Genomic DNA, 72,089 nt, shown 5'->3' on the forward strand with positions numbered 1-72,089 from the left:
TGTATTAAAAAGCGAAACCGCATGATATTTTTATTTTTTTTTTCAACAAATTAACATAAGCAGGCACTATATATGACAAGTTTTCATGTGACGACAAAAAGATTAGCAAATAATATTAAAAATTTGCCATCTAACTAAAATATAGAGTAAGACAAACTACCAAAGGATAATAAAGTGAAAGGAGATAGAAAAATTGGTGAAAGAGATGCATACCAAACTCACTGAATGGAGAAAACTGAAGGCTAATTGCTGACTTCAATAGAGGATGAAGTTTTTGAAAAATCTTCTCTATCTAATTATCTTAAATCTGATTTAATTTCATTTACATGGTATAGAAGTCAATGGGTAATTCTGTTAGCCAACAAATTTACCTTCTACAAGCACCAAATTTAGGAATTGACAATGGGGATTGGAGTCCTTTTCAGGCAAGCCTACACTCATATGTGGGATTTATATTTGTGTATAACACAAAAAGGTCACCTATTGAGTATTGAATATTGATAGTGCATGTGCAGCACTGCCAATTTAAGCAAAGTGTGATTGTGGCTCAACCATCCTAATCCCATTGCTATGCCTATGGATAATAATTAAACTTGCATCAGTAAATTTTATATCTTTTGCGCCTCAAATCATGACACTTCTGCTATCTTGCCACAATGGAAACAGAAAGCTTAGCAGCTGACTCTTATATATGCTCTTATCAAGGACTTCAGATTAATATTTTAAAATTCTAAATTCAATCAGAAAAATTATTTAAAAAAGTAAATAAATCAAGTTAGACCGAGTTTTGAATAATTGTTTAAAATTTTAGAAAAAATTATGTATATTATCATGCTCTTTCATAGAAATTAAGAATTTACGATTAAAACCAGGTCATTAGGCGAAATTTCCGAAAGTCAGCAGGCAGGCAGGCAGGCAGGCAGCAAGCAATGAAAGTGGCCCTCAGCTAGGCAGACACCAGAGCAAATTCTATTATTGCTTTAGAACTGGCCAAAGCCATCACGTAAGCAATTTATAACTTGAAGAAATTAAGTAGCTTATATTCACATTTTCTTTTTCCAAAGTATGAGATTCAAAGCTATGGAAACGGAATGAATTCAAAGCAATGAATCCTTTCACATTTACTGTTTAATAAATGTGGAACTCATGAGAATAGTGTCTAATATACGTCAACCAACCCAAACTGAGGGCAACAAGCAAGCAAGCATTTTTAACAGTAAAAGGACAAGTTGAGGAGGCAGACGTTGAGAAGATGAAAAAAAGGACAATGCTAAACGGCACAAATGCTGTGGCATAAATGCTCATAAATTGCCATAACTATTCTTATCAAAATTTTAAATAGAAGAAATGTGAGGAGAGAGTGAAATTTGAATTTTTATTCTCTCTCTTCTATCTAACAATTACTTGAGTAAATAGGATAAGAGTTCTCATGCTTTCCTTAAGTTACCTCCTATAATTAATGTTATGTGAGTTCCAATTACTTTTTTCAAAAAATTTTAAAGAAGTACACTGTTAATTTATCGAACAAACCCTTATTTGTATATATCTTCGTCTTCTTTATGAAAAACTCTTCATTGAACAAATCCTTTTTTATGACTTATTAGCATTTGATTTTCTTCCCCTATCACAACTGATACAATAATATTTCTGGCCTTGTAATCTTGCGTGCTCTTGATAAAACTCAAACATGTTGTCCACACTTGAAAACCACATACCTGGTCGTGGACCCTCATCTACAGAATTACGTTGAACATTCTCGACAAAATTCCCTTCTTGCATACCTTCATTTAAGGCAGTTTCACTCATGCCGACACCTTTAACATTTTCATCATCTTCTTGATAAAAAATATGAAGACCGTTCTCCATAAAGTTCACTTCCTCGGTTCCTGCATTTATGGAGTTTTCATTCATGACAGTATCTTCATCAACTGTGTTGTTATCTTCTTCATTGAAAATACTGTCATCTTCACTGCATTCGAATACATAAACAACTACCCTCCTACGCATTACTTTGTTTGTCACTTCCATCTTCAAAGAGTTATATGAATCAACAGATTCAAAATAATATTATTATTCTTTTAGTAGTTCCATTTGAGATTATTTCATTTTAATATATTGCTTTTATTGCAATATTAATTAAACTTCTTTCATTTAATACAAAACGGTAGCTGGCTTCATTAATTATTCTTTGAGAACTATCACAAGCAATATTTATGAGTTAGTTGATAGATTATTTAACTTTAATAAGCAACAATGACGTTAAGTTTGATTCACCATTTTTTCTTTATTTATATGAAAGGTGAATTAGACAATTTATATCTATTTGTGCCATTTGTGATATTTTTTTTGCACCAAAAAGCATTTTCGTGAAAAAAAATATGATTAATGAGGTGTGAGTGAAATGCATGCATTTTTAAATTGATTGCAAAGGTCAGGTTCATGTTCATAGGCCTTGGTTGTCTGCAATTCTTGTGAGATTTTGAAGATGAATAATTAAAACAATGAAAAGAGAAAACAAACAAAGGCCCTGAAATAATTAATGCATATAAATCTACTGATTCTAGACCTCCCAAATTCCATTTCCTTCAAGATTATCACTAATTACACTGCTCAATCTCTCTCTCTCTCTCTCTAAAGTATGAGGACTCAATCTCTCGCAAGTATCCCAACCAATCAATAAAAATAAAAATAATAAATTAAAGGAAACGAAACGCCAATACAGCACAGAGCTCATGGAAACAGAGCCTGAATATGCTAATCAGCGCAAAAAAGGCCAATCTATTTTTTCAGTGACCACTTTCCCACTTCTAGCAAAAATTTTCAGTGAGAACCAAGGCTCTTCTCAGGCTAGAAAAGTCTGTAGGACCCATCAAGCCTCTTGCACATCCTATACACATCATCTCCACACAGGCGCTTTACTGCTATTACTTTAACTTCCCTTTCAACGCCAATATCTATTAGATTTTTTTTTTCTTTTTCTTTTCTTTAATTTAATCCATTTTCTAGTTTCTACTCCTTGACAAAAACGCCAAAAATAACGCTTCTTCTCTCTCTATCTATGAAGTAAATGCTGTTTTAGTTTTACTTTCTTCTATTCATCAATATCTGTGGTGGTCAGTCTGGTAGACTTGGCTCTGGCTGTGGTTGTGGTGGTAGTTCTTTAGACGTACAAAGAAAATATGGGTTCTTGTGTTTCTGTCCACAAGGGTACCCCAGAATCGGCGATGAAACTAGGAGTGTCGTTTGGGTCCAGAACAGACAATCTTGGGATTCCAGAATCACCTATCAAGGATAAACATGTCAATGGTGACACTCCGATCAAGACTTTTGAGGATTATGGTATGATCTTAATCTTTGGTTTAGTTGGGTTGCTTGAATGGAAAAAAGGCAATTATTTTTGCCTTTTAATGTTATGATATAGCATAAAGTCGTTGGCTTTTCAGCCTTTTCAGTTTTGTGCGATCTGAAATGGGTGGTGGGATGGGTCGGAGTTGCTTTAGATGTATGGCTATGTGCTTGAAGATATCAAGAAAAATATTAAAATAAAAAATAAAGTTTCTTGTTAAAATCTTTTTTTAGGTAAATATTTGGTACTATTTTGTGGGTTTAACAGTGGTTTTAAGCCTAATTAATGGATTGTAGGCATGTTGGTATGGTTGAAGATTTGCTTGATATGTTTGTGAGGGAGATGCTTTGGCCTTTTTGTTTTGTATTGATTCTGGTGATTTGCTTGCCTTCTGTCTTTTCTTTTTTCTTTTTTAATTTGTTTTGTGTCATCTCCTATATCTTTTACTTTATTTAGGGGAACTTTTAGCATCGTTCTATCCTGCTGTTGATTTTTTTTTGGGTTATTGATTCTTTTCCTATCATGCTTATTGATTTTATTCTTTATAAAGGATACTATGGTCTAGAATGTATTCATACCAAAGCTGAGGAGGATTTTTTGTCCTTTTAATATCTTTGGATGGAATTAGTACAGTAGATGAACCTACCCGGACTCTTAGAAGCCTGAGTACTCGAATGCCCTTGTTAGTTTCTTTTTATATAAATTGTTTCAAGTGTCTATGCATTACAGCTTTCCTTGGACACTATGGTGTAAGAGATTAAAAAAAAATTATTTGGTATGAATTTCTAAATTAAGTGTCTATGCTGTTGTTATGATAATGCAACCTTTTTCTGTTAGAAAGTCGTATTTTTGGTGATATTTTTGGAATTATACAGCATGTAAAATAAATATTTTCTGTTAGGAAGTTATTATTGGTGATACTTTTGGAACTACATATCATGCAAAGTAGAATAAGGTTTTTTGCTATGAAGATTTTGTTTTCCCCGAACAGGTAATGACAAGAGGATAGGCTGGTGTGGCTTTGCTTGAATCTCGCAGTATGTTGACTTTGCATTCTTTAACACCTCATTGCAATAGGTTATCTCGATTTGTAACATTTGTTATGCAGACAAGTTATTAGCAATAACCTTCTAAACATAATTAATATTGACACTGAGTTATGAATATTGTCCTGGCCTTTTGAAAGTACACAACTATGTGGGTTCTTTAATTATGGCAGTCTTTGATGATCATGCGTTGTGTGGTAAATTGTAATCGTTCTTGTAGATGAATAGGGAGAGATGGTCCACAATCTGAGAATGTGTTGACATTTGGTTTTCATTTGTTAACTTGTTATCAATGTCACTATTAGTTTCTTGAAATCACAAGTAAGATTTTTAGGAATTCTGTAAATGAACTGAACAGGAAGACCAAGAAAGATAAAGATAGCTGATTACTGTAGATTTTTATGATGGTCTTCCCAGTCCATTGGATGTCTGACAATGACATTGAATGGTGCTTAACACGAGTTGTCTTCTCTGAAGACCTGACAAATGGATAAAGAACAGATGAATGTCTATTTTGTCATATTTAACTTTAGTAAATTAAAGAAATGGCATATATAATATATTGCATGTTAATCTAAGAATCCAAGAATGATCAAATTTACTGTAGTTTTAATTTCTGTTTCAGCTACTCTTTTTGCTTACATTAAGATTGAAGTTAATATATGTGTTACTTACTTTGCAGGCAGCAAAGACGAAACCTTTTTTGATTCCCAACCTTGGTTAGAATCAGATTGTGAGGATGATTTCTTCAGTGTCAATGGTGGTAAGAAAAATATTCAAATTGCTCGAGCTTATTTGTCTTGTTAACTTATTATATTTTGTCTTCCGGATTTGTTTTGTTGTTTATGTGTGTGTCTTGTGGACACGTCACTGAACATATTGAACTTAGTTAGAACTATCTGTGGCTTGCTTCTAAACTACATGTCTATCTGCATTGTTTTCACTCTGGGACATGACCAATCATGAATGTGATTTTTTCCTGCTAACTAGTCAGTTCTTCCAAGGTCTGCCATTATATCTATGTACTGAAAGACAATCTGCTGTATTTTGCTAGTCAATGTTAATGAACGCAGAAATGTTAGCTTATGTTAATTTTGTGTATTTTTGCTTCTTACCATGCAGAATTTACCCCATCACGTGGCAGTACCCCAGTGCATCATAGCTTTTCCACGGGGACTCCCAAGATCAACAAAACTCCTTTGGAAGACGGACATCCTGATTCTATCCTTGAACCATCCCCAACAGGGAACAAGAAGAGACTATATGAACTATTCCAAGAGAGTTTGAGAGAAGAACCAGAAGCCGATGACCGACAAACGTCTGGCAAGCAGAATACTGCCAATGGGAAGATGGAAGTCAAGCCAACTATTCTTGATGTTCTTCCGAAATCTGCCTCTGGTACACCTTATTTCTCTGGAACTAACAGTGTCTGTAGTAGTGAAAGGACTACTAATGGAGATGCGTTAATTGAGAGAGAGAAATCAATCAAGTCTATGCAATGTTGCCTTCCAAGCTTGATTTCTTGCAGTAGTTTTAGTGAGAGGAAGAAGAAGATGAGTCCAGCTCTGGCAATAGCTGTAAACGATAAAGCCTAAATTCTGCTATTTTCATTGCACTGTATATGGAAAATGCTAGGATCTGAACCCCCTTGAGGTCATAAGTTATATGCACCCAACCCTCACTACAATCAAGTTATGAGTACAAGGGAACTTTATTTATATGGATCAAGGACATATAAAAGGCAACAATGATAGAGAGTATGTATATCGTAGAGAATATGGTGAAGTTACCTCCTGAAGTTGATAGTTATTATTTAGTGCTGGAGGGATATTGGTTCCAGAAAGATATTTCCTGAAATAAGAGGAGACGACCATAAATGCCTCTTGTAATGATATCTATATTTATAGAGGAAATGTACTTTGTGTGCATGCTCGTTTTTTAATGTAATTATGGATTTCTTTTTTGATCAGATAGTTATTTATTTATTTATTTATGTCTACAATACATACATTGGATGCATCTGAAGCAGGTTTATTTCAACTGGTATAGATATTTTAATCTGGTGTGTTGAGGGTGAGCGTGTATGGTAAAATTGCTACATTATGAACTAGACACCATGTGTTCATTGAACTGCTGAAACATCATCCCTACAGTGTTATACAATTAGTGTGCATCAGAGCCTTCTTATTCCTAGAGCTTGCAATGTCAGGAAGAGGCCAATGCAGTAGGATCAAGGTACGTGAGTGTCTGCTCTTTAGGTACTCCTGTTCCTTCATCATATCTAAAAATGTAGTTCCAGTAACGACTGAAGTGTAATGCTGTCAAAACCACATTGTGAGTTGAGGGCATTCTGTTGGGTTTTCTGAGCTCATCACTTGCACTTTTGCTTGCTGCATAACATTGCACATTCAAGCCCTCAAGACTCAACCCTTGATAGTGGATAGTTCTCCAGGCTAGTGGACAAGAGCTGCTTCAGAAAAACAAGTATCCCGATACATCACATTATCATTCCTTGATCTCGGCCAAAAGGTTCCAGGAAATGACAAATTAAGTTACGAGATCTTGTTCTTGCAATTCAGCAAGACCAATCAAATGTCTATTGCGTAACCTGCCGATCTGCAACCTGTTATTCTAGGACAAGATCCATAACAACTTAAAGCAAAAACGGCCAATGTTGAGGCATAAGCATGTGCCTAAGTAGATTTTTATCTTCTCCATTCCTTTGTTTTTATAATGGACCAGCTATTGGGGGACCAGCTGATGTACCTGTAAGCTTAACTTTTTATGCAAGGAATCCATGGACTGTTTTAAATCAATTAGCTGGAGCAGACTTGCAGCCATCTCTGAACTCTACTTCAGGTTTCATTGATGGGGCCTATCTGTTGCAGAGCTTAACTTCTCTCCCTGTCCTTTTCTTAATTAAAGCTCATTCCATTGGTTCTTTTTTTTTTTTTTTTTTTTTAATTATGCTAGTCTCTCAATTTGTTTGTTTATTTTTTCATTGACAGACGAAGTTCCTAAGGCATGAGATGTGTGGCTGTGGATTGAAGCCCACTATCAGAATGGCCCATTCTGTGGACTCCTTTCAACAAATTCAAACTTTAGGCCCATCTAAGAAAAATGTATTGGAATTGTTAGGGTTTATAACCCCTAAAAATGGGTAAAGCCCATCTTGGCACTATCACCATAGCCCCTCCAACAGGCCTAGCCATCAGTCTTGTTCTAGTTCGAACTGGCCGGAAATGCATTGAAACCGCAACCATGCCTCCTAAGATTCGGTATGATTCAGGTCCCGGTCTCAATTTTGGTTCCAATTTGATTTGGTTAAAAACCATCGATATATTTTTTTGGATTTTTAAAAAATTTTTTTAAATAAAAGAGGCAGTTTGAATCTGAATCGTTCGGTTCAGTTTTAGTTTGAGTCAAATATGAGTTTAACTAATTTTAATTTGATTTTGGTTCAATTTAAATTAGTCAGATTCTAATTCCGAATCAGCCCTTGGTTGGATCTGCTCTCCAATGCCAGGCTACAATTGACGAGAGATTATTAGTACGGTGCATATGCACTATCTCTCATAGTCATGTGAAATTTACTTTCCATATTACAAGGAGGATCCACATTTTTATGTGAAAGAAAGTATTTTTGTGTGCATCTGAAGTATTCCATCATCTTCTGCTATTGACTAAATAGAAAGAATTAATGCAAAATCTCATTATTTATATTGAGAAAATTCAATTTTATTTTATTTGAAAATTAAAATTTTATAAAAATTTAATTCAATTAATTTTTTTCATTAATTCTCATATTTAAAAAATTTATTATGCGAAAGAATTAAATTATTTTTAATTTAAAATAATATATTTAAAAGTAATAAAAATCATATAAAAATAATATAATTACATGAGAATTGAATTATATAAAGTGAGAGATGAAAATATAATTAGATGCTAAAATGAAAGGAATAAGAAGAGAAAGCAACAGCAAATAGATTTCACGATTTTTCTTGAAAAAAAAAAAAAAAGAAAATCGAGGAAAATATGAAAAATAAAATATTTTGTCTTTTCTTTTTCATCCCAATATTCTAATGACATTCAACAAAAAGAGGAAAAAAGTAGCAATTTTTTTTTATAGTTTTTTTCTTTTTTCCTTTCCTTTCTGTTTCTTGCGTAAGGGCAAAGTCTTTTTTCTTGAGATTAGCAAAGCGATAATGGATGAAGTTGGTGCCAACCATGGCTGTCAGTCACAAGTTCACAACCAGATTGGATTGGCAGGTTTCATCGGTTCAATTGAGAATCGATCCAAACTTTCAGAAAGAAATGATAGCAAACGCAGAGAGGCCTGCAGGCTTCAGAAATTTTTTTTTTCTTCTTTCGGCCTGCAGGATTTTTGACGCATGGCAGGTTTCTATAATTCCGTTGTTACAATACAGCACGGCACGCTCCATGAGTTGAGGGATTGCGCAGAAATGGGCAAACTATAATTCAGTGGTTCCTATTCCAGAAATGTATCATAACGGGTACTTGCTAGAGGAGAAACTGTGGAGATGAACTGTCGTCTCTGTCAATGTTTTGAATAATAATAATAATATTTACCACCCAATTAAGTTTTTTCTTGTTTGATCGATATCTTGGAAATGTTTAAAGCAAAGGGAATCCTCCTGACCTCCGATGCCATAAGTTTTCATTAACGCATGAATGAATGAATGATTCTGTTTGCAGCAAGAGGCTAATAACCATAACTGAAGTGAAAAGATAACAAAGGTAGCCATGATGCCATGATCATAGCAACAAGTAACAGTCTCCCATTCTATTCAGTCAAAGAAGCTTTTGGTTGGATTTACCTTAAATTGTGTTTGCCTTTTGTTAGATGGATTGATACAGTCTATTGATCCAACTCATCATTAGCAATGTGGATCCCTAAATCTGCTATTATATAATTCAGGAATGACTTAACTACACCCGAGTGTATATATCTAATTTAAAAAATCAACCTTTTTTAATCATTAGTTTTTGAAGTTTGATTGCTGACAGTGGCTGCTGAATCAATCTAACTCTAATGGTTATGCATGCACCTCCTCATCAGGATTATAATTGCACCCAGTGACGGAAAATCCATTTAGAGGGGCCAACTAAAAAAATATGTTATTCATAAAAATAATATAAATTGTAAAAAAAAAATTTAAAAATAAAATATATTTGTTAAAAATTAAATGAAAGTTATTGTTAATTAAAAAAAAATAAATGCTTAACATTAAAAAACAAATGTACTAGAATTTCATTTGATAATTTATTAAATAATTTAAATTTCAAAGAAAAGCAATTAGTGGTTGTAGTAAAATAAAATTGATGGTAAAGAATAAGCCAAGAAATAATAATGTCTTAAATTTTTTTACAAAAAAATTTATGTTTCACTATTGATATCATTCAATTAAAATTTAGAGTTTTATTTTTTATAAAATTAGTAATACTCCTAAAAATTTTTAAAATATTAAACCCTAAACCCTAAACCCTAAACCCTAAACCCTAAAATATTAAGACAACGATTGATTTTTGAGAAACTATTACTATATTATACCCCTAAAAGATTTTAAAATATTTATTAAAATTTTATGAGGCCTAATATCTCATAAAATTTATATAATAATAATTAAAAAAATACTAATTTTTAAAAAATTACTATTATACCTTTAAAAATTTTGAAAACTCAGGCTCAGTGCGTTGCCCAAGTGTAGCTCCGCCCCTGATTTCACCACTTTCCGATCTGTTATAGCTTTCAGCCTTTCACAATTGGCAGTGTAAGACAGAAAGGGTATGTTTTAATCATAATTCACTAGTTGATGACAAGAATAAAAACTGCAAAATACTTGATCTGGGTCCCGCACACCATCCCCTTCTCAAGTGGATTATCTACAATGTGAAAAAGCTTCCCCACTTTAAGCCCAGAAATCTCACTGGTTAGTTAAGCCCAAGAAAAGAGACAGAACACCACAAATCTCTTTAGTTTTTCCCTCCCTTATATATAGGGGAACCCCCCACTCAAGAACAAACAAAGGCAAAGTAGTATAATATGATGGCTCTCCATGGCATGCCAATTCTGTTTGCTGGATTTGCTTTCTTTGTTTTTAATCTTTTCTTGATGCTTATGTCCCATCAAGCCTATGGCATTTGGGATCCCCCTGCAGTTATTGGTTTATGTGATTCATCTGTGAGAGTTTATGGTTACAAATGCCATGAGATTAATGTGAGAGCCAATTCTCAAAGAACTACTCTTATTAATAAGAGCTTACATAGCTATGTAACCAGAAAATTAAGAAATGATTCATATTATTGACTAACATATGCAACATGGGCATATGTGTTTTCAGGTGAAAACCCAAGATGGATACATACTTGGCGTGACAAGAATACCAAATGGGCGTAGTGCGAGTGGAGATAATGTTACCAGGACGCCTGTTCTATTACAGCATGGAGTTCTTGTGGTATGTGCCTCCATTTATAGCACTTTGTCTGTTTCATTAATCTAGCTCATACTTCTTTTGTGTGGAAGAGGAAGAGGAAGAAGATTGAAATGTTGTGTGAGTTGCTGTGAATGTGAACCTTACTTCTATAGCTTTTGAAATACTGACAAAATTAAGAATGATTAAAATGAGCCGAGAGTTGTCCATATTTCGCTATTAATTTGAATACATAATGAATCAATTTGAATACATAATGAATCGGGTTTACATAAATTTTTGGATTACCATCATAAGTTCATCACAGTATCATGCTGCAAAAGAAATGAGGGTAGCAAATAAATGGCAGGATAACCCTGTCACTGAAACATGCACATAAGAAATCATTTGATATGGCATTTTGAATTATTGTTTTAATGAGTCCATCACATGGTTTCATCATGAACATAATAAGTGCAGTTGAAATAGGAATCTAAACCCATAAAGCCTGCAACAATGGGCTTGATTTAGCATTGAAATCAAACATAATTATTTTGCTTATATCCTTAATTGGGTTTTGGGTATCAAGAATTTTAATGTCTTATGAGGAAGCACCATTAATTTCTTGATATGGTTCACTTTTGAAAATTCAAGAAATTAATACCTTTCTTGTTGTGAAGATGCCAACCCATTATTTATGGGCCTGATTGTCAGTATTCAAGATCTTCATCTCGTTCTCTTCTATTGCTCAAAAATGGCTGCTAGTTTCGTCTATTTGTGGCTTTAGACACACCGAAAATCTTTGCAAATTTTGAATTCCAATCATATTTTAACTTGAAGGTCCTGAATTTTATATTTGAATTATCTTTTGACAATGTTATAGCAGAAATAATATATCAAAATACATGTAATATTTGTTAATTTTTCATGGTGTGCAGGATGGGATGTCATGGCTTATGAATAAACCAGAACAAAATTTACCCATGATTTTGGCTGATAAAGGATTTGACGTTTGGATTGCTAACACCAGAGGGACCAGATATAGCAGACGACACACCTATCTCCAACCCAGTCAATCGGTTTGCTCTCTCTCTCTCTCTCTCAATTACCATTATTAAAAAATTTCATTTGAATCAGATCAGTCCAATCTCAGTTCAAACTTATAAAGCTCTGATTTAATCCGATTCCAAATTAAACCAAACCAATTTCAATCCGATTCTATATTCAAACCTGGGTGTTTCACACTTCTCATGGCACTTCACCATTAGAAGGTTACGTAGTACAAGCTAGTACAATGACACCAACCTAAATAGAAAGGAGAAAAATCAATACAATTTTGTACTGCTTGTACTATTTTGTTAATATTGCATAACTGAAATTTTAATTCCTCTAAAGATTTATTAATTTATCTATGGCCATTGGCAGGAATTCTGGAATTGGTCATGGGATGAATTGGCAGCCTACGATCTCCCAGCACTTTTTGACTATGTGCACAACCAGACGGGGCAGAAGCTACATTACGTGGGTCATTCCCTGGTAAGAATCATATACTGATACCAGCAGCAGCTAATTAAGACTTGTTAGAGAAATGCCAAAATCTTTGGTCCAATCCTATAAATTTTTCTCATTGATTGTGTTTTGGCAGGGAACTTTGATAGCTTTGGCATCTTTCTCAGAAAGGTTGCTGGTGGACAAGTTGAAGTCAGCTGCCTTGTTAAGCCCAATTGCTTACTTAAGCCACATGAAAACTGCACTCGGTGTTGTTGCTGCTAAAGCATTTGTTGGTGAGGTATGCAAGCTTCTGTTCAATCGGGAAACAGACTGGTGACCAGTTCGGTTTAATTCGATTTTATTTTTAATAATAATAATAATTGTCTGCTATTCTTACAGGTCGGTAAAATGTTCGGCCTTAAAGAGTTCAATCCTAAAGGGTAAAAATCCAAAATTCCTTGCTAGGAACCATCAAAATGCTATAAAATAAGGGTCCCCTTATTTTGATAATTTATTTATTTTTGCAGGGAGGAAGCAACAAGATTTCTTAGATATGTGTGTGCTCATCCAGAAGTCGACTGCTATGATTTGTTAACTGCAATTACTGGTATTAATCCATATATCCTTAAGCTAATGTTAATACAGTTTGTTCATATTACTTCCTGCTACTAAGCAATCATATTGACTTTGTATTAATTAATTTCTGCCAATTTAAAGGCAAGAACTGCTGCCTCAATACTTCCACTGTAAATCTCTTCTTGAAGAATGAACCTCAATCCACAGCAACCAAGAACATGGTGCATCTGGCTCAAAGTAAGCTTATAGCCACCTTCAATTCCCAATCCCTGATTTCTTCTTTTTTTTTTATTTTTTAATTTTTTTAGGGTTAATATAGAAATTGTGAATTGCATGCAGCTGCTCGAGATGGAGTTGTAGCAAAATACAACTATGGGAATCCTAGCGACAATTTGATACATTATGGAACTGTCAAACCTCCAATTTATAAGCTATCAGACATCCCCCCAAAGCTTCCTCTCTTCATCAGCTATGGAGGACAAGATGCTCTATCTGATGTCCGAGATGTTGAGCAATTACTTGACGATCTCAAGCTCCATGATGTCCTCAAGTTCACAGTACAGTTCGTTAAGGATTATGCTCATGCTGATTTCATCATGGGGGTCAATGCTGCGGATGTTGTTTACAATCAAGTCTATAAATTTTTCATGAATCATCGTTTCTAAAAATCTGGAATCTAAACCGATGTTTTCTTGATAATAATAAATTATTATATATCATGATTTTATCCCAAAGCAATTAACTTGGGAAATAATGTACACAGCTCACTGGGGCTAATAACAGCAGTATATTTGAGCTGTTCAGCTGAAATTTTTAAAAAGTAATATATATGAAGGACAAGCAGACCACTTTCAAATTCATCGTTTTACTTGTGTGTTCAGTGTTTGGCTTTTGAATTAGAAGTTCATCTATGGAATATTTAAGAAATGAGATCAAGAGCTCAAGAAATAAAAAAAAAAAAAAAACAACAACAACTTGAGGCCCCAATAATAAGTCTGTGGGAGGCTGCAAGCACCAAATATGTATGTATATATATTATTGTATATACAAGATTTGAGCTTAAAGACAAACCCATCATTAACCATGATCACCCATGATAGCTAGCTTAGTTTGAACGTTAAGCTTCTGCGTATGTGACCCCTGACCGACTAGATTTTGCTTTAAGGCAATCCAACTAAACACAGTTTGAGTTCATTAAACTTTGCTCTTGGTTTGTTTCAAAATTACACGAATGCCTTATAACAGACAGCATATGCTTCAGGACAATATGGTCTAATGTAAAATTCTTGACATGTTCATTTGTGAAATAATCATGGGTCATCGATATTAAGAATAAGAGATTGTTGTGAAATAATGATAGGGCCAGATAGGATGTTGGGGTAGGTGTTTTAATTACTATATATATACCAGGGCAACATGAATGATTCCAACAAGCAATAAAGAGGAATGTTGAAGAGAATGACAATGGATTGTAGAGTTTTCTTGGTGTTGGTTTTTGTTGCTTTGATTGTAGAAGGAGCCTTGGCAGCTCAACATATTGTTGGAGGAAGCCAAGGTTGGGAGGAATCTACAGATTTCAATTCATGGACTTCTGGTAAAAAATTTAAGGTTGGAGATCAACTAGGTAAGCTTCTTCTCTTCAAACACATCGTAAATATACACTTTCCCTTCAATTTAATTAATGGCTACTAGCTAATATGAAATCTACGTTTTTTTACAGTTTTTAAGTACACTTCAGGGCTACACAGTGTGGTTGAACTTGCTGGTGAGAGTGCCTACAAGAACTGTGATCTTGGCAGTGCACTAGACTCCATGAATACTGGCAATGATGTAGTGAAATTGAGCAAGGTGGGCACTCGTTACTTTGCCTGTGGTACCTTAGGGCACTGCGGCCAAGGCATGAAGGTGAAGATTACAACAGAAGCAGGAACTGCACCTTCTACACCAGACTCATCTTCCTCATCACCAGCTGCTTCCTCTGCCTCCATTCACTCTTTTGCTTGTTCATTTGTTCTGGTTGCTGCATTAGTGGCCAGCAGTTTGCTATATTACATGCTTTGAGCAAGTTAATTAAGGTTATTGGGTTTAAAGATTGGGTTGAAAGCTATTCATTTTGTACGCTCGTTTGTGGAGTTTCTTAAAATGTAGTTCATTTGTGGAATTTGTTTGTAGGTTGAGGAACAAATCATAAAAGTATGCATCTGTTGGATATTGTTCTTAATAGATGACTGAAATAAAAGATTTAGCCTATTTTTTGAAAAAATATTTTTCCAAAAAACATTAAGATTTTTTTAAAGAAAAATGACTAATAATATTATAACCCAATAATAGGTATAAAATATTTTCTTAGAAAATAATTTCTATGAAAAATATTTTTTTTTTACAAGTTATTTTCTGTGAAACAAACGAAACTTAAGGGGTATTGCATGGGGTAAATAAAATTACATGAGTATATTTTGACTAATTAAAATAACCAATTAATTAACAATTAAACTTTTTTATTATACAATTATTACCTATGTGTTTTCATATTTTAATAGTGCTGATTAATTTTTTTTTTTAATTTTCAACATTATCAAATATACTTTTTTTTAATATAAGGAATTAAATTAAAAAATCATTCAGAATTAATTTGAGTTTCATTTATCATAGTTAAGTTTTATTGGTATATATTTTGTATCATATAAATTCAAGCGAGTATAATAAGTTTTATAATTTTTATTAATAGTGCATAATATTCTATTTATTTTTATTTTATTTTTTTAAAATAATTAATTTTAATTGAGAGTCTAATTCTATTAAATTAAAGCTTATTAGTATTCAATGGCCATTATCAAGGAATCCACAAAAAGAAAAATCGTGTCAATTCCATGACGAATCGCTTGCTAGAAAGGAGGAATAATTTGGGGACGTGTTGAGCAAATAGAGAAGGAGCACTTGCTACGCAACAGTAGATGGGGCGAATATGTTCAAATCAAAATTTTATAATTTTAAAGCTTACTCGGTTCCCCGATGGTAGCATATTTTCACATGCTTGCCGAGTGAAGGGCCAAATTAATTTGACATATAGATGATTTTGGCACAAAAATCTGACTTTTTAAAATAAGAAAACGAAAATATTTAAACCTTAATAATATTAATTATTTTAATAATTATTAATTATTTTAATAACTATCAACTATTTTAATTACAATTAGTCGTTAAATATTAATAATTAATTGTTAACTGTTTATATCGATACTAAAGTAAAGGTATTTATTAAATTTTGTTGACCTTAATTAAAGTATTTTTTTAACTTTTAAAAGTTGATATTAATGATATATTATTAAATAATATAAATAAAAAAAATAATATTTTAACTCCGAAAAAAACACTAGACATTAACTTAAAAGTTATTGTTAGCTTTGATATTGTGAACTTTTTAGTTAAATTTTAATTAAAATTAATTTTATTAAATATATATTTTTTTTAAAATAAATATTTTATGTACTAATCTTATGAAATTTTATATGATTGGTAAAAAGTAAATGTGTAGAATATATAATTTAATACGCATTAATAAAATTATTTATAATTATTAAGTATATTAAATATACATATATTTCTCTCTAAAAATTATAAATTCTAATTTCTTTAGGAATAAAAATAACTTTTTTTCTATATAGGAAATACTACTTTTTTAGCACTATCACTGTACCTGATAATTAGCTCAAAATAATCAAATTAAAGTCTCCGTTTCATTGGACCTCTTTTCGGTTTCAAACTCACAATAAGAACGAAGCCAGAGCTGATGTCGGAGCAGGCCAGTTCCATAGATTACATAATGGAAAAAGCGTCGGGCCCCCACTTCTCCGGCCTACGGCTCAACGGCCTCCTTTCATCTCTGTCTTCCTCCTCCTCTACTTCGCCAACTCACCGCACGTGTTCCGTTTCAGCTTCAGCTTCTCCGCTTACTCCCAAACAGCCCTTTGTCATTGGTGATTTGATTTCATTTCTACCTTCTTCTCGTCTCTTGCTTTTGTTTTCGCTTTCTTTTGGAAATGCAAACTGATTTTATTGCTTTCATAATCAAGCTTCAACTTCATTAAACTTGCCTTGTTATTTATATTTGATGAAATGCTAGAATTCTATACTATATTTGCCCTCTAGTTGCTAATTGAACAATTCCTTATTATATATTTGCAGCTTTTCCTTTCATTATATTTGAATGTTGGGGTTGGGGTTTTGATGTAATTGAATAGGAGTATCAGGAGGTGCAGCTTCGGGTAAGACTACAGTATGTGACATGATCATTCAACAGCTTCACGATCACAGGGTTGTGCTTGTCAATCAGGTTTGCTGACATGGGTTTCTCTTGTGCCACTTCTAGTTTATTATTATTATTATTATTTGGTTAAGTAACATTTTCCTTCATACTTGGCAGAATGCCTTAACAAATTGTGGGTGTCCTACAGGATTCATTTTACCGTGGTTTGACAACTGCAGAATTAGAACGTGTCCATGAGTATAATTTTGACCATCCTGGTAATTCAGATACTCGATTATACCTGACTTAATTCAGTTTTGATGATGTCTGGTTTACTAGTGTTTCTGGTGGTAATCAACTTTTAAACAATATCTTGCTTTATTATTATTATTATTATTATTATTATTATTATATGGTTAAAAGCTTTACGATATATTGTTGGTCTTTCTTGTAGATGCATTTGACACTGAACAACTTTTAGACTGCATTCAAAAGCTCAGAAGTGGACAACCTTATCAAATTCCAATTTATGATTTTAAAACTCATCTCCGCTGTTCAGATAGCTTTAGGCAGGTACTAACTTCAAAATTTATTCAACCCAAAATGACCCTTTTCCTTAGCATCATGTTTGATAGGATATAATGAATTCAATAATATAATAATCTCTATTAAATTGCAAATTTTGTTATTTTGTTTGGTTGCGCAAACAAAATCTTATGTGAAGTAATGCCCATTGCATATGAAAGTCTGTGTATTCATCAGTACTGCAACTAATATAGCGGTTGTTGTGTGAGAAAAATGTATGTCATGATTTTTATTTTCACTATTGCCTTCACCTCTGCCATCATCACCACCAATACCAACTTGATGTCACTGCCACCGCTTTGCTCTGGCCACCACCATCACCCTGCCCTTGCCATCACTGCCACCACCAAATAAATTAAATATATGAGTTTTAATTTGCCTTACATTGCATGGACTTTTTTTCTACAACCTAACATAGGAATAAAATAGGCATTACATTTCTAATCCCATTAAATTCATGATTACATTCTGTTAAGTTCAACCAAATGTGACCTTAATTTTGTGCAATGTTTTGCAATTTGGACAATAGTAAAGGAGAACCTGTTTTCAGCAATGAACTTTAGATTAATTATCTTCAGCCTTTTGAGCCTTTATGCCAAAATGGCATCTTTCTGAATCTACCCCTTCAAATAAATGGAGATTTGGGTTGGAATGCAGGGGATGGAGAGAGTTTTCACCTTCCATTAATGAAAAAGATGTACTATTGAAGTTATTTTTCTTTGTCATTTGTACTGATTTACTTCTTAGAAATATTGTATGGTGAGAAATTTTTTTGATTAATTCATAAAGGAAGAATTAATTGAAGAGAGATTATAAATACAAGGCACATCTTTAGTTATAATTAAAAATATTTTGAAAATCTAAAGTTGACATTATTGTTGGTGGTCAAGCTTCAGTATTGATCATAAAACAATTATCATGGCCTTTATTCACAAAAATAACCAGAGAGTTCTAGTCTCTCATGGTATTTAGTGGATAACTAGAAAGACTTTAGTACTGGAGCGTTTGAAATGGTTGCCGCTATTTGTTCCTTTCTTATCCTCCCTAGGGCTATTTTATGAACTCTTCTACACTTTTTGCCTCATTAATCTAAATTATTGGTCAGGTAAATGCTTCTGATGTAATTATCTTGGAAGGAATCCTTGTTTTCCATGATCCGAGTGTCCGCAACCTGATGAATATGAAGATTTTTGTTGACACAGGTTTGAACCTTTTCTTCCTGGTTGTTCATCAGCACTGCTGCAGTGATCTCCATCATCACCAATATCCGCATTTCATAGCTTTCATGCAATGTGTGCATGTGTGTGTCAGAAAACTCACTCACTGCTTAGTAAGTTTGGATTGCTAATTGGTAAGTTAATTGCTGATTTCAAAGTTTGGTGTGTTCCAATCAGCACACGCTTAAGACTTAAGGTGCAGTACATCTGAGTCTTCTCTATTGTTTACCTATTTGGCATACTTATATATGTGTCCCTTAGTTCACCATCAAATCACGATTACAATTTTGTCCGTAAATATTCCTTTTCTTCTCTTTCAAAGATGTTATGACTTTTTTGCCCTTTGCAAACCCTAATCTTCTTTTTATTGACTAAATATTGTAATAATAATGACATATTTGTCTATTTAGAAGAGTGAAGGAGCATCCAGTCCATAGTGTCTGGAATTATCAGCCTTATATGTGGGTAATTCTCATGTTTACAATTGTGTCTATGTAAAAATCCTAGAGGGTCTATTTTGCCTGTTAAATAGAAAAACATGTGGCTAATAGTATTAAATTTGTTAAATTGTTCCCCTTTTTTTCCATGTGTATTAGTTTTCTCATCACTGATAATGAATAGTTTCTACTTTCTAGATGTGGATGTGAGGCTTGCTCGGAGAATAAGGCGTGACACAGTTGAGAGGGGTAGGGACATAAACTTTGTTCTTGAGCAGGTAAGATGACCTCTTCTCTCTCTCTCTCTCTCTCTCTCTCTCTCTCTCTCTCTCTCTCTTTCTCTCTCTCTCTCTCTCTCTCTCTCTCACACACACACACACACACACACTGTTACATACAAAAGAACTAGGTTTAGAAAGAATAAGTCTAGTGTAGTTAAGTGTGCTGGCATGAGTTGTTAGAACAGCTGGCATGAGCTGTTAGGGATGCAGCTGGCATGAGTTGTTAGGGATGAGTTTTGGCAGGAACAGTTACCTGTGGCAGTTATTGCTGTATAAAAACAGTCATAACAGCCTAGTATAAGCGGAGAAGAATCATTACACAATAATAAACTCTTTCTTCCTTTCTTCTTATCTTTTTCTATCTGTTCTACTCTCTTTCTTCTATAATTTCTTCCCTTTCTTCTTCTGTTCTATTCTATTTTAGGAAGGAACATTTGTTAGGGTTCAATAACCCTAACAGTTGGTATCAGAGCTCTGTTGATCAGTGGCATCACTTGGAAATTATTGTTGGGACTTGCAACATGACTAGATCTTAGGTGGTGAGTGCTGAAGCTATGAGGATGGCAGAATTGGAGGAGCAATTCAGAATTTTGAGAGAGACCTCTCAAAGAGATTTTGAGGAGGTGAGAGCTGAGGTGAAGGGAATAAAGGTAGATATGAGGATGAATATCAAAGAAGAGATGGAAGCAGGTTCTGTGAACATCAAGAATGCAATTCTTGATGAACTAAAACCCTTGTTGTTGAATTTGATGAATAATAAGGGCAGAGAAACCAATATTGGAGATGGGGTGGTGGCAGGAAATGAGGATAGGGGGATTTTACCCATGCCAAGGAATCAACAGAGGGATCAGGGCAGCAGCTTTCATTCTGCAATTGCTCTGGATTATGAAGGTAACTCTAGCATTCTCCCTAAAATTGAACTAGTTACTTTTGATGGCAAGGATCCTAGGGCATGGATTAGAAAGTGTGTGAAATATTTTGAAGTTTATAAGGTTCCTAAAGAACAAATGGTGAGTATTGCTAGTCTCTTTTTGGTAGAAAGGGTAGATGCGTTGTTCCATAATTGGGTTAAAGGAGAAAGGACTAATGTGTGGGAAGAGTTTGAGAAGGGATTGTATGCTAGATTTGGGGAGCAGGGTTTGGAAGATGTTGTGGAGGAATTTATGAAGATTAGGTACGAGGGTAGTGTGGAAGAATACCAAGATAGATTTGAGAATTTGAGAATCAAAATGGAGAATTTTATGCCAGGGCTTGGAGAAGCTTATTTTTTGTCTGGATTCATTGGGGGGTTAAGGGATGATATAAGACCTATGATTAGAATGTTGAAACCTACTACCCTATACCAAGCCTTTGAAAGTGCTAGACTGCAAGAACAGTTAGTAGAAAATACTAGAAAATTTAGACCCTTAACTAAATCCAATACCTTTAATCCTGTGACCGATAGATCCATTTCAACCCACCAAAATTACAATAATTCCTACAAACCCACCATAGCCAGTCAAGGCTTCATTTATCCACCAAAACCACCAAATATTGAAACTCCACAATCCTGGAAACCTCGAATCAATAATACCACTAATTCCACAATACCTATCATCTCTCAACCTACCACTAATAACTCTTCAGTCAACCAAAATTCAATTAAATCCAACCCTCCAAACCAACAACAACCTGAAAAAAGAACCTTCAAACCTTGCTATAGATGTGGTGAGAAGTATTTACCTGGTAACACTTGTAAACCAAAGGCAACCATGGCAATTTAAGTAGAGGACCAGGAAGAGGAACCAGTTGAGGAGGAATGTTTTGATATGGGAAATGAGTTGAATTTGGGGAACAAAATGGAAGAAATGACACTTTCAGTACATGCAATGAAGGGAAGTCGGGGAGCTGATACTATTAAGGTGTTGGGAACTTTCAAGAATAGGCGATTGGTCATTCTTGTTGGCAGCGGTAGTACTAATAGTTTCCTTGATAAGGGAGTTGCTAAAGAGTTAAAATTGTGTTTAGTGGAGCACCCACTACTTCTATTGTGGTAGCTGATGGTAGAAGGATTTCTAATTCCTTAATTTGTCACAGATTCACATGGAAAATTCATAATAACAAATTTTCCTTTGACATGAGGATATTGGACCTTGGAGGCTTTGGCATTATCTTAGGAGTGGATTGGATGAAAAGCTTTAACCCCATTTTCTTTGATTTTGAAGCTGCAAAGATTTCTTTTAAGAAGGATGGGTAGTTAATTACCCTTTATGGGAAAGAAACTTTTGTTCAAGAAATTCCATTATTGTCTTGCAGCTCCTATTCTCAATTAATGCACAAGAAAGGTGCAGATTTTACTACACTAGTATTCAGCATTCAGTTTCAAACTTTTGATTTAGTAGAGAATCATTGTATGACTGCAACATCGGGTGTATCTCCTTCCTTATCTTCTTTAGAATTATTGTTGCAAAAGTATAGCAGTATATTTGAAGAACCTAAGGAGTTACCACCATTTCGGACTCACAATCATGCAATTCCTTTAGTACCTGATTCTTAACCAATAAATGTGAGACCATATCGGTATCCACACTATCAGAAGGCTGAGATAGAAAGGCTGGTGATTGAGATGCTTGATTCCTCTATAATTCAGCCTGGTAAGAGTCCTTTTGCATCACCTGTGTTGTTAGTGAAAAAGAAAGATGGCTCATGGAGATTTTGTATAGATTATAGGAAGCTCAATGACCTGACTGTCAAGAACAAGTTTCCTATTCTCATCATTGATGATTTGTTGGATGAGTTGCATGGTGCAAAGTATTTTTCGAAGATTGACCTTAGAGTAGGGTTCCATCAAATCAGAATGGAACCCATTGACATTCATAAGACTGCATTTAGAGCTCACCATGGCCATTTTGAGTTTAAGGTCATGCCTTTGGCTTAACCAATGCCCCAGCCACTTTCTAAGCACTAATGAATCATATCTTTCAGTCTTATTTAAGAAGATTTGTGCTTGTATTTTTGGATGACATTTTGATCTACAGCAGCACTATAGAGGAACATCTTGCTCATTTGGAAGAAGTCTTTAAAGTGCTTCAAGAGCAGCACCTGTATGCTAAGCTTTCTAAATGCTCTTTTGGGCAAGCTTCTATTGATTATTTGGGCCACATAATTTTTGCTAAGGGAGTTTTCACTGATCCAGCAAAAATTCAGTCTATGGTTTCATGGCCTACTCCTAAAAATGTGAAGGAATTAAGGAGCTTTCTTGGTCTTACAGGATATTACAGGAAATTTGTAAGGCATTATGGGCTAATTAGCAAACCTCTTACTGATTTGCTGAAGAAGGATGGGTTTGTTTGGACTAATGCAAGTCAGCAGGCCTTTGAGCAACTTAAGGAAGCTATGGCTTCTGCCCCTGTTTTGGGTTTGCCAGATTTCTCCCAACCCTTTGTGGTTGAAACAGATGCAAGTGACAAGGGCATGGGAGCTGTCTTACAGCAAGGGGGTCATCCTATAGCTTATATTTCTAAACCTTTTGGGCCAAGAACTCAAGCACTTTCAGTTTATGAGAAAGAACTGCTGGCTATTACCTTTGCTGTCTCTAAATGGAGATATTATCTAGAGCAAGGTACCTTTTTTATCAAAACTGATCATGAGAGCATCAAATTTTTATTGGAACAAAGGTTGCACACTAACCTTCAGCAAAGAGGGATTTCGAAGTTACTTGGCCTTGACTATAAAATTTTGTATAGAAAGGGAGTTGAGAATAAGGTTGCCGATGCATTGTCTAGAAGATATTTTTCACAAGATGAGCAATTATATGTTGTGACTTCTAGTCCATTTCCTATTTGGATCACTTCTATAGTGGCTAGTTATGAGCAAGATGATCGAGCTAAAGAGTTAATTACTCAATTAGCAGTAGATGGGACAGCAGTACCCTCTTTTCACTACAAGCAGGGTCTTTTATATTACAAGAACAGGATATATGTCGGAAGTTCTACAGCACTAAGGCAGAAATTGATCTCCATTTATCATAACTCTCTTTTAGGAGGCCATTCAGGGATTAATAACACCTGCCAAAAGTTGAAGAAGCATTTTTATTGGCCTGGCATGCAATCTGATATTCTGCAATGGGTGAGACAATGTGATCAGTGTGCTAGATGTAAAATAGAAACTTGTTCTATGCCAGGGTTGCTCCAACCTTTACCATTGCCATCCCAAGCTTGGCAACATCTCTCCATGGATTTTATTGAGCAATTACCTAAGTCAAATGGTAAAGACACCATCTTGGTAGTGGTTTGTAGATTTACCAAGTATGGCCATTTCCTTCCTCTAGCATATCCATTTTCAGCTTCCTCAATTGCCAAACTCTTTTTGGACAAAATTTACAAGCTCCAGGGGACACCTGTTTCTATTGTGTCTGACTGAGATAAGCTTTTTACAAGCTTATTTTGGAAAGAATTCTTCAAATGCCTGGGAAACAACCTCTCCTTTAGTACAGCATACCACCCCAAACTGATGGCCAGACAGAGAGGTTAAATCAGTGTTTGGAAGCTTATTTGAGGTGCATGACACATCTCAAGCCCAATTCTTGGAGTCGGTGGCTCTCCCTTGCTGAGTGGTGGTACAATACCAGCTATCATTCAGCCATAAAAATGACTCCATTTGAGGCTCTCTATGGGTATTATCCACCTATTCTACCTGCTGTGCCTCTTGAGCAAGTTTCAGTTGGACAGTTGCAAGAATTTTTCTAGGAACAGCAGTAGATGACAACTTTATTGAAAGCTAATTTAGAGATTTCAAGGAATAGAATGAAGCAACAGGTGGATAAGAAGAGGGCTGAAAGAGAATTCCAGGTTGGAGATATGGTTTACTTAAAATTGCAACCCTATAGGCAATCTTCAGTGGCCATCCAAAAATCACTGAAACTATCAACAAGGTTTTATGGGCCTTATAAAGTGCTTGCAAGGGTTGGAGCTGTTGCTTATAAGCTGGATTTGCCACCCTCATCATCTGTACATCCTGTGTTTCATGTGTCCTTGCTTAAAAAGAAGGTAGGGTAAAATGTGGTGCCTATGATAGAGCTTCTAGTTTTTCAAGAAGATGTGGTGGAAGTTGTTCCAGAATAGGTGCTGAAATCTAGACTAATTTCCAGAAATGGTCAACAAGTGGATCAAGTTCTTATTAAATGGAAGCACTTGGCTGTTGAAGATGCCACTTGGGAAGACAAAGCTTTCCTCCTCAACCAATTTCCTGATTTTGCACATTCCTTGGGATAAGAATGTGCAAAAGAAGGGGGTATTGTTACATATAAAAGAACTAGGTTTAGAAAGAATTAGTCTAGTGTAGTTAAGTGTGCTGGCATGAGTTGTTAGAACAGCTGGCATGAGCTGTTAGGGATGCAGCTGGCATGAGTTGTTATGGATGAGTTTTGGTGGGAACAGTTACCTGTAGCAGTTATTGCTGTATATAAACAGTCATAACAGCCTAGTGTAATCGGAGAAGAATCATTACACAATAATAAACTCCTTCTTCCTTTCTTCTTATCTTTTTCTATCTGTTCTACTCCCTTTCTTCTATAATTTCTTCCCTTTCTTCTTCTGTTCTATTGTATTTTAGGAAGGAACATTTTTTAGGGTTCAATAACCCTAACACACACACCCACACACACACACATATATATATAAGCATAGTAAAATTTTCCATGTTGGATGTCATTCCAAAGCTCATATAAAGCATTGTTGTGTTGGTTGTTCATATTTTCATTAAAGCATGAGCTTCTTTTACAGGATAACAGCTTGCATGCAAATAGATATGGCATAGTGTACAATTATCTATCTTCTTGACTTCAAAGTCTTAAGAATATTCTAGGATGCATTGCAACTTCCAATACATGCATCATAGTAACAGGAGCAAGGCAAGCTTGTGCGTTGATTTTGTCAATAATCTTGAACTTGCATCAATGGTCTGCAAAAGGGGAATAGAATTCAAGTCTCAGTGAGGTGGATTACGGGCGGGACATTGATTTTGTTATTCTAGAAAATTGTTCTGCATAAGCCCCAGCTATAATGAAATGGCAGCAGAAAATTTACATACATTTTGTAACTGGTGTAGGGTTTGAAATGCTATAATGTGCCTTAAATCCTTTTGGAACTTTATTTCAGTTGATGCTGAGTCAGAAGTTGTTTGAAGTAGTAAGGTTATTCTATGCTGAACAAGTAATAAAAAGAAAAAGAAAATCTAATGATGTTTCAAAATTTAGTATTGTGCAAGCATTCAGCTTATGCTGCTGATGTGTCCTATGACAAAAAGGTTGCTACTAGGACATACATCCATATAAGTGAGTTTTTAGCTTTTACAACAATTTACAATATGTATTTTCTTTGTTTATCAGGAATTAGAAAACCATACTGCCCATACTTTAGAAAATGACTATTTGACTCATTGATCACTGACAAAAAAGAAGGATTAGCCACTGATTTATCCAAATATGAAGGAGATAAAGGCTCATTATCGTATGATTTTTTGTATATAATGGTGTATGTTGTAAACTTGGAGAGCACATTGATAAGTGGGATTCTCAAGGTATAATCTTTTGAATTCCTTGACATTTTTATGGTGAATGTTGATGCTGCAGTATGCAAAATTTGTGAAGCCTGCTTTTGATGATTTTGTTCTGCCATCAAAGAAGTATGCAGATGTGATCATACCTCGGGGAGGTGAAAATCATGTTGCCATTGATTTGATAGTGCAACATATCCACACAAAACTTGGTCAACATGATCTTTGCAAAATCTATTCAAATGTTTATGTTATTCAGTCAACATTTCAGGTACGTCTTCTGCTTGGTTTTGTATTGTTGTACTTTATCCTTGCAGCTTTGTTTCATTATGCGAAGAATTTGAATTTTGGCAATCTTTTCCCATTGTGGGCAAATAATGTGTTCTCTATTAATGGCTACATGTTTTGATGTTTCACAAACCACTTGAGTAGTAAAATAGAAAAGACTCTTGTTTTGGATAGAATGCAAAATGCAGCACCTAATAAACAAATTTTGGCACTCTTTTGATATGTTGAATGTGAGTTAGGCTTGTAGTTAGTCCTCTTTTTTATATGTATGCATATTTGTTAAGTGGCAAAAGAAGCAAAGAAGAAAAAGTACACTGTGTTTCAACAGTCTAAGTTCATGTGAGTTTCGGTATATTGATGGCCAAAGCTTGTGTTGCTCAAAATTCTTCCTGAACCTCCACTATTTTATTTTGTGTGTTTGTGTGTATAGAGTATTATCTCATTTGGATTTGAATCATCTCAGTTCAGATTTGCTCATGTGTGTAATTTGTGTTACAGATAAGAGGTATGCATACACTGATTCGAGACAAGGAAATATCAAAGCATGATTTTGTCTTTTATTTGGATTGGCTTATCCGACTGGTAATCTCTTTGTGTAGCTTGATAGAAATGTGTTGAGGTATCAGTATTGAATACACATTTGTTTTGCGAAATGTGGAGGTCACTGTTTCCATTGAGTTTCTTGGTCAGGTTGTGGAGCATGGTCTTGGCCATTTGCCATTCACAGAGAAGCAAGTAATTACGCCAACAGGTGTGTAATAGTGAATAGTGAGGCTTAGGTTTCAATCTACTGCTTTTTTTTCACTCTCTTTCTACCATTCCATATGATTTAACTGAAGATTTTCCTCTAGAAATAGCAATACATCAGGATAAGTTATGCTGGAAGAAATTGGTTCATTTTAAAGGTCTTGAAGAACTGTGTCTATGTGCTGTAGTTTGAGTTGCTGCAATGTTTGCCTTGTGTAAATTTTGTTGCATTTCATCTAAAATGTGCAATGCATTGATGTAGGTACATAACATTGAGAGTTTTATTTATTCTGCTCCAGGATCGGTGTACACTGGGGTTGACTTTTGCAAGAAACTATGTGGGGTTTCCGTTGTTCGAAGGTGAGCTTTAAATACAGGTGTTGACTTCTGCAGTCTGGTCATCTGGCACTGGCAATGGCAATGAAACCTTATTTGGAATGAGATTCGCTGCCAGTGTTCATTTTACACCGAATCTGAAATTGCATTTTGTTTCAGATCTACTTTCTCCATCTTGCAGTTCCTGATTCTTGTCTGTCATTTTCAGTGGAGAAAGCATGGAAAATGCATTGCGTGCATGTTGCAAAGGAATAAAAATTGGAAAAATTCTTATCTATCGTGTTGGAGACAATGGGAAACAAGTGAATATTTAATTTACTTCGCACAACAAAATACTCCACTAGCTTTGCCTTTCTAATTTTAAGGTCCATGCATCTTTAGTCATTAACAATTGAATGGTTTCTCAACCTATGTAAGCTTATATACGAAAAGCTTCCCAAGGATATTTCAGAAAGACATGTCCTACTTCTAGATCCTGTTCTTGCTACAGGTAATCATTTTCTTTTTTTACTTGAAGATTTTACGTTATCCGTTTTGTGCTTGAATTTTGACATGAAAGATTAGTCTGGGTGTGACGTCCCTTACCCGTCTACAGTGTAGTCGAGCAAGATGTGCCACATTTGGTGCCAGAGCACCCTATCTTATCCAGTCGTACACATTATTAATTTAACATCCATTTCCTAGTGTTACCTCATTGGTGGAAATTTTTTTTTTTCACAACTTGTTATCATGGAGACCCTGACAGGGCCTCTTCTGTTTATTTAGCATATGACGGATTTTACCATTCACCTGTTAAAGATAATTTCATTTATCCATATACCATGTCATGTCGTCATTATTCATAAAATTACAAACATGTATATACTTTATTTCATTCACATAAAATTTATACAATAATTTATAATTTATTTACAAATTTCAAAATAAAATTTACATCATTCATTTATGTACAATAACATCATACAAAATCTAGTACATGAGCCTTACCAAAAACAAAATGCAGAGGTGACTCTCAGACTATGATAGATCTGGTCAAACTCTATCAGAGCACTACTGCTGCGGCTGCTGCTGTGGCTGGTCTCCAGTACTTACGCGATGAAAAATCAATGCGCTAAGCATAACGCTTAGTGGTGCATAATTTAAAATAAAGGTAACTAAATAATTAAAAATAATAGTTTTATGCATAATTCCATAAATTCTAGGTCATTTATGCATTTAGTGAACTTTGGGTACAATTACATTTATCGGGATCTTTTCTGTTCATTACTCTCATATTCAGTCTTATTAAATTCATGCCCAAGTAACCTATAATAGATTATAAAGGCTGAATACCCGGGAGTAAACTAGTCAGACATCCGTATGTTTGTCAAGCATACATCGGTCATGTCAGGCACAAGGCCAGCGGGCAGGCATAAAGCCAGAAATGATAATGAGCACTATGGTCAACGGGCAGGCATAAAGCCAGTAAAATAACCATCTCAAACATATATTGTCTGTCAATGATCATTCATGTGAGCAGTACTGCAATCTGTAGTCCCTAAGTGGTATCCAAGCTATATACATAAGTCTAGGTATACTTTGGGCAAATTAAACATTATTACTTAATTTTGGACTTATTATTTCATGTCATGTGTCATTATGTAGTGGGAAAGTAGGTCCCATTAGCACTTTCATGTAGTTCATGCTTTAGGCAATTTATTAGGGTTAAGTCCCTACCATAAAATAAATTATTTCATAAACCTTTCTTTAGGTTCAGTTTCAATGTCTTAACTTTAACTATCAATTTGTTCAATTTGTGACCATTGTTTGGCCACACTTCCTTCATGGAAGTTGTTCATCTACGTCTTGTCTTTGTTTTCCCTTTTGAATCATGTCATTTGGAGTTTTAGAACTCAAGTTATGGTTAAACAACCACAACTGGTTCACTGTTTCTTTCTAGGTCTAGAATTAGGCAGATTCTGCAGTCAATCTTTGGCTAATTAATTGGACATGTTACAATCACTTTTAGGCCTAATGTTCTTCATATGAGTTGTTACCCTATGTCTTATGATCACTCAGAATTTTAAATTATAATTTTTCAAGTTTTGTAGAATTATTTATAGGCAATTAACTGACCTAGACTCATGTACCCTGTGCCAACAGGATTCTAGCTCAGGTCAATGGCTTTGACTCAACTTTTAGTTTTCTTACATTCACAATTTGAGGAAGGTTTCTTAAACAAAGTTGGAGTCCTATTTCTTAGGTTTTCAGAACAGTTTGGCTCATCCCAATTGGAGTTTCCTAGTGGAAGATATGACTAAATGACTATTCTGGGGTCAAGTGGTCACTTAGGCAAATTCTAGAATTTGATGTACTGACTTGGTCTAGTAATTTGACCTAATTCTCTTGGGATCTGGGTTTTGGTCAAAACACCAATATTATAGATCTATGTCTTATAAAACTTTTGCCATTGGTTTCACTGCATTTAGATTTTTGTAGATCAAGTTATGGCTTTTTTGCCAAAACTGGTCGAATAGGCCTATGTCCAGAAAATTCTGGGCAGTTTGGTTCTGGACAGTTTTGTGACCTAACTTGTGCTAGCAATTTGGTTTGGTCAGAGGCATTTCTGGGTTCTATGTTCTTCATGGAAGTTGTACCCCTATGTTTAAGCTTTCCAATGGTATAAAAATCAGGTTATTTGGACCTTTCTAGAGAGAGTTATGGCCGTCTGTTCATTTGGTCATTTTTCTGGATTCAGTGTATGGTCAGCCGGATTGGAACAGTAATTAGGTCAAGTTATGGATAGAATTTGGGCATAGTTTCTTCATGAAAAATGGAGTATTTTGGCCCTAGTTTCACCTCCAATTGGCCTCATACCAATTGGAGCAACACAGATTTAGTTATAGGTCAAAATTCAAACTGGACTCAAAGAGTCCCACAACCTGCATAGCAAAGGCACTACCAATTTCATTTTCTCCAACTCCCAAACTACAATTTGGCATACATGACACTTATAATAAGCAACAATTCATCTCAATTAGGTCAATTTCAAGCATAGCACAAAATCCCCAATTCATTATCACAAACCCTAATTTAAAATTTCAAAACTCAATCAATTCAATTCCTATCACTTCTCATGCATATAACCTCATCAATCATCATCACTAATCATGTATATATGCAAGAATTCATCAAACCCGATAAGGTTCTCAATGCTGCCACATTAGGGATGCTTAATTCCTTTATCATTTCTTTAAATTTTCTTGCAATTCATACCTAATTTGGCATGCATACTACACCTAGAGGTTGAAAGAGAAGTTTTAATGCACTAACCTTTAATGAACACTTCTTAGACTTGTGGAAACCTTAAAATTCTTTCACTTCTTGATGACCAAACTCTTCCTTATGGTGTGGGGATAAATTTTAGTGAAGGGAACTTAGGGTTTTGGGGTGGAAAAGGAGGAGAAATCAAGCTTTAAAAAGAGAAAAATGGAGGAGGCTATGGAGGTGAGTGGTTCGGCCATTAAAAAAATGAAGAAGAAGATGATTGCTTTTGATTAATTTTGGCTCATTTTATGTCTTCCTTATCCCTTCATAAGCATTTGTTAAATTCCCATTGGCTATCACTTTTTATGATTTCATTATGACATCATGCTTATGCAATAATCTTTATTTCCCTTTTCTTTTCTTTTCTTTTCTCATTTCTATACATAATGTCACAATTTTAATTTATTTTATGTGTTTTAATCCCTTTCATTTTAATAAACATTTTGCAAAATCAGTATCTTCCACACCTTATGAGATATGGCATAGAAGAAAATCAAGCCTTAAGCATGTTAAGATTTGGGGTTATCCAGCTTATATAAAAAAAGCTAAACACTGATAAATTGAAAACCAGATCAGAAAAGGGTCGATTTGTTGGATATCCAAAAGAGAGTTTTGGATATTATTTTTATTTGCCTATATCACAAAAGGTTGTGGTAAGTAGAGATGCCACATTTCTTGAACAATAGTTTGTTCAAGAAGGAGGCAAAGGAAGGCAAATAGAGTTAGAATTAGAAAATTCTGACCAACCAACAGATCAGATGGATATAGATCCATCTTGTCAACCTACACCTATTGATGAAACATCTATAGCTGTTCCTCGTAGATCAACCAGAACATCTCACCCACCAGTGAGATATGATTTTCTTCATGAAGATGAATAAGAGTTGTTTACTCATGAAGAAGTAGATCATGGAGATGATCCACTTACCTATGAATAAGCTATATCAGATATAGACTCTTCAAAATGGATTGAAGCTATGAAATCCGAGATTGATTCCATGTATAAGAATCAAGTTTGGAATCTTGTTGACCACCTAAAGGTATTAAACCTATAGGGAACAAATGAATTTTCCAGAAGAAAATTCGTTCTGATGGAAAGATAGAGACCTATAAAGCCAGGCTAGTAGAGAAAGGGTTTCACCAAAGGCAAGGAATTGACTATGAGGAGACTTTCTCGCCTGTTGCCATGTTTAAATCATAGGTAAATTTTTTTTTTTTTTTTATGTATGCATGATTCCTAAAATGAATGCAAAAATTAAATAAAATAAAATAAAAATTGAAATAAAAACTATACATGATCTATATGATATCTATATGCAAGTGTATATATTTACATGGTGTAGGTGTATGGTGTATGTGAACTAAGTAACTAAGTATAAATGAAATGCAATGAAATGCAATTTAACTAATGTAAATAAAAAGGATTAAAAATTTTGCAAAAATTTTGCCCTCCCCCAAACTCAAATTAGACAATGTCCTCATTGGCTTAATCGAAGTGGCAGAAATATCAATGAAATCAATAAATGATAACTTGGAGAGATATAAACTAAGAAAGACTGGAACAGAGTTACATTGTAGAACGTATATGCCTAGTGGTGAATGATCAGAATATGTACATGAGGCATGTGAATTATAAGTATTGGGAGCATGAGGCATGTTAATCAAAAAGCATGAGGTGTGTTGAAGTAAAGGTAAATTAGCATGCCCTGTGCCAACTGCTAAGGAACTGATATGGGGTATTAACATGGGGCCTGTCATGCTCCATGAAAATTTCGGTGAGTTTTCAAAAATTTTGAAAATTTGAGGGAATGCAAATAGCTCATTGGAGAGCATAACCCTTAGCATGAGGCATGTTAAAGGGAAGCAGTGTCAACATGTGGCAAATGAATGTCGAGAAGTTACCTTAGAGTGTCACACCTTACTCCTTAGTAAGGCATAACATGATCCCGTAGAATACCTAATGAACTACCAAACTTCACCTACCGATAATTCATTAAGTATACTACAAGGGATTTTAAAACAATTTTCTTACATTTTGGAAGTGGTGAGCATTTTGGTAGGAATTAAAAACATTTAATTGAAGTCTCAAAATTAGTAAAAATTTTTGTCCATTTTATTCTTCCGCAAATTTTATAAAAATTTCGGCAGAGTGCCGTCTGTATTTGGAGAAAATAGTTCTTCAAAAATCTGTAAAAACACTTCCAATAAATTTTTTCACAACTCCCAACCTCCAAATAATCTCAATTCAACATAACTCAAGTCAATTCCACTTCAAAATAATTCCACAATTTAATCCAAGTTTGTCATCTCAAAATATTTCATCATTTCATTCAATAAAGCTAATTTACATTCACAAGTTTAATTTACAAATATTAAATACAAAAAATAATATTATTACAATTTATTATACAACTACTCAACTTTACATTGATACATAAAACATTACAATATTTACATCAATTAATTACAAGGGTATAAATAAATACCCATACAAAAAGGATCAGTGAAGTCCTCAATATCAGTAGCAGCTCACTCTGCTGCTTTCTCCTTGCTCTTATCTACGACAGCAAAATAAGCTATCGCTGAGTATAAAAATACTCAGTGGTGCACAATAAAAAAAATTTAAAATACAATACATAAATCATTCATTGACAAAACACAATTTAAATGCTTCACAAGTACATTTCACAAATTATCAAAGCTCATTATAGAAAAATTTTGGGTCAAATAATTTAATAAACACAGTGTTGCCAATTCATACACAACTTAAGCCATGACACAAAATTTTCGATCAATGCCGTGTTGTACACCACGACAAAGCAATCTACAACCTCACTAATCGAAATCAATGAGGGAGGTGGCTAGCTAGCTAATGAGTACTCATCCGATCTGCAACCTCAACTGGTAAACCAGAGAGGGAGAAAAATAATCGATCTCAACCCCATAAATGGAGGAGGAATAATAAGGCACTGCCATGCTAAGTGTAAATCAAAAATCCATTTCAAACATTTTATTCAAATATTGCATACAAAAATTAAATCAATTTCCAAAGTTACAATCTCATCACAAAGTGGCAACACAAAAGTTCTTAAACTCATAATGCGTACTAAATCAATTTTTCAAGGATAAAATGCTGAAATAGAGTTTATTGTGCACAAACTTGACGTGAGTCGCCTCTAGGCCTTGACTCAGTCTCTCAAACTTTTCAAGTCTTTTTCAGCTGAAACACAAAATTTATAGTGTCTCAGTATCTTTACTTCATAACAATTCCAATAACTAATTCCAATATGTTTAAACTTACATTCTTGCAAATTTCATGTTGAGGTTACTATTCATAGTACTATTCAAGTCAATTTGTTGACTTTCTAAGGCTTAATAGGTATGGGAACTCCAACTTCACCCACATACCGCATTTTGGTCACCAAACTTGTTGGTTTTGGTCATTTTCTCAAAACTTAGGTCTTTTAGGCAAAATTGCAAATTTTCAGTTTTGGTGTCTTAGGTTGCACTATTCCATTGGTCATTTTGCTGTTAGAATTGGGCTAAGTTTTCTTCATAGAAATTGTTCCTTAATGTCTTAGCTTTATTCTCCTTTTTGAATCACTTCATTTGGAGTTTTGTAGCTCATGTTATAGCCATTTGAATCATAGCTGCCGGATTGGACTTAACCCAGATTTCTGGGCACCAAACTGATTCTGGCAGTTTTAGGTCACCAATTTTGGGTGGCCAAATGACTTGGTTAAGGGCAAAATTTGGGTTTGTGTTCTTCATGAAAGTTTTAGGTCTATATCTCAGCTGTCCACTGGTAAAATTTCAGGTCATTTAGATCTGCCTAGCCCAAGTTATGGCCAAATGAACAAACACTGTTTATTTAGTCATTTTTGTACAGGTCAGACTGCAAAAATCTAGATTTGGTCAATTTGTTCACTAGGTTTTGGTCACTTTTTGGGCATGATTCCTGAATGAAAATTGTATCATCTTGTGTCTATTTTCATTACCAATTAGTCTCATACCAATTGGACTTATAAATTTTCAGTTTTGGTCCTTGAAATGGACCTAGGTCAGGCTGTCCAGAATTGGATCCCCACCTATCCGAATTTGGTTTTTCTTCTAACCATTCAAACACATCCTAATTTGTCTCAACTGACCATTTTGAGTCTCATTTAGGTCAAAGTACATTAATTTACTAATTTCTTAAATTTTCTCCCAAAACCCTAAGGGTCAAGAACCCTAATTCCTCAATTTCCTCAATTCATGAATTCTAAGTGTACAAGTCTCACTTACTTACTCAATCAAGCATGAGTACCTCTTTAATTCCAACAATTTCTATCAAACCTTAATTAATTTCATGCTGACTAAATTTCATAAAGCTTCATACATGAGTGATTTCTTGAGTTTCTATGTAATTTCCTACTTATTCAAGCTCATTTCTGCGCATTTTACTCAAATTAAGTTAGAAAGAGGGACTTACTTGTTGAGCAGAATTTGTAATTTCAAATCTTCACTTCTTTTTGATCTTTCTTATTTCTAATCTCTCTATCAAAGCCAAAGAGCAAGACCTTACTTTGGTGAGTATGAAATTTATGAAGAAATAATAGGGTTTAAGAAGCTTAAATGACCATTAATGGAGGAAATTGAAAAGAAAAAGAGAGAGAAAAGAATGGGAGCTGGTTGAAATTTGTAGGGGAGAAGAAATGATTTTTCCTTTTAATTTTTTAGGTATTTTAAGTGTAATTTTATGTATTTGACTTGGTCAAAAAAGTTGAGAAATTAAAATTGATTTTTGACATCACAATGATGTCATCCACATGATGTAATAAACCTTTTTCTTTTCTTTTTCAATTTTCTTAAATTTTTCATTAATTCTTTAATCTAATCCTCGATTCAGAAATTTTTATTTCTCTGATTTTATTGGACAGTTAGGTCAAGAGTCAGCTCTCAGGGTCAATTGACTAAATTGCCCCTCCCGGTTCGACTCGGTTTGCAATTAAATCAATATTTCTTTCAGATCCCTGACCTAATTATTTGACTGGTTTAACAATTCTTTTTCGTGATTTTCTCTTTTCCACTGTGTTTGTAATAGTCCTAAGGACTGCAGCGTCATATTTTACTGTTCGAAATTTGAGTTTAAATCGACTTCGTAGTCCTTTCCGAGAAGATCACCCATCGTTGTGACTCTTGGCTCGTTTAACTTCTTATATTCTGTTTTTCATATTTATACTTAACTAATTGGCAATTACTAATTATTTGTGTTCAAGGCTTATCTAGTTGTCTTAAGTATGGTTCTAATCCCCTTAATTGTCCGGACCGACACCGGTCATCGGAATAGTGAAATATACCAGGCTATGCAAATAGGGGTGTTACATAGAGGCTAAATTGTCAAGGCTAAGAGAAGAGCAGCTGCTGTATTGTCAATAATTCAGTTTTATGACTATTAAAAAGCAATATTAGTAATGCTATTACAAAAGCCAATAGAAACTGAAATTAAAGAAAATGATCAATTCAATAGAGAAATCTGGATAACAAAGATAGTGCAAGTATCACAGCAAAAGAAACCAAGGCAGCCAGCAACAATGAACAAGCCAACGTAAGATTCATGAAACAAATAGAATTAAAAGAAATAAAAACTAAATCATTTACAAATAGATAAAACATGTAAAAGTTCCAATAATCAGGAAATTAACAGTTGAAAAATAAAGCAAACTGACCAATGTGCGCAATTAAAAGCTAAAGTTTCAGAAACTAACTGAAATTAACAAAAATAAAATTCTAAAACTAGACAGCTGGTTGGTTTTCTTCATTGGTGGATGGCACTGGCTCATTTGCTACTGCAGGTGCTTGCTCATTGGATTTCTCAGAAGCAGTATCCAGGTTTTCTACCATAGCCTTCATCTCTTTAAAAATGTATTGGCCCCATTTGCACAGCTAGTTAAAAGAGGCTGCCAGCTTGTTATAAATGTCAATCATTTCTTTGTCATGAATTTTCTGCTTTTTCCTAAATGAAGAAAACTTCTTTTTAATCTTTTTCTCAAGTTTGGCTTGCTTCTGACCAAGAGTATAAACCTTAGCTTCTAAAGCTTTTAAAGCAACCACAATATTAGAATTAGCATCATAAATAGGCAACTGTGTTGCACTCATTCTGTCAATTTTTGCTTCCAAATCTTTAAAAAAACAAGTAAGTCTGATTGTCCAGCAGTAGGTGGGTGTGAGCTAGAAGGACCAGCATCAGTATGTTGTCCTATACCCTATGATTGCTGCTGTTCTGTACCCTCATATCCCCCATTTACCAACACATAAACATCATCCCTCTTTACATAAATTTTCATTTGAGTCATAATAATTCTATCTAGAAAAGACTGACCAATCATAGACACCATAGCATACTAGTTAGGGTTAAAACCAAATGATTTGGCAATTATAGTCACCATCCCTCCAATAACTATACTGCCAGCTGAATGCTTAGAGACTATATGTTCCATATGAGAGCAAAGAAAATAAGCACCATTTATTTTTTTTTTCTTCTCTTTCATGCACCATAAAAAGAATAAATCATTCTTTCCTATAACCCCATTACTGTGCCCTCTACCTAGTATAGTGTAAGACATGAATCTTTGCAAGTATCTCAGAGCAGGGTCTTGAATAGCTGAGGCCTTAGCAGAACTAGGGTTGTAGTATTTCCCATATGGTGCAATGGACTTCTAAAATGTAAGGGGGTCATAAATAGTCCTTTGCCACTCTATCACTTTTGCTCCATCATTACAAAAACCAAATAAGGCATTCACTTGAACAGTGTCAAGTTCTCTGTCCTGACCCAAACACCTAAAGGAAATGGTGTCCCTATGGTTACTTTGCATAGGCTGGAAGTCCAATTGCAATGAGCTTAAAAACTCAATTGTTAATTCCCTAGAAGCAGGTTCTTGAATACTAGCAAAATCACTCCAACCTATATTTTCCAAATATACACTAACAGATTCATAAAGCCCTATCTCCCTGAGACTGTGTTCATCAATGTACTTGGTAGCTAAAATTTTCTTTTTAACAAGGGCCTCATAATTTTTCCTCATTTCAAAGTCCCTAAAAGTCCATGGGTAAGATGAGTTTACCTGATTTCCAGATTGAGGGATAACTGGAGTAGTTTGAGACACTGTTGGTGAATGATGCAGGGGTGATTAGACCCTAATTGGAGCAGAAGAAACCTACGGTGAGATAGGATTTTGGGCAGTAGAGTAGGTTCTGGCACTAACTGGTCCTGGGGAAATAACTCAAGGCTGTTTCGGTGAAGCAGAGGAGTGGAGAACTGGTTTCTTTCTTTTTTGTGTCTCATATATAGCTGAAGGGGCGGATTTGGTGTGTTTTTGGGAGGGAGGTGTGGTGTCTTAGGTGGCATTGTCAAGATTAGGGGTGGAATGAGAGGATTGGTGAGGTGGAGAACTAGGGTTCGTATCGGGAATTTGGGGATTTGGGGACGAAATGGGTGTTTCGAGTTGGGCATTGGGTGGTGTAGGGTTTGGTGTTGGGGTTAAAAAATTACTATTAGTAGCCATTTTTATGGCTCGCAGCTTGGGTATGTGGGTTGAAAGCTGTTTGGTGCGTACCATGGAAGGAACATTGAAAGCTTAGGTCGTGCGGCTGATGAGATGAAATATGATAAAATGGCTAGGGTAAAGGTTTAAGTGGTGATATACCTAGTGTCTAACATGAGACATGTTGAGAATAGTGAGGGGCGATATGCCCTGTGTGATTTGGTGTAAGATGAATAACATGAGGCATGTTGGAATAAAAGGGAAAAATGACATGCCCCGCGTTATTATACATGAAGTGCAATATGAGGCATGTGAGACCCCTTGAAACTCTTGGCAGGTTTTACATTTTTAGCAATTTAAAGTGCCAAGAATAGGTTTTGGTGGTGACACTACCCCCAGCATACATCATGTTGAACCTAGTGTTAAATGACCTGATATAAAACCCAGAAATGTGATCCTAAACACACTAAAACCAAACCCAAAACACAATTTGCACAGAAATTTCACTCAAAATTCAATTGAAACCCAATTAATCGCTAAGAACAATTAAAATCTATCAATCCACCAAACACAAACTAAAACATTATTCAAGTAATATTCACATTAACAATCACACCACAAGGAATAACACCCAAATTCAACCCTAAACTCATCATTAAAAATTCATGAACAAGGAATAAAATTCTGCTGCAGACACTGTTCACATGATTAAATTTCTGCAGAATTGTATTATGAAATTTCACAAAATATACAATGGCAAATATGTCGATCTCAGTGCACTATATCAAAATTAATTACCCAAAAAGTAAAATCAAAAGCATGTTGCTATTGATTACCATGAAAGTTCCTATATTTCTCACCAATTTCCTCAAAATGCTGCAACTAAAATGGCCTTTCACTCCACCATGTTGCTGCAATCAAACATAAAGCTCAAATTAGTTCAGATTTGACTTTGTTAAAAACAATATGCATCATGGAAGACAAATATAAGGTTCAGCAACTTCCCAGGCATTAATTCTTTCAATTCAGCATACACATTTGCTTGAAAATCTCTACCAACCTGCAGAAAGAAATTTTAATGTCAAATTTGAGTTCAATGGGATATAAGATGAAACAAAATAAAAGAAAAATTAAGTATAAGGAAAAACTTTTGGGGTGCCTCCCAAAGAGCGCTAATTTTAGTTCATTAGCTTGACCCTCTTTAATTCAGTGAATTGGTGGATCATCAAGGAAACAACTCGTTCCCTTCTCAATGGGCTGGCCTGTGAAATAAATCTTGAGCCTTTGACCATTGACTTTAAAAAGACTAGAATTTTCACTCCAAATATCCACAGCTCCATGTGGATAAACTTTGACGACCTTGAAAGGACCAGACCATCTTGATTTCAACTTTCCAGGAAAGAGTCTAAGTCTAGAATTATACAATAAAACCAGATCACCCTCTTTAAACTCCTTTCTTTTAATATACTTATCATGCCAAAATCTAGTCCTTTCCTTAAAAATCCTAGCATTCTCATATGCATCCAAACTTATCTCTTCAAGTTCATTTAATTGAAGTAACCTTTTATCTCCAGCATTGTTTAAGTCAAAATTCAAAGTTCGGATTGCCCAATATGCTTTGTGCTCCAACTCAACTGGCAAATGACATGATTTCCCATAGACTAGCTTAAAAGGTGTAGTTCCAATGGGTGTCTTGTAAGCTATCATGTACGCCCATAATGCATCATCTAGCCTCAATGACCAATCCTTCCTTGAATGATTAACAATTTTTTCCAGAATTCTCTTCAATTCCCTATTAGATACTTCAACTTGCCCACTAGTCAGAGGATGATAAGGTATAGCTACCTTATGAGTAACTCCATATTTCTTCAAAAGATTTTCAAACTGTTTATTGCAGAAATGAGATCCACCATCACTGATTATAGCTCTTGGAGCTTCAAATCTAGTGAAAATAAACTTTTTCAAAAATTTCACTACTACCCTTGCATCATTTGTAGGGGAAGCAATGGCCTCAACCCATTTAGACACATAATCCACACCTACCAAAATGTACTTATTCCCAAAAGATGATGGGAATGGTCCCATGAAATCTATGCCCCAAACATCAAATAACTCAATCTCCAAAATTCCTTGTTGTGGCATTTCATTTTTCCTTGAAATATTCCCCACTCTTTGACATCTATCACATCTCAAAATAAATTCTCTCACAATGTTAAACATGTGTGGCCAATAAAATCCAACTTGAAGTATTTCACTCACTATTTTATCCACACTAAAATGACCTCCATAATCAGAAGAATGATTGTGCTCTAGAATGTTTCCTATTTCCTCTTCAGGCACGCACCTTCTAACTAGGCCATCATTACATCTCTTGAACAACAATGGATCCTCCCATGTATAAAATTTTACATCATGCAAAAATTTTTTTTTTCTATTGATAGCTCAAATCTGGTGGGAGAACTCCACATGACAGGTAATTGACAAAATCTGCAAACCATGGCAATGCAGCAACAACAACTAGCAATTGCTCATTCAAGAAAAACTCATCAATTGGCAATTCCTCTTCTTTTCCATCCTTACTCTCATACTTAATCCTTGATAGATGGTCCGCCACAACATTTTCAGCTCCCTTTTTATCTTTAATTTGTAAGTCAAACTCCTATAGCAATAAAACTCATCTTATCAGTCTTGGCTTTGCTTCTTTTTTATTCATCAAATATCTTATGGCGGCATGGTCTGTATAGACAATCACTTTCAATCCAACCAGGTATGATCTGAACTTTTTCACAGCAAATACCACATCTAAAAATTCTTTCTCAGTGGTGGCATAATTTACTTGAGCATCATCTAGAGTTTTGCTGGCATAATAGATTGCATAAGACCTCTTTTCTTTTTTCTGACCAAGTACAGCTCCCATAGCAAAGTCACTAGCATCACACATAATTTCAAATGGCAATGACCAATCCGGAGGTTGCATAATAGGGGTTGTTGTTAGAGCTTCCTTCAACCTATTAAAAGAATCAAAACAAGCGTAGTCAAAATTAAAAGGAACATCATGATTTAACAAATTTGTAAGAGGTTTAGCAATTTTTGAAAAATCCTTTATAAATCGCCGGTAGAACCCAGCATGCCCAAGAAAACTTCTAATTCCTTTCACTGAAGTTGGTGGAGGCATCTTCTCAATCACTTTTACTTTGGCCTTGTCCACTTCAATTCCTCTATGTGATACCAAATGTCCATGAACAATGCCTTATTGCTCCATAAAATGACATTTCTCCCAATTTAGCACCAAATCTATTTCTTCACATCTTTTAAGCACTTTAGAGAGGTTAGATAGACAATTATCAAAAGAAAAACCATATACAGAAAAATCATCCATGAAAACTTCTATAATTTCCTTAATAAAATCAGAGAAAATGGCCATTATACACCGATGAAAAGTAGCTGGTGCATTAAATAAGCCAAAAGGCATCCTTCTATATGCAAATGTACCATATGGACATGTGAATATTGTAACACCCCGAACCTCCGAGTTATGAATAGTACCATTTTTGGTCCATGACTAGTACTATTTAAAGACACATTGAGGACCAAAAATAAATAGAAAATTAATTGAGATAGACACAATAAAAATTTAAGTGACCCAAAAATATAAGGATTCACCGGGTATATTGAAAAAGAGGGATTATGAACCGATGAGGGGCATTTTGGTCAATTCACCTCAAGATTTGACTTTTGACCAAAATATTAATTTATTTAAGTGAAATTAATGAATTGAATTATGGAATAAATTTTTTTAGGAAAAGAATTTAAGTATAAAGTGAAAGGAAAATAAAAGAAATAAAAATCTAGAATTTTAGGTCCATTTTGACCCAATTAAAATTTTAGGACCAATGGGCTTTGGACAACTCAATAAAAAATAAATAAATAAATAAATAATTGGGATAAGTATAAAAGGAAGCCATCTTCCTTCCTCCCTCATTTAGTTGCCCCCAACACACCTCCTCTCCCTCTCTTTTCTTTCTTCTCTCTTCATTCTTCCACTTACAACCTCTCTCAACCATTGATTTTCCCCACTTTTTCTCCATGGGTTTTCTATCTAATTGATAGAAAACATCAAATTTATCTTTCATTGAGAGATTAGAAGCTAAGAGAATAAAAGAGTTAGAAGAAATTGAAGATTAGAAGTGGTCACTTGAGGTAAGTTTCTTTTCATGTTAGATTAGTTGTATAAGCCTTGAATGAAGTTAACTTATGATGAAATTTCATGAGAAATTGAAAGGAAATATGCATGGAACTTAAACTAGGGTTTTGGTCAACTTAGGGAAAATTAGGGTTTTTATGTATTTTAGCTAAATTGATGATAAATATAAGTTAAATTGAGGTAGTATGCATGATTGGAAGTAGTAAGATTTCATGGGATTGTATAAATTTAATTATGGGAGATTAGGGTTCATGGAAAAATTGGGTTTTGGTGCTAGAGAGTGAAATTGGTGTGTGTAGTATTAAATTATGATCATTTGAGGTTTATTTAGTTTGAATTGACATTGGGTTGATGAATGGAAGTAACGAAATGATAGGATTAGGGAAATTGCAAACTTTGGTGTTTGAAAATTGTGGGTTTTGTGCTTGGAAGTGCCATTGATGTGTTAATGCTAAATTATAGTCATTTTGGGTGAATTAAATGTGAATTGAGATTGGTTAGTGAAAGTAATTGAAGAAATGAAAAATTTGACTTAGGGCAGAATTTTGCACACTGAATTCAGTGTGTTTGGAAGCCCATAACTTGAGCTACACAACTCCAATTGGTGTGAAACTAATTGAAAACGAAACTTAATACATAGGGCTAGAATTTTCGTGAAGATACCCTGCCCCAAAAATGACCTTAAGCTATCCGAAATGAGCCTTGAACTTAGAGACAAAATTCTGGAACCTGCAGAATTTGATCATTTGAATAGTAAACTTTGTATGGCCATAACTCTCTCTAGAGAACTCCGATTTAGGCGATTCTTAAACCAATGGAAACCTAAGACATAGTAGAACATTTCATATGAAGAATTTGAGGCCAAATTATGGACTTAACCCAATCAAATTGCTGAGCAAAGTTGAATCATCAAATCTGTAGAACTGCAGATTTACCATATGAACAGTAAACTTTGCATGGCCATAACTCTCTCTAGAAAACTCCGATTTAGGTAATTCTTGAACTGATGGAAACCTAAGACATAGTAGAACATTTCATATGAAGAACATTAGACCAAATTATGGACTTAACTTGATCAAATTGCTGAACGAAGTTGGATTGATAAATCTGCGGGCGAATCTGCGGCATGAATAGTGACGTGAGCGATGGCGTATTTTGGTCATAACTTGAGCTACACAGCTTCGAATTAGGCGATTCAAAAAGAAAAATAAAGTTAAGACCTAAATGAACAATTTTCATGAAGAACACCTCACCAAATTATGATCGAAACTAGGTAAAAAATTAGATTCAAAGATTGAGGCACCAAGCTGTCCCAAAACAAAAATATTCTAAAATTTTCAAAGCTAACTAGGGATGCATTAGACATGCATGTAATGAGTTTTTGGCAGCAATTGAGATTGGTATTGAGGTATTTTATTTGTGTATTTTCAGTAGAAAAAGAAGTTGGAACGGACAAGGAATAGTGAGTAAAGAGAAAGGAGAGCATTGAAGGTTTGTGCACAACTAACATTTTCTTCGTTTTTAAACTTGTAAATTGCTTGGAATGTGTTAAATTGAATGAGTTTGCTTTGAACAAGTTTACTTTGACTGAAATATGGTTTTTCTTTTGCATTTAAGAAAATTGGGTGTTGCCACATTTATATGGATATTATGATGAATTTAAATGTGTTTATTGGTTTATAAATGTGATTGTTGAGTAGAAAATTTTTGGAAACTGTTTTGAAACCATAGTTAGCATGACAGTCCCTTTCGGAACTCCCCAGTAGTAATGGCTACTTGGGGTTGATAATTGATATTGATTATGTCTCCCATTAATAACGGTTAGTGGGGTAAGACTACATGAGCACTCATTAGCTAGCTAGCCCTTCCCTCATTAATAACGGTTAGTGAGGTTGAGATTGCTTTATCGTGGTGTACAACACGGCACTGATCGTGAAATTTTGTGTCATAGCCTAAACTGTGAGTTGATGTTGGCAACACTAATGCTTTGTGAATTGTAATTTATGAAGTGTGATTTCTCATTTGAAATGTTATTCCAATAAATGGCCTTTATGGACTTAGAACTATTGTGAAGTTTTCATGCTTAAGAAAAATGTGATTTAGTATAATTTGACAAATTGTGTTTTACCTTAAGTTTTAAAGTTATTAATTGTGCACCACTAAGTGATATACTCAGCGATAGCTTCTTTATGCTGTCGCAGGTAAGGGAAAGGAGAAGGCTGCAGAGTGAGAGACTTGAAAGTAGCATTTTGGTATTGTTTGTGGGTATTTACATTAGGTATATCCTTGTGATTCCTTTGGATGTATTTTGTGCCTATATGTATGGATGTACGGACATTGAGCAGTTTGCATTTAAAAGCATTGCATTGCTATCACATTTTGAGTTTGTAACTATTTTGTATTTTACTTTGAGACTTATGAAAATGTAACTTTTGCAATATTTAGTCTATCATTATTTCCAATGGATGTTTGCATGGAATTTTAACTATTCTCATGCAGTTTTCCGCAAAAGAATTGATAAGATAAAAAGCTATAGTTTGTTTTAAAATCCTTTGTAGCATAACTAATGGGTTATCGGTAGGTGAAGTTCGGTAATTCATTAGGTATGCTATGGGAACGTATCGTGCCTTACAAGGGACAAGGTGTGACAAATGTGATTTTCTCTTGATCACTAGGATGTATTGGGATTTGAAAAAAACGAGAATACCTATACAAATAACAAAAATATGAATGTTTTGCTAACCTCTCTAACATTTGATCAATAAAAGGCAAGGAAAAATGGTCTTTCCTAGTGGCACTATTAAGCTTCCTGTAATCTATACACATCCTCCACCCTATGACAATTCTAGTAGGTATCAACTAATTATTTTCATTTTTCACAACGGTCACACCTCCTTTCTTAGGAACTACATGAACTGGGCTAACCCAACTACTATCAGAAATAGGATAAATGATCCTAGCTTCAAGCAGTTTCAAGACTTCTTTCTTCACCAACTCTTTCATATTAGGATTTAACCTTCTTTGATGTTCTATGGTAGCTTTAAAATTATCCTCTAAAAAATCCTATGCATGCACAAGGTAGGGTTTATACCCTTTATGTCATCAATGGTGTAACCAATGACTTTTCTATGTGCTCTTAACTCTCTCAGCAATTTTTCAACTTGTACATCACTCAAATTTGCATTAATAATGACAGGATAAGTTGAATTAGGTCCAAGAAAAGCATACCTTAATGTGGATGGAAGTGGTTTGAGGTCTACCTGTGGTGCGTCCTTCTCATCTAGCAAAGATAGGTGTGCAACTTCATATTTCAATTCTTCAACTTGCAAAACTTGATCTCCTACAACTTCTTGAGTAGCTTCCAAAATTTGAGCAAAAGCTGTAACTTCAGGATTTTCATCCTTTGTTGTTCTACTATGTACCAAACAATTCTCCAAAGGGTCCTCAGGATATCTTTTCTTAAATTCTACTTCCACAATCTCATCAATAACATCAACCCTTAAACAAGGATCAACTCCATGATGTTTCTTCAAAGTCTGATTCAAATTAAATTCCACCTCCTCTTCTCCAACTTTTAATGTCAATCTACCATTCTTTACATCAATTATAGCCCCTGCTGTGGCTAAAAATGGCCTTCCCAAAATGATAGGTATGTGAATATCCTCTTCCATTTCAAGAACCACAAAATCCACAAGAATGTAAAATTTTCCAACTTTTAAGGGCATATTCTCCAGAATTCCCACTGTATATTTGATGGATCTATCAGCTAGTTGCAAAGAAATGGTGGTGGGCTTCAAATCTCCTACTGTCAGCTTTTCACAAATGGAGAGTGGCATCAAACTTACACTAGCTCCAAGATCACACAATGCCTTTTCAATACTAGTATCCCCAATGTGACAAGGAATAGAGAAATTTCCTGGATCCTTCAATTTTGGTGGAAGTTTATTCTGTAAGAGAGCACTACACTCCTCTGTTAATGCCACAGTTTCATAATCTTCTAATCTCCTCTTGTTTGACAAAATTTCTTTCAGGAATTTTGCATATGAGGGCATTTGAGAAATTGCATTTGTAAATGGAATGTTGATGTATAATTTCTTCAAAACTTCTAAAAATTTCCCGAACTGCTTATCTAGCTTTGCTTTCTGAAACCTCTGAGGATATGGCAATGGTGGCTTGTATGGTGGTGGAGGCACATACTTTTCCTCTTCTTCTTTTTTAATTTCCTTCCTCTTGTTTGCTTCCTCATTAACTTCATCATGATTCGGAATAGATTCATTTTTGTCTTCATCTTCTTTCTTCTTTTCCTCTTCTACCTCATCTTTCTCTTCTTCTCCCATAATTTTCCCACTCCTTAGGATCACTGCTTTGTAATGTTCTTTAGGATTCTTTGGTTGACTTGGAAGTTTTCCTTGTGCTTTGCTAAAAGAGCTTGCTTGTTGAGCTATTTGGTTTTCCAACATCCTGTTATGAGTGGCAAGTTGGTCTATCCTTGAAGTTAATTGTTGAATCATTTCTCCTTGTTTTTGTTGAGCAGTTAAGAAATTCTCCATCATAGACTTCAAAATTGAATCTTGGTCTGAAGACTAAACTGGTGGTTGTGGAATAGGTACATTTTGATTCCTTTGTGGTGGAAATCCAGGTGGTACTCTGTTTTGCTAAAAATTCTGCTGTTGTTGCTAAAAATTAGGAAGTTGTTGATAATTCTATTGCTGTCCTTGTCGACCTTCCCAAGAAAATTTAGGGTGATTCCTCCATGCTGGATTATATGTAGCAGAAAAAGGATTACCAACTAGTTTTTTATTGTAATTCCTAACAAAATCAACTTGCTCATTTCCAAACTCTTGCCCATCGGAAGGAAATCATCGATACAATGCATATTTCCCGCTTCAACTTCTTCTGTATGACTAGATCCTCCAATTGATGAGTTAACCTTCATGCTTAACTGAAGGAGCGGAAGCATGAAAAATACAAGTTTATATCATTGAATTCAAAAATTTTCACCTAGGGTCACATCCATCATGCAAGATTTATTTTTATCTATTTGATTTCAATGATAAACAACATATTAAAACTCTTTTAATATGTTTTTGGATCTGTATTTGCCATTTAAGATTTTTGAATTAATCAGATTAATTTTAAAACCCTAGATTAGATCAAAAACAAGTGCACTAGCCTCTTGATGCACTGCAGTGTGTTTGGCACCTTTGGGATGCGTCTTTAGGACACCAGATGTTGTCCCTCTAGCTTATCCACACCAAGATCACCTATGGCAGCCCTTGAACAGCTTCTAAAGCTTTTTCTATTAATTAGAAAATCAAGTTTTGCCTTTTAAGAGATTAAAGATGTAAACAGGACACTAGAAACAATTTCTAGTATTTTTAATTCAAGAGATTGTTTGCTAATCTCTTGGAATTGATGAGAGATGAAGAAGAAGAGAGAATGGGAGCCTCAAGGGTGGCGGCGCAAAGGGAGGCAGTAGCTGGTTATATTTTTTCTTTTCATAACAACACTTATATAGCTAGGTCACCACTTAAAACCCTTGCCACATGTCACATTCTGATTGGCTCTAGGTTTAATTAACCCAATCACATTGTGCCAAGTGTCAAACCTATATTTAATCTTAATTTTAACCATTTTACATGATTAAAAGACATTTGGCAAGCTTATGTGTAGTGCCATGTGTCACCATCTCATGGTGCCACATGTCACCATCTCATGGTGCCACATGTCACCTTGTGAAATGACCAAAATGCCCCTGTGTCTTAATTTTGAGTTCTCAACCCAAAATAATTATTTCTCTTCTTCTAATCAATTTATATCAAATATAAATCAATTAATTAATCTTTATTAATTAATTTCTCATTAATTAAATTTATATTTAAACACTTTAAATATAAATTTAACTTATACTATACATCCAATAATCTAGATTTGGTTTCAAGTCATGCTAGGGACTTTGCAATCTAATTGCAAACCAAATCTATTTAATTAATCAATTAAACTCTTTAATTAATTAATTAAATCATATTTAATTTGGTGATTACTTGTGTATATGTGTGACTTACTAGGCTCATTACTAATTGGCAATGAGATATGATATCAACTCTTAATATCATCAGAACTCTTTCTTACCATAAATGATTTCTCTAAACCATTTTATGCTCCTCATAGACCATGGTTAACACCTAGCATAGCATGCCATGGCCACCCAATTAGTAATAAGGTTTACCTTAAATGAACCTAAAATCATATGTTACCATGCACTAGAATCTCTCTGTTACAAAATCCCAATTCAAGCTGGAGTCATGGTTTATGTCAAAACCCATTTGCTATGAATATTATGTTCTCTTTTAATTACAGTTCTTGATTAAAAAGATTTTCTCATCAGAAACTCCTTTCTGATTAAATCTATCTATCCTGACTAAGAACTTGAAACATCAAGAACAATTAAATGAACACAGGATTTTATCCCTATTTACTTAGAGGAACAGATTGCATCTTGATCAACACCTACCTCCATATATAACTAGTAGGAGCCAACACATGCCTATATACCCATACACAGTACAAGTATGAAAGCAGTATCAAACTCAAACCACCTATATACAAGATAACTATGCTATCTCAGGTCTAAAGATTATATGCACTGATATGATTTATGACAATACATTGATAAGAGTAAACTCCATGTGCTTGTCATAAATGTCACTGGTTCAACCTATTTATCATGTATAAGTGCCTATCATGTTTGTCATATGGCATGAGACTCACCATTCTATCTTATTTATATCTCATATAAATAACTTAGGAACAAACATGAATACAATCTTTCTGGATAAGTCATATCCTTATTATGAAGTATCCTCGATTGTGAACCTATTTATGATACTTTGTGCTAGAAATACTGTCACTCATATTCTTAACAACTTAAGAATAGAATTTCTAACAAAATATCAATGGACCTTTTCTATTACACATAAATATATTATGTAAATAGAAAAGTGGAAATGCCTTTTATTAATAAAAACATGTACAAGATACATACTAAATGATATGCTCTAAGGTATACTACTAACAATCTCCCACTAGCACTAGAGCCATTCATTACAATATCTTAGACCCATCTTCTCAAGATGTCGGTCTAGCTGAGTCTGTGATATAGGCTTAGTGAATGGATCAGCTGGATTTTCAGCTGATGCTATTTTCTGCATGGCTACATCGCCTCGTCCAACTATTTCTCTGATAATGTGGTAGCGCCTTTCTATGTGTTTGGATTTCTGGTGAGATCGGGGTTCCTTAGCCTGTATGACTACTCTATTGTTGTCACAGTGTAGTGAAACTGCTGACTCAATGGAAGGAACTACTGCAAGTTCTGTCACAAACTTCTTTATCCAAACAGATTCCTTTGCAGCATCTGATGCAGCAATATACTTAGCTTCGGTAGTGGAATCTGCAGTCGTGTTCTGTTTGGAACTCTTCCAACTGACTGCACCTCCATTACAAATGAACACATACCCAGAGGTAGACTTTCTATCATCGATGTTTGATTGGAAATCAAAATCAGTATAACCATCCAATTGCAAGTCTCCACCTCCATAGATCAAGAATTGTAACACCCCTATTTGTATAGCCTGGTATATTTCACTATCCCGGTGACCGGAGTCGGTCCGGACAATTAAGGGGATTAGAACCACACTTAAGACAACTAGATAAGCCCTGAACATAAATAATTAGTAATTGTCAATTAGTTAAGTATAAATAAGAAAAACAGAACATAAGAAGTTAAATGAGCCGAGAGTCACAGCGATGGGTGACCTTCTCGGGAAGGATTGCGAGGTTAATTTAAACTCGAATTTCGAACCGTAAAATGTGACGCCGCGGTCCTTAGGACTATTACGAACATAGTGGAAAAGAGAAAATCACAAAAAAAATTGTTAAGTAGGTCAAATAATTAGGTCAGGGATCCAGAAGAAATATTGAATTATTTTAAAACCGGGACGAACCGGCGAGGGGCAATTTGGTCAATTGACCTCGAGAGCTGACTCCTGACCTAACTATCAAATAAAACCAGAGAAAAGAAAATTTCAGAATTACGAATTAAATTAAAGAACTAATGGAAAAATAAACAGAAAAAAAAAAGAAAAAGGAAAGACATCATGCATGACCTCATGCATGATGCAATAATTATTATAATTAAAATTTATTTTATTTAAATTTTGGTCTTCCTAAGGGATAAACTAATAAAAGAAAAAGAAAAGAAAAAAAAAAAAAGAAAACACTCATCTTCATCCTTGCCGTCCCTCACCTCTCTCTCCCTCTCTCTCACCAAAACTCCATTGAAGCTTGCACTCAAGCTTCAATTCCCTCACTTAACCCTAATATTTTCCATAAACACCTCATCAAAGCTTATTACCTCAACTTAAGAAGAAGATTGAAAGAGTAAAGAAAGGGCAAAGGATAGAGAATTGAAGGATTTGAAGTTCTAAGTAAGGTTAGTAAGCAAACTTGACACTTTTAGGTTGATTTTTGCATTTCTAACTTATTGAACTTAGAAATAAACTTTAAATGAAATGAAAACAAGTGTTGGGGGACTAAGTTAAATTTCAGCCAGCTTGTTAGGGTGTTGGATTTAATAGTGTTTAGTTAAACTAAACATGAATTAGAGCTTAAATAATGTGGTAATTGTGGTTAGAATGATAAGTGAACTCAAATTTCATGGAATTATGATGAATTGTATAATTAGGGTTCATAACACCTAGGGTTTGGAGACAAAAATTATGAGAAATTGTTAAATGATGTGTTTGACCTAGTTTGAGCTGAGAAATGGTCATTTGTGACCAATTGGAGTATGTTAAAAGTGTTGGAACCAAATGCAAATTCGGATTGCTTAGGGTCATGCTGCAAGCAGCAGGACCAAGGTCCCTTTCAGGGACCAAAACTGAAAATTTACAAGTCCAATTGGTATGAAACCAATTGGGAATGAAAATAGACACAAAAGGGAACATTTTTCATTTCGGAATCATTCCCAAAAAGTGACCAAACCTAGTGAACAAATTGACCAAATCCGGAATTGGCAATCTGACCTGTACCAAAAATGATCAAATGAACAGTGTTTGTTCATTTGGCCATAACTTGGGCTAGGCAGGTCTAAATGACCTAAAATTTTACCAGTAGAAAGCTGAGATAAAGACCTAAAACTTTCATGAAGAACACAAACCCAAATTATCCCCTTAACCAAGTCATTTAGCCACCCAAATTTGATGACTTAAAACTGCTAGAACCAGAATTTGCCCAGAAAATCTGGGTTAAGTCCAATCCGGAAGCCCTGATTCAAATGGCTATAACTTGAGCTACAAAACTCCAATTGAAGTGATTCAAAAAGGAGAATAAAGTTAAGAAAATAGGAAACATTTTCTATGAAGAAAATTTTGCCAAATTCTAACAGAAAAATGACCAATGGAACAGTGCAACATAAGACACTAAAATTGAAAATTTGCAATTTTGTTTAAAAGACCTAAGTTTTGAGAAAACAACCAAAACTAATAAAATTAGTGACCAAAATGTGGTATGTGAGGATAGTTGGAATTCCCATACCTATTAAGCCTTAGAAAGTCAACAAATTGACTTGAATAGTATCGTGAATAGCAACCTCGAAATGCAAATTTTAAAGAACGCCAAGTTTAGCATATTAAAGCTAGGTAAAAGTAAATTTGAATTTATTTTTAGATTTATGATAAGTTATGATACTGAAATACTGTGAAACTGTGTGTTTCAGTTGAAAAGAATACCGGGAAAGAATCCGAGGGATCGAGTCAAGGCCAAGAGGCGACTCGTATAAGGTTTGTGCACAACATAGAATTTCTGTAAATTTTCTTCTGCATATTGTTTTGAATAAATTAAAATATTGAATTGTGACATCATTGTGATGAAATATTTATTATGCTTTTGATTTAAATTGTTGAAAGTTATTTGTGTATATTTGAGATGGCATAAATATTTAGTAAATTGTTAAGATAAGTTTTGAAACCACAGTGTCATGACCATATATTTGAATACCTCACTAGCATGACTAGTGGGGAAAATCAGTTTCAAATTTTGATTCCTTCTCTGGCTGAAGTGTTGAGGTGTGTGTATATTTGAGCTAGCTAGCCTTGTGATGTGACTTCTCATAAGCCTCTGACTATTGAGATGATATTTGTTTCGAACGGCATGATATAACTGTGGGTTTTATGAAATTGATTTTGACACTTCGAAATGAAATTGTTTGGATTAAAATCTCATAATTCATGTTTTGTATTTAATTCTTATATTCAGTTCAATTTTTGAATAAATATGATTTAAATTCAGCATAAAGATTATTTTAGTATGTTGTGCACCACTGAGTCCTAGTACTCAGCGATGGCTGTTATTGCTATCGCAGATATAAAGACTAGAAGAGCAGCAGAGTGAGCTGCTGAGGACAGAGGAGCTACCCACTCTGAAGTCTATCAGGTATATTTTATACCCTAACTGTAAAAATTTATTTTGATGTATGTAATGTATGTAAAGGTATGGGCATGTAAAACTGGTCTTGTGCAGTTTGTATAAAGTTTGTAATAAATTTTAGTTTAGATTTTCCTAATGTAAATTTTTAGTATGATGTATATAAATTGTGTTACATTTAATTGCATATGAATGGAAGTATTTTATTTTAATTTGAATGAAAGTAATTAGTAATATTTCGAATGATATTTGAATTGAAAATTGTGGATTTGAATTTTTGAAAATTGAGAAATGATGTTGAAATTGGTTGGGAGGATTGTTGTGGAATTTATAAATAATTGGAAGTGCTTTTTTATAGGTATTTGAAAAACTGATTTCTCAAAATACAGACGGCACTCTGCCGAAATTTTTATAAAATTTGCGGAAAAATAAAATGGGCCAAAAATTTTAACTAGTTTTCAACTTTAATTAAATGTTTTAATATCTATTAGAAAATGCTCACCACTTATAAAAGTAAGAAAAATTTTTTAAAATCCTTTGTAGGATACTTAATGAGTTATCGGTAGGTGAAGTTCGGTAGTTCATTAGGTATTCTACGAGATCATGTTATGCCTTACAGAGGGGTAAGGTGTGACATGTTTTAGTGGTATCAGAGCAAATTTTTGAAGTATGTTTTAACTTGTGAATTTGTGTCTTTTCTTTACTAAGTACAACTGCTCAATGTCCTTATTTGTTACATACAGTGCATTACATCATAAATATGAACTAACGGAGGGAAATCTCCTTGTGTTATTTGTTCAGGAGATACCCTAACTTCAGATTGATATAGAAGAAGGGGATCGCTCAGTTGAGCAATCTTGTAACATCTTCATTTTCGTAGTCCGTACATTCTACTGTTCCGACAGCTAATGTCTGCCCCGGAAAGTCGAAATGTCTGGAACTACACTTCTGTGATAATGAACAGACATATAATGATGAAATAAATAAGAAGAAAATGCAAGAAAAATCAAAGACAAATAAAAGAGAGAAAATGAAGCTAAGTTAAACGAGCTGGCACCGCAGCTATGGGTGACCGCACTGGGAAGGCCGTTGCCGACCCCAGGACCGCGGGGAACCCTCAGAATTTAATTTCGGGACGTAAGTAAAGGTCTATTGAAATATAATTGACACTAGAATTATTAAAGAAAAATTAATAAATTATTACAAAGAAAAACGAAAAATCGAGAAACAGACAAAAATCGGTGTTACCGAAAAATCAGAAATATAACCCGAAGTGGGGTATTTTGGTCAATTGACACCTAGAGTTGACTTTTGACTTAAATGTCCACGAAAAATAAGTGGTATTATATTTTGAAAATTTAATGAAAAAATGAAATTCAAGATAACATGTAATTTAAGGGAATTGGAGGGCATAATTGCAATTAAAGGAAATCTTGAATTAATCTAATTTTTAATTGTGATTAGTGGGGCATTAGTGGAGTATATAAGGACCACTAGGACAGATTTTTCCACTATTCATCTTCTTCTTCATTCTTCTTCTTTGCCGAATTGAAATTTCTCCAAGCTTCATCCATGGCCGCCCCATATACAAGCCTTCATTTACCCATCTTCAAGCCTTGATTTTCATAAGTTCCTTTATTAAACTTAGTCTATACATCATGGGCAGTATAATGGAAGCAAAAAGAAGAGGATTTGATGAAGTTTTGGTCAAGCTCAAAAAAGGTTAGTGCTAGTTTTTCATCCCTTGCTTCATTAAAGTTTGTATTAAGGTTGAGATGAGTTGGATGGTGAAGAAATTTGAAGGATTCGATGAGTTATTGATATATTCAATTTTGGACAGCCGTGAAAGTTTATTGTAGTTGAGTTTTTCTTACCTATAATGGATGAAAATTAAGGTTGAATAACTTAAATGGAGGAAGTAGTAAGTTAAAATCTAAGTATATGCATGTAGTGCTTGAATTAAGGGTGTGTAATGGAACCTTAATGCTTTGGGCAAACTGCCATGTTTGGCAGCCTATTAAACCATGAATTTGTGTGTGAACATGTAGTTATTAATGAAATATGCTAATGTTAAATTGTGGACAGCAAGTGTAAGTGATATTGAAGTATGATTATGTTGAAGTGTATGTGTAATATTGACATTGAGATATGTTAAATTTTAGTGGAAGTGAATGTTGAATTTAATGGTGAATTGTGTGCATTGAGCACTTGAATATTCTACCCAAAAGTGTTGCTGGAATTGTGTACAATATATATATGGAAGTGTTATTGATTGAATATTGAAGTAATGAGGGGGAGAAGGAATATCAAATTGGAAGTGTATGTGCTTTGTGCAGGTTGTGTATTGAAGGCAGTACCTAAATTAGGCCATAAGTGCCAAACTATGAACCCAATTGGTATGAGGCCAATGGAGGGTGAAACTAGACACCAAATAGGCCAACTTTCATGTAGAAATATTGCCAAAATTCTGCCTAGAAACTGACCTTAAAAATGACCAAATCCGGAATAGCAACCTTGCAACCCAGATTTTTGACCATATGAACAGTAGTCCTTGGGATGACCATAACTCACTCAAAACAGGTCCAATTGACCTGAAATTTTTACCATGGTTAGTTTAGACATAGATCTACAATTCTTATGAAGACACCAAAGCCCAGAAATGGCCAGAACTAAGTCAAATAGTTTGTACAAATTCAGGTACCAAAACTACCAGAACTAAAATTGACCAAATTTTGCATTAAAGGCGCAATCTGTCCAGCTTTAGTAAATTGACCATATCTTGGTCTATACGACTCAGAATGACCTGAAATTTTGCACAGAGTGCAATAAGACATAGAGCTACAATTCTTATGAAGACACCAAAACCCAGAAATGGCCAGAACCAAGTCAAATGGCTTGCACAAGTTCGGGTACAAAAACTGCCGAACCAAACGTGACCTAAAATTGACCAAATTTTGCACTAAAGGTGCAATCTGTCCAGCTTTAGTAAATTGACCATATCTTGGTCTATACAACTTAGAATGACCTGAAATTTTGCCCCGAGTGCAATAAGACATAGAGCTACAATTCTTATGAAGACACCAAAACCCAGAAATAGCTAGAACCAAGTCAAATGGCTTGCACAAGTTCGGGTACAAAAACTGGCCGAACCAAAAGTGACCTAAAAATGGCCTAAGCCTACTATTTTAGTGCATTCTGTCCAGCATTGGTAAATTGACCATATCTTGGTCTACACAACTCAGAATGACCTAAAATTTTACCCCGCGTGCAATAAGACATAGACCTACAAGTTTGTAGTTTGGACCGAAACCCAAAAACCGAGGGAACTAGGTCATCCGGCTAGGTCAAAATAGTACACTGAAATCCGGTAAATTGCAATAAAATGCAATACACTTGGAAATAAAATTGGTAACATATGCCAACACTAAAGGGCTATAAAATGTGACATATTGGTAACATTAGAATTGACTCACGTAGAGTGCATCAAGGGTGAACATTATAGGTTGACTAATGAAATGAATTGAAGGGAATAGTACCAAGAGAAATAGGACTTTAAGCTAGACAAATCTAGCACACAAAAATTGAGAAATTGACCAAATTTTGCACTAAAGGTGCAATCTGTCTAGCTTTAATAAATTGACCATATCTTGGTCTATACAACTCAGAATGACCTGAAATTTTGCCCCGAGTGCAATAAGACATAGAGCTACAATTTTGCTTCTTTGACCAGAAGCTAAAAACCAAGGGAAATAGGACTTTAAGCTAGACCAATCTAGCACACTAAAATTGAAAATTGGTAATTACATAAAATGATGCTTGAAGTGATTTGGCAATGAATGCCAACTTGTGAAAAGGGTAAATTGCATTATATTGACAACATATTGAATTGTAAATTGTGACATGTTGATGCTAGAATCAACCTATCCATGATGCATAAAAAGGTCAATAATTTTATTGACCAGTGAAAGGCATAAAGATGTATAAACCCTATGAATAAAGAATTAAATATTTAACATTGTAATATGCCCTAATTTGCCTAGTTGACTAGTTTGGATAGGTTGGCATGCCAATAGAATTCTGACAGCTGTTTTGTAAATGACTTTACGTCATACTGTGTTTTATGGCTTATTATGCCATACTATGATTTTAATAGCCTATGGCTATATAGTTTGTGTTATTATACTCGGCTTAATGCCTGATTGATTATATGGCTTTTTAGCCACACTATTTGCACACCGGGAGATACTTTGTGACCGATGGTGTGACGGCTCGAGGTACTAGGTACCCAGTGCTAGTATATCCGTTTATCCAGTCTGGTCAGTGTATAGGCTATATGGGTAGTCATTTAAAACATTATTCAATTCAGGAAGCTAAGTTAAGTTAAGTATAATGAAATTTCAGTACAATTAAATTAAGTATTGAATGAATGAGTAAAAGAAATTAGCAAAAGAAACATAACAAAAATATAAATTGCAGAACCGTAGAGACTTGAAATACAATACAGTTAGAATAATTTGTATACTGGGTAGTATTACTGAAAAGTTATAAACTAAGCACTTCCAAAGAGGAACAAACTAGTATATAAGATCATTGATACTAGAAATACCATACCAAATTAAATTGATTCTTGAGTATCTGAATTATGATTTATTTCTTTCTTTAATTGTATATATTATTTCTTGTTATACTATTCCACCACTAAGCAGAAATGCTTAGCGCGATGGAATTGCTTCCTCGCGCAGGTACTGAAGGTAAAACCAGTAGACTGTCGACTAAGATTTTTGAAGTCCAGATCTGCAGAAGTGTCAGAAGAATGGTCACCTCCTCAGCAATGCATGTAGATAGGGCTCATATTTACACATGTTATGTATTTTGTTCATTCTAAGTATAATGTAAATTATTTGTACATCCTGTACTTGACAAATTTATGTAATTAGTTGGCAAATTATGCAAAATAATAAAATGTAAGAATTTTGATATATGAGTTAAGTATCTGATCATGATGATTCTGATTGAGATTGAGTATGAAAAATTTTGAGACTGATTCTGAGTTGTGAATTTGAGTACATATTGAAATTGTTTTCGGCAGGTTCAAAAGAACTATTAGTCCAAATTACTGCCGGCACTCCGCTAGATTATCATTAAAATTTTTGAAATTTCCAAATTAGTTAGATTTTAATAAACAGTAAAAATAGCCTAAACCTCAGATAAAGTTTTTGAACAAGTAAATCAAGAACTATAATGAAATCAGATAAGATTAGGTGCTCCGGCACTCCGTGTGACACGCCTTGCTCGGCTACACTGTAAACGGGTGAGGGGTGTTACAAATCTGTTGAAGCTGAGGCACAAGGGGAAGCCCCAGCTTTACAGAATGTCAGTGGGTCAGTGGCACCAGCCCCACAAATGCCGCAGTTTCCTGCACAGTTCGCACAGCAGATGGCGATAATGTTTCAACAAATGGCTTGGGTTATGCCTGTTCAAGCTCCACCCCAAACACCTGTGGTACAACCACTGCCTCCAGCTAGACAGTATAACAAGTTATTAAAGTATTGGGCTATAGAGTTTAAGGGTACAGTGGACCCTTTAAAGGCAGAGCAATGGCTTGAAAGGATGGATAGAGTGTTTGAGAAGCTGCACTGCCCAGATGAACTAAAGTTTGAATACTCTGTGTTGCTACTGCAAGGGGATGCGTATGATTGGTGGAAGAGTATCCCCCATAGTTTATCTGAACCACCAGTACTGACTTGGGATGACTTCATCAGAGAATTCAGACAAAAATACATCCCAGACGCATATGTGGATCAAAAGTTAAAGAATTTCTGAGTTTGAAGCAAGGCAACAGAATAGTGGCAGAATATGAGAGGGAGTTCTCCCGCTTAAGCCACTATGCTGGGAGTCTCCTTTCTACCAGCAAGGAGAGGTGCAAGAGATTTGAGACTGGTTTGAAGCCTAGTTTGAGGATGCAAGTAGTGGGATTCAGACACAGCAACTTCTCTGAGCTCATCTCTCAAGCATCTAAGCTAGAAAGGATTGAATCAGAAGCGACACCTACAAAAGAAAAATAAGAGAAGACTGAGAAAACAAAGAAAGATAAAGGTAAAAAGTCAGTAGAGCCAAGTCCTAGTGGTACTTCTGAAAAGAAGAAGAAATTTAGGAGACCTAGCAGAGGTCGAGGTGGAAGGTTTGGAAGGGGCAGATTCTCTGGACAGAGACCCCCTAGGTCTGGTCAACAGTCGAGCAGGGGTTCACAACCTCCCCGCCCCTGTGATACTTGTCGCAAGATTCATGGGGGAGAATGCTATTGGGTAACAGGAGCCTATTTTAACTGTGGAGGCAAGGGCCATATTGCAAAAGATTGCACTAGTGCTCCTAGATTCGGTCTAGCTCCTATGACTGCAGAAGGATCTATTCAGAGTCCTGCTCCCAGAGGTTCACAATCGGTTTGTCACACCTTACCCTTCTGTAAGGCGTAACATGATCCCGTAGAATACCTAATGAACTACTGAACTTCACCTACTGATAACTCATTAAGTACCCTACAAGGGATTTTAAAACAATTTTCTTACTTTTATAAGTGGCGAGCATGTAACACCCCGAACCTCCGAGTTATGAATAGTACCATTTTTGGTTCGTGACTAATACTATTCGAAGACACCTTGAGGACCAAAAATAAATAGAAATTAATTGAGATAGACACAATAAAAATTCTAGTGAACAAAAAAAAAGCTAAGGACTCATCGGGTATTATAAAAAGAAGGATTATGACCCGATGAGGGGCATTTTGGTCAATTCACCTCAAGAGTTGACTTTTGACCAAAATGTCAATTAAATTAAATGAAATTAATGAATTGAATTATGGGGTAAAAATTAAAGAAAAATTCAAGTAAAAATATGTAAGGGAAAATTTAAGAAATGAAAACTTAAACTTTCATTTCCATTATGACAAAATTAAAATGAAAGACTTATGGGCTTTTGATAGTTAAATTTAATTATTTAATTAAAAGGAAAAATTAAGTGTAAATGTAAAAAAAAAAAAAGGGAATAAAAATTTAAGTTTAATTATCCTTATGACACAATTAAAATTTATAATTTTAATAAGCTAATTTTGGGGATAAATATATATATATATATATATATATATATATATATATATATATAAGAAGACAAATGTCTTCTTCATTTCTTTTTTTTCATAAGAGGCCACCACCCTCTCCTCTCTCTTTCTCTCTCTCTCTCTCTCTCTTCTTCTCTTCTTCTTCCACTTCTTCCCCTCATTGATTTCCTCTCCCAAGTTTTAATTCTCTTAAATTCCCTTCATAAATTCCATAGCCCACTAAAAGAAAACATCAAAGAGATCTTTGATTGAGAGATTAAAAGCAAGGAGAACAAGAATTGGAAGAAAAGTGAAGTTGGAAAGAAATCAACAAGAGGTAATTTTCTTTTCATGTTAGATTAGTTGTATAAGCTTGGAATGAAGTTAATTTATGATGAAATTTCATAAGAAAATGAAAGAAAACATATATGGAATCTAAAATAGGGTTTTGGCGAAATGGGAGAAAAATTAGGGTTTTGAACATTAGGGTTTAGAGACCAAAAATGTGAAGAAGTGCTAAATGATGTCTTTGACATAGTTTAAGGAAAGAAATGGCCATTTTTGACCTAATTAAGTGTGTTAGAAGTGTTTAAATCAAAGCCAAATTCGGATTGAGTATTAAGCATGACCAAAAGTCAACTTTGAGGGACCAAAAATGAAATTTTACAAGTCCAATTGGTATGGGACCAATTGAGACTGAAAATAGGCACTAAATGACACAATTTTCATTTAGGAAGCATGCCCAAAAAGTAACCAAAACCTAGTGAACAAACTGACCAAACTTGAAAAACTGTAGTATGAACAGTACACATAAATAGTAATCGTTTTTGGGTCATAACTCGAGCTAGGCAGGTCAAAATGACCTGAAATTTTACCAGTAGTTAGATGAGATATAGACCTAAAACTTTCATGAAGAACACAAACTCAAATTATGCCATTAACCCAATCAAATTATTGATCAAAGTTGAGTTACTGAATCTGCAAAACTGTAGAATTGCCATATGAGCAGTAAAGTTTCAATGGCTATAACTCTCTCTAGAAAACTCCAATTTAGGCGATTCTTGAACCGATGGAAACCTAAGACATAGTAGAATATTTCATATGAAGAATGTTAGGCCAAATTATGAACTTAACTCAATCAAATTGCGAAATGAATTCGGTTCACCGAATCTGCCAGAATCTGGGCACCTAAAATTGACCAAATGAACAGTAAACTTTGCAAGGCTATAACTCTCTCTAGAAAACTTCGATTTAGGCGATTCTTAAACCGATGGAAACCTAAGACATAGTAAAATATTTCATATGAAGAACATTAGACCAAATTATGGACTTAACTTGGTCAAATTGCTGAACGAAGTTGGATCGATAAATCTGCCAGAACAAAATCTGCAGCATGAACAGTGACATGAACAGTAATGGTGTTTTGGACATAACTTGATCTACACAGCTCCGAATTAGGCGATTCAAAAAGGAAAATAAAGTTAAGACCTAAATAAATAATTTTCATGAAGAACATCTCACCAAATTATGATCGAAACTAGGTAAAAATTGGGTTCAAAGATTGGGGCACCAAGCTGTCCCAAAATCAAAATATTCTAAAATTTTCAAAGCTAACTTGGGATGCATTAGACATGCATATAATGAGTTCTTGGCAGCAATTGAGATTGGTATTGAGGTATTCTATTTGTGTATTTTCAGTAGAAAAAGAAGTCAGAACGGACAAGGAGAAGTAGGTAACAATAAAGGAGAGCATTGAATGTTTGTGCACAACTAACATTTTCTTCGTTTTTAAATTTGTAAATTGCTTGGAATGTGTTAAATTGAATGAGTTTACTTTGAACAAGTTTACTTTGACTGAAATATGGTTTTTCTCTTGCATTTAAGAAATTTAGGTGTTGCTACCTTTATTTGGATATTATAATGAATTTAAATGTGTTTGTTGGTTTATAAATGTGATTGTTGAATGGAAAATTTTTGGAAATTGTTTTGAAACCACAGTTAGCATGACAGTCCCTTTCGGAACTCCCCAGTAGTAACAGCTACTTGGGGTTGGTAATTGATATTGATTATGTCTCCTATTAATAACGGTTAGTAGGGTAAGACTATATGAGTACTCATTAGCTAGCTAGCCCTTCCCTCATTAATAACGGTTAGTGAGGTTGAGATTGCTTTGTCGTGGTGTACAACACGGCACTGATCGTGAAATTTTGTGTCATGGCACGAATCAGGTGTTGATGTTGGCAACACTAATGCTTTGTGAATTGTGATTTATGAAGTATGATTTCTCATTTGCAATGTTATTCTAATAAATGGCTCTTATGAACTTAGAACTCTTGTGAAGTTTTCATGCTTAAGAAAAATGTGATTTATTATGCTTTGACAAATTGTGTTTTACCTTAAGTTTTGAAGTTATTAGTTGTGCACCACTGAGTGATATACTCAGCGATAGCTTCTTTATGTCAGCAGGTAAGGGAAAGGAGAAGGTCACGAGTAAGAGACTTGAAAGCAGCATTTTGGTATTGTTTGTGGGTATTTACGTTAGGTATACCCTTGTGATTCCTTTGGATGTATTTTGTACCTATATGTATGGATGTACGGATATTGAGCAGTTTGTATTTAAAAGCATTGCATTGCTATCTCATTTTGAGTTTGTAACTATTTTGTATTTTACTTTGAGACTTATGAAAATATAACTTTTGTAATATTTAGTCTATTATTATTTACAATGAATGTTTACTTGAAATTTTAACTATTCTCATGCAGTTTTTCGCAAAAGAACTGATAAGATAAAAAGTTATGGTTTGTTTTAAAATCCTTTGTAGCATAACTAATGGGTTATACTTAGGTGGAGTTTAGTAATTCATTAGGTATGCTACGGGAACATGTCGTGCCTTACAAGGGATAAGGTGTGACATGTTTTAGTGGTATCAGAGCTTTGGTTTTTATACAACTTTCGAAATTGCATGTTTGAAAATTTTTGATAAGTACAACTGCTCAATTGTCATTATTGATACATATAGTGCATTACATCATAAATATGAACTAATGGAAGGAAATCTCCTTGTGTTGGTTGCTCAAGGAGTAGAATTCCTTGTGATTCAATATGGAAGAGGGGGATCACACAGTAGAGCAATTAGTAGCAGCTGAGGTACAAGGGGAAGCCCCAACTCCTCAGAATGCCAGTGGATCGGCTGCACCCATCCCACCCATGTAGTTTCCTGCTCAGTTCGCTCAGCAGATGGCTGCACTATTTTAGCAAATGGCTGGCAATATACCAGTCCAAGCTCCTGTGCAAGCACCTTCAGTGCAACCACCATCCCCAGCCAGACAATATGACAAGTTAATGAAGTATGGGGCAACAGAGTTCAAGGGTACAGTGGACCTATTGGAAGCTGAGCAATGGTTAGAACGGATGGAGAGGGTCTTTAAGAAATTGCACTGCACAGATGAGTTGAAGTTTGAATATTCAATGTCCTTGCTGCATGGAGATGCATATGAGTGGTGGAAGACCATTCCCCATAGTTTGGCTAAGCCGCCAGTGCTGACATGGGATGACTTTCTAAGGGAGTTTAGACAGAAGTATGTTCCTGATACTTATGTGGATATGAAGCTACAGGAGTTTCTCAGTTTGAAGTAAGGGAACAAGACTGTGGCCGAATATGAGAGAGACTTTTCTCGCCTCAGCCACTATGCTGGAAGCCTACTTACTACCAGTAGAGATAGATGCAAACGGTTTAAGGCCGGTTTGAGGCCTAGTTTGAGATTGCAAGTGGTTGGGTTTCGACATGACAACTTCTCTGGGTTGATATCACAGGCCCTTGAATTGGAAAGGATAGAACTGGAAGGGGCATTTGAGAAGGTAATCACTGAAAAAGAGAAGAGCAGTAAGCCTACAGGTCAAAGTCCAAGTAACAATTCGGGTAAGAGGAAGAGCTTTGGGGGACTAAGTAACAGAGGATCTAGTAGGGAAAGATTCTCAGGGCAGAGGCCACCTAGATCCGGACATCAGACATCTAGGGGTTCCTTTCCTACCCGTGCTTGTGAAACTTGTGGCAGGACTCATGGAGGAGTATATTATAAGGCCATAAGAGCCTGTTACAATTGTGGTGGAAGTTGGCATTTTGCTAGAGATTGCATTAGTGCCCGCAGATCTGGACCGCCTACTACCACTCAGGGATCTGTTCAAGGTTCTGCTTCCAGAGGACAACAGACAACTAGTAGAGGCAGAGGCAGGGGGTAGAGGTAACACTTTTGGCAGCCAGGGCACAGTGAGCCAACCAGAGCAGAGTGGTGCACCAGTCAGGGTGTACACCATGTGCCAGAGGGATGAAGCTGAGACATCAGATGTTGTGGCTGGTACTTTCTCCATTTTTGATAGAGATGTATATGTGCTGTTTGACCCTGGTTCTACACATTCTTATGCTAGTGCCAATATTGCATGCTCTATTGCTATTCCTTGTGTGAAATTGGATTATGATGTGCTAGTGACTTGTCCTTTAGGACAAGAGGTTAGGGTGAACAAATTGTATAAGGATTGTCCTTTGGTGATCCAAGGACATACATTCCTGTCAGACTTAATTGACATGCCCTTCCGAGATTATGATATCATCTTGGGCATGGATTGGTTAGTCAGGCATCACGCCATGATCGACTGTAGACTGAAGACAGTTACTTTTGGTCTTCCCGAGTATGCAGACATAGTGATACATGGGGAGAGATAGTTATTGCCATCCAACATCATTTCAGCTACACTTGCTAGAAAGATGATTAGAAAGGGATGTGAAGCTTATCTAGCTCATGTGATAGACACCCAGGTGGGGAGTCTAGATCTTAAAGATATTCCTACAGTATGAGATTTTCTGGATGTCTTTCCCGAAGAATTACTGGGATTGCCTCCAGAAAGAGAGGTACAGTTTGAAATTGAGACTATGCCTGGTGTGGAGCCAATCTCCATCACTCCTTATAGGATGGCACCTGCTGAGTTGAAAGAGTTGAAGGTACAATTGTAGGAATTGTTAGATAAGGGTTTCATCCGCCCTAGCGTGTCACCTTGGGAAGCACCAGTATTATTTGTGAAGAAGAAGGATGGTACTCTCCGCCTATGCATAGACTACAGACAGTTGAATAAGGTGACCATAAAGAATAGATATCCTCTGCCATGGATCGATGATTTATTTGATCAGTTGAAGGATGCAACTGTATTCTCCAAAATTGACTTGAGATCGGGCTACTACCAGTTGAGGGTACAGGAGCAAAGTATTCCTAAAACTGCCTTTAGGACTCGGTATGGCCACTATGAGTTCTTGGTAATGCCATTCGGGTTGACTAATACTCCAGCTGCTTTTATGGGCCTAATGAACACTATCTTCAGGCCATATTTGGACCAGTTTGTTGTGGTGTTCATTGATGATATTTTGGTGTACTCAAAGAATGCAGAGAAACACGACAAGCACTTGAGGATAGTATTGCAGACTTTGAGGGAGAAGCAGTTGTATGCCAAACTGTCGAAATATGAGTTTTGGCTAAAGGAGATTTCATTTTTGGGGCATATTGTATCTGCAGAAGGTATCCAGGTGGATTCTAGCAAAGTAGAAGCCATTCTTAATTGGAAGCCACCAAGAAATGTCACGGAAGTTCGGAGTTTCCTTGGTTTAGCTGGGTATTATCTAAGGTTTGTGAAGGGATTCTCCATACTAGCATCTCCACTGACCAAGCTATTTAGGAAGGATGTAAAATTTCAGTGGACTGATAGATGCCAGGAAAGTTTTGATGAGTTAAAGAGGCATTTAACTGAAGCTCCAGTCTTAACCTTGCCCACTTTGGGTAAGGAGTATACCATATACAGTGATGCTTCTCATAACGGATTAGGCTGTGTGTTGATGCAAGATAGAAACGTCATTGCCTATGCTTCACGCCAGCTTAAACCGCATGAGAGGAATTATCCTACACATGACTTGGAGCTAGCAGCCATTGTCTTTGCCTTGAAGATCTGGAGACATTACTTGTATGGGGAGAGATGTTATATATACACAGATCATAAAAGTTTGAAGTACTTGGGCACACAAAAGGAGTTAAATTTGAGGCAAAGGAGATGGTTAGAGCTGATAAAAGATTATGATTGTTTGATAGACTATCAGCCTGGAAAAGCTAATGTTGTAGCTGATGCTTTAAGTCGCAAGACTATGGCTGGTTTGAGGGTTTCTCTTTTATCCATGGTGCATGAATTAAGGGCATTGCATGCTAATTTGGAGATTAATGAAGATGGGCAGATGGTAGCTACTTGGCAAGTGAAGCCAATGCTGGCAGAACAAATTAAAGCAGTTGCACAGAAGGATGATAAGTATGTGAAGTTGATGGAAGAGGCTCGGGATGGCAAGAAAATAGAATTATCAGTAAATGATGAGAGCTTGTTGTTATATAAGGGCAGAATGTGCATTCCTGAGAATGTTGAACTGAGGCAGACTATTTTAAAGGAAGCACATGGTTCACCTTTTGCAATGCACCCTGGTGGAACCAAAATGCCCCTCATCGGGTCATAATCCTTCTTTTTATAATACCCGATGAGTCCTTAGCTTTTTTTTTTGTTCACTAGAATTTTTATTGTGTCTATCTCAATTAATTTCTATTTATTTTTGGTCCTCAAGGTGTCTTCGAATAGTATTAATCACGGACAAAAAATGATACTATTCATAACTCGGAGGTTCGGGGTGTTACAATTTCTATGTCTTAGGTTTCCATCGGTTCAAGAATCGCCTAAATTGGAGTTTTCTAGAGAGAGTTATAGCCATTGAAACTTTACTGCTCATATGGCAATTCTGCAGTTTTGCAGATTCAGTAACTCAAATTTGCTCAATAATTTGATTGGGTTAATGGCATAATTTGGGTTTGTGTTCTTCATGAAAGTTTTAGGTCTATATCTCATCTAACTACTGGTAAAATTTTAGGTCATTTTGACCTGCGTAGCTCGAGTTATGACCCAAACACGATTACTATTTATGTGTACTATTCATACTGCAGTTTTTCAAGTTTGGTCAGTTTGTTCACTAGGTTTTTGTTACTTTTTGGGCATGCTTCCTAAATGAAAATTGTGTCATTTAGTGCTTATTTTCAGTCCCAATTGGTCCCATACCAATTGGACTTGTAAAATTTCATTTTTGGTCCCTCAAAGTTGACTTTTGGTCATGCTTAATACCCAATCCGAATTTGGCTTTGATTTAAACACTTCTAACACACTTAATTAGGTCACAAATGGCCATTTCTTTCATTAAACTATGTCAAAGACATCATTTAGCACTTCTTCACATTTTTGGTCTCTGAACCCTAATGTTCAAAACCCTAATTTTTCTCCCATTTGGCCAAAACCCTAGTTTAGGTTCCATATATGTTTTCTTTCATTTTCTTATGAAATTTCATCATAAATTAACTTCATTCCAAGCTTATACAACTAATCTAACATAAAAAGAAAATTACCTCTTGTTGATTTCTTTCCAACTTTACTTTTCTTCCAATTCTTGTTCTCCTTGCTTTTAATCTCTCAATCAAAGATCTCTTTGATGTTTTCTTTTAGTGGGCTATGGAATTTATGAAGGGAATTTAAGGGAATTAAAACTTGGGAGAGGAAATCAATGAGGGGAAGAAGTGGAAGAAGAAGAGAAAAAGAGAGAGAGAGAGAGAAAGAGAGAGGAGAGGGTGGTGGCCTCTTATGAAAAAAAAAGAAATGAAGAAGACATTTGTCTTCTTATTTATATATATATATGTATATATTTATCCCCAAAATTAGCTTATTAAAATTATAAATTTTAATTGTGTCATAAGGATAATTAAACTTAAATTTTTATTCCCTTTTTTTTTTTTTTTTACATTTACACTTAATTTTTCCTTTTAATTAAATAATTAAATTTAACTATCAAAAGCCCATAAGTCTTTCATTTTAATTTTGTCATAATGAAAATGAAAGTTTAAGTTTTCATTTCTTAAATTTTCCCTTACATATTTTTACTTGAATTTTTCTTCAATTTTTACCCCATAATTCAATTCATTAATTTCATTTAATTTAATTGACATTTTGGTCAAAAGTCAACTCTTGAGGTGAATTGACCAAAATGCCCCTTATCGGGTCTTAATCCTTCTTTTTATAATACCCCATGAGTCCTTAGCTTTTTTTTTGTTCACCAGAGTTTTTATTGTGTCTATCTCAATTAATTTCTATTTATTTTTGATCCTCAAGGTGTCTTTAAATAGTATTAGTCACGGACCAAAAATGGTACTATTCATAACTCGGAGGTTCGGGGTCTTACAGAGCATTTCTAAATAGATATTAAAATCATTTATTCAAAGTTTTGAAACTAGTAAAATTTTTGTCCCATTTTATTTTTTCGCAAATTTTATAAACATTTCAGCAGAGTGCCGTCTGTATTTTGAGAAAACAGTTCTTCAAATACCTGTAAAAAAGCACTTCTAATAATTTGTCTCAACAACTTTTTCAATTTCACAACCATCCCAATCAATTTCAACATCACTTATCAATTTCCAAAAATTTAAATCCACAATTTCCAATTCATATGTAATTAAATGTAAAACAATTTATATACATCATACTAAAAATTTATATTAGGAAAAATCCAAACTAAAATTTATTACAAACTTTATACAAACTGCTCAAGACCAGTTTTACATGTCCATACATTTACATACATTACATACATCAAAATAAATTTTTACAGTCAGGGTATAAAATATACCCGATAGACTTCAGAGTAGGTAGCTCATCTGTCCTCAGCAGCTCACTCTGCTGCTCTTCTAGTATCTATATCTACGACAGCAATAACAGCCATCGCTGAGTACTAGGACTCAGTGGTGCACAACATACTAAAATAATCTTTATGCAGAATTTAAATCACATTTATTCAAAATTTAAATTGAACATGAGCAATACATTCAAAACATGACTTATAAAATTTTAATCCAAAAAATTTCATTTCAAAAGTCTCAAAACACATTTCATAAAAACACAGTTATATCATGCCATTCGAAACAAATATAATCTCAATAGCCAGAGGCTAAGAAGAAGTCGCATCACAAGGCTAGCTAGCTCAAATATATGGATATCTATTCTTTTTCTTCTTCTACTGGCACACACCTCAACACTTCAGCCAGAGAAGGAATCAAAATTCGAAACTGATTTTCCTCACTAGTCATGCTAGTGAGGTGTTCAAATATATGGTCATGACACTGTGGTTTCAAAACTTATCTTAACAATTTACTAAACATTTATTATCATTTCAAACATACATAAATACACTTTCAACAATTCAAAGCAAAAGCATAATACACATTTCATGCACTTTGTAAATGAATTTTTTAAGCATGTTGATGTTGTGCACAAACCTTAAGCGAGTCACCTCTTGGCCTTAACTCGATTCCTCGAGTTCTTTTCCGGTGTTCTTTTCCACTGAAACACACAGTGTCACAGTATTTCAGTACCATAACTTAGCATAAATCCAAAAATAAATTTAAATTCACTTATACCTAGCCTTAATATGCTAAACTTGATGTTTTTTAAAATTTGTGTTTCGGGGTTACTATTCATGATACTATTCAAGTCAATTTTTTGACTTTCTAAGGCTTAATATGTATGAAAATTCCAACTTCACCCACATACCATATTTTGGTTACTAAATTTGTTGGTTTTGGTTGTTTACTCAAACTCTAAGTCTTTTAGGCAAATTTGCAAATTTTCAGTTTTGGGTGTCTTATGTTGCACTGTTCCATTGGTCATTTTACTGTTAGAATTTGGTAAAATTTTCTTCATAGAAAATGTTTCCTATTGTCTTAACTTTATTCTCCTTTTTTAATCACTCCAATTGGAGTTTCTAAGCTCAAGTTATAGCTATTTGAATCATGGCTGCCGGATTGGACTTAACCCAGATTTTTGGGCAAATTCTGGTTCTGGCAGTTTTAGGTCACCAAATTTGGGTGATTAAATGACTTGGTTAAGGGCATAATTTGAGTTTGTGTTCTTCATGAAAGTTTTAGATCTATATCTCAGCTTTCCACTGGTAAAATTTTAGGTCATTTAGACCTGCCTAACCCAAGTTATAGCCAAATGAACAAACTGTTCATTTGGTTATTTTTGTACAGGTCAGATTGCCTAATCCGGATTTGGTCAATTTGTTCACTAGGTTTTGGTCACTTTTTGGGCATAATTCCGAAATGAAAAATGTTCCATTTTGTGTCTATTTTCATTTCCAATTGGTCTCACACCAATTGGACTTGTAAATTTTCAGTTTTGGTCCCTGAAAGGGACCTTGGTCCCACTGCCTGTAGCATGACCCTAAGCAATCCAAATTTGCATTTGGTTCCAACACTTCTAACATACTCCAATTGGTAACAAATAACCATTTCTCAGCTCAAACTAAGACCAACACATCATTTAACAATTTCTCACTTTTTTGTCTTCCAAAACCCTAGGTGCCAAAACCCTAGTTTTCATATTTGCTCCATTCATGCAATTAAACTATATAAACCTCAACTACACCTTCAATCAAGCTTGCTTACCTTTTTAATTGTGTCAAAATCCATCAATTTCAAGTTATCTCTAAGCTGGCCGAATTTCACTATATTCCTCAATATGTTGTTTTTATTTTATTTTCATCAATACTAGTTCACTTCAAGTGCAAGTTCATGAATATAAGGAGAATTGAGGGGATTCTTGACTAACCTTTAAGGAAGTATTCCCAAAGCTTCAATTCTTCCACTTTCTTCTTCCTTTCTATTCACAAGATGCTTGCCAAGTTCCAAGAATAAAATTTACTTAAGAGAGTTAGGGCCTGTATAGAATAAAATCAAGCTTTTAAAAGCTTGAAATGGTTGTTAATGGTGGAAAGAGATGGAAGAGAGAGATGGGAGTGATGGGGCGGCAATATGGATGAGGAAGAAGAACTTTTTTTATTTCTTTCTTTTCTTTTTCTTTTATTAGTTTATCCCTTAGGAAGACCAAAATTATCCAAATTTATTTCTTATTTTAATTAGTGTTTATGACATCATGCATGATGTCATGCATGATGTCACCAATTTCTACTTTTCCTTTTTTTTCTTTTTTTTTTCTATTTATTTTTCTCTAGTTCTTTAATTTAATTCCCAATTCCCAATTTTTTTTTCTCTGATTTTATTTGACAGTTAGGTCAGGAGTCAGCTCAAATTGCCCCTCGTCGGTTGGACCCGGTTTGAAAATAATTCAATATTTTTCTGGATCTCTGACCTAATTATTTGACCTACTTAACAATTCTTTTTTGTGATTTTCTCTTTTCCACTGTGTTTGCAATAGTCCTAAGGACCGCGGCGTCACATTTTATGGTTCGAAATTTAAGTTTAAATCGACCTCGCAATCCTTCCTGAAAAGGTCACTCATCGCTGTGACTCTCGGCTCGTTTAACTTCTTATGTTCTGTTTTTCTTATTCATACTTAACTAATTGACAATTACTAATTATTTGTCTTCAGGGCTTATCTAGTTGTCTTAAGTATGGTTCTAATCCTCTTAATTGTCAGGAGTGACACCGGTCACTGAAATAGTGAAATATACTAGGCTATGCAAATAGGGGTGTTATAATTCTCCCCCCCCCCCTTAAAATAAATTTCGTCTCAAAATTTTACCTGGCATCAATCTCTGAACAACTATGGGTGCTTTCTCCTCATATCCTCCTCTCATTCCCAAGTAGCTTCTTGGCCCGAATGATGGTTCTACAGCACTTTCACTAACGGAATCTGCTTGTTTCATAGCTGCTTCACCTCATAAGCCAGAATTTCAATGGGTTCTTCTTCATATGTGAGGTCTGGATTTACTTTAATTTCTTCTACTGGTATTACATGAGATGGGTCTGATCAATACCTCCTCAACATAGACACATGGAAGACATT

The 72,089-nt window shown here is 34.9% G+C and overlaps 5 protein-coding genes across 7 annotated transcripts; 4 read left to right on the top strand and 1 right to left on the bottom strand.

Annotated features, from left to right (window-relative positions):
- The first annotated feature begins 2,727 nt into the window (after positions 1-2,727).
- LOC110658510 (uncharacterized protein At3g27210) lies at positions 2,728-6,361 on the top strand. Its single transcript, XM_021816163.2, has 3 exons — positions 2,728-3,339; positions 5,075-5,155; positions 5,515-6,361. The coding sequence occupies exons 1-3, from the start codon at positions 3,180-3,182 to the stop codon at positions 5,985-5,987; spliced, it is 714 nt and encodes a 237-aa protein (XP_021671855.2). The 5' UTR covers positions 2,728-3,179; the 3' UTR covers positions 5,988-6,361.
- A 4,067-nt stretch (positions 6,362-10,428) lies between these two features.
- LOC110658512 (triacylglycerol lipase 2) lies at positions 10,429-13,753 on the top strand. The gene is made up of 9 exons (XM_058141100.1): positions 10,429-10,633; positions 10,758-10,871; positions 11,765-11,905; positions 12,252-12,362; positions 12,472-12,615; positions 12,717-12,757; positions 12,845-12,924; positions 13,035-13,130; positions 13,233-13,753. Exons 1-9 carry the CDS (start codon positions 10,460-10,462, stop codon positions 13,556-13,558), a joined length of 1,227 nt encoding a protein of 408 aa, XP_057997083.1. The 5' UTR covers positions 10,429-10,459; the 3' UTR covers positions 13,559-13,753.
- Positions 13,754-14,259: 506 nt separating this feature from the next.
- LOC110658511 (basic blue protein) lies at positions 14,260-15,114 on the top strand. Its single transcript, XM_021816164.2, has 2 exons — positions 14,260-14,517; positions 14,614-15,114. Exons 1-2 carry the CDS (start codon positions 14,340-14,342, stop codon positions 14,952-14,954), a joined length of 519 nt encoding a protein of 172 aa, XP_021671856.2. The 5' UTR covers positions 14,260-14,339; the 3' UTR covers positions 14,955-15,114.
- Positions 15,115-16,601: 1,487 nt separating this feature from the next.
- LOC110658513 (uridine/cytidine kinase UKL1, chloroplastic) lies at positions 16,602-28,143 on the top strand. Of its 3 annotated transcripts, none has more exons than XM_021816166.2 (12): positions 16,602-16,870; positions 17,135-17,226; positions 17,348-17,417; positions 17,594-17,712; positions 18,830-18,926; positions 19,577-19,656; positions 26,270-26,464; positions 26,980-27,063; positions 27,172-27,232; positions 27,528-27,588; positions 27,773-27,866; positions 27,982-28,143. In XM_021816166.2, the coding sequence occupies exons 1-12, from the start codon at positions 16,684-16,686 to the stop codon at positions 28,126-28,128; spliced, it is 1,287 nt and encodes a 428-aa protein (XP_021671858.2). In that variant the 5' UTR covers positions 16,602-16,683; the 3' UTR covers positions 28,129-28,143. The 3 variants fall into 3 exon arrangements, with proteins under 3 accessions (XP_021671858.2, XP_057996673.1, XP_057996674.1); XM_058140690.1 differs by having other exon boundaries at positions 18,911-18,926; XM_058140691.1 differs by having other exon boundaries at positions 16,735-16,870; positions 17,079-17,226.
- A 17,313-nt stretch (positions 28,144-45,456) lies between these two features.
- Positions 45,457-47,147, bottom strand: LOC131175871 (uncharacterized). The gene is made up of 3 exons (XM_058140550.1): positions 46,946-47,147; positions 45,858-46,846; positions 45,457-45,660 (listed from the first exon to the last, which is right to left on the bottom strand). The coding sequence occupies exons 1-3, from the start codon at positions 47,145-47,147 to the stop codon at positions 45,457-45,459; spliced, it is 1,395 nt and encodes a 464-aa protein (XP_057996533.1).
- Positions 47,148-72,089: the final 24,942 nt, after the last annotated feature.

This window comes from Hevea brasiliensis, chromosome 18, assembly GCF_030052815.1.
Source record: "Hevea brasiliensis isolate MT/VB/25A 57/8 chromosome 18, ASM3005281v1, whole genome shotgun sequence".
Classification (NCBI taxonomy): domain Eukaryota; kingdom Viridiplantae; phylum Streptophyta; class Magnoliopsida; order Malpighiales; family Euphorbiaceae; genus Hevea; species Hevea brasiliensis.

Excerpts from the sequence above, each read along its gene's own strand:
- LOC110658511 (XM_021816164.2), top strand. The coding sequence starts at position 14,340 with ATGTTGAAGAGAATGACAATGGATTGTAGAGTTTTCTTGGTGTTGGTT. Across the intron at positions 14,518-14,613 it reads TAAGGTTGGAGATCAACTAG|TTTTTAAGTACACTTCAGGG; the intron begins GTAAGCTTCTTC and ends GTTTTTTTACAG.
- LOC110658513 (XM_021816166.2), top strand. The coding sequence starts at position 16,684 with ATGTCGGAGCAGGCCAGTTCCATAGATTACATAATGGAAAAAGCGTCG. Across the intron at positions 27,233-27,527 it reads GCAAGTAATTACGCCAACAG|GATCGGTGTACACTGGGGTT; the intron begins GTGTGTAATAGT and ends ATTCTGCTCCAG. Across the intron at positions 27,589-27,772 it reads GGGGTTTCCGTTGTTCGAAG|TGGAGAAAGCATGGAAAATG; the intron begins GTGAGCTTTAAA and ends TGTCATTTTCAG.
- LOC131175871 (XM_058140550.1), bottom strand. The coding sequence starts at position 47,147 with ATGGAGAATTTCTTAACTGCTCAACAAAAACAAGGAGAAATGATTCAA. Across the intron at positions 46,847-46,945 it reads CAAAGCAGTGATCCTAAGGA|TTAATGAGGAAGCAAACAAG; the intron begins GTGGGAAAATTA and ends ATCATGATGAAG. Across the intron at positions 45,661-45,857 it reads ATGAGAAGGACGCACCACAG|GATTTTTTAGAGGATAATTT; the intron begins GTAGACCTCAAA and ends GTGCATGCATAG.
- LOC110658510 (XM_021816163.2), top strand. The coding sequence starts at position 3,180 with ATGGGTTCTTGTGTTTCTGTCCACAAGGGTACCCCAGAATCGGCGATG. Across the intron at positions 3,340-5,074 it reads CAAGACTTTTGAGGATTATG|GCAGCAAAGACGAAACCTTT; the intron begins GTATGATCTTAA and ends CTTACTTTGCAG. Across the intron at positions 5,156-5,514 it reads TTTCTTCAGTGTCAATGGTG|AATTTACCCCATCACGTGGC; the intron begins GTAAGAAAAATA and ends CTTACCATGCAG.
- LOC110658512 (XM_058141100.1), top strand. The coding sequence starts at position 10,460 with ATGATGGCTCTCCATGGCATGCCAATTCTGTTTGCTGGATTTGCTTTC. Across the intron at positions 12,616-12,716 it reads CTAAAGCATTTGTTGGTGAG|GTCGGTAAAATGTTCGGCCT; the intron begins GTATGCAAGCTT and ends CTATTCTTACAG. Across the intron at positions 12,758-12,844 it reads AAAGAGTTCAATCCTAAAGG|GGAGGAAGCAACAAGATTTC; the intron begins GTAAAAATCCAA and ends TTATTTTTGCAG.